This window comes from Malania oleifera, chromosome 13 (assembly GCF_029873635.1).
Source record: "Malania oleifera isolate guangnan ecotype guangnan chromosome 13, ASM2987363v1, whole genome shotgun sequence".
Taxonomy (NCBI): Eukaryota; Viridiplantae; Streptophyta; class Magnoliopsida; order Santalales; family Ximeniaceae; genus Malania; species Malania oleifera.
In genome coordinates, this window is record NC_080429.1 from 78706063 (window position 1) to 78778151 (window position 72089).

Consider the following 72089-nt stretch of genomic DNA (forward strand, 5'->3'; position numbering starts at 1 on the left):
ATCAGAAATTTTTTTAGTTTTCTTTTCAAGCATTTTAAGAGTGTACAAATATTCTTATTGCAATTCATCATAAGAAAGCATGCTATTTTCATTTTCTAAATCATTAGAATAATAAGATGAAGTAGAGCAGAAAGATGGTACCTCGTGGTCTTCGTGAGCCATCGGACATAGATTTGCAATCTTGTCATCACTAGGTTTAGATTTTGAACTACTGGTACTGTGAGTATTCCAACCAACCTTTAGTGTTTTCTTCTTCTTTTTGGACACTTTCTTCAGCTGGGGATAATTTGGCTCGATATGCCCAACTTCTCTACAGTTTTACTATGTAGGAAGATCATCCTTTTGGCTCCTCTTGCTAGGCTCTCTTTGATGTAGGACGGGAATGATCGACCTATGTCCTACGATTCAACCCTCACACAAGCACATACACTTAAACACTTTACTTTAAGAATTTAATTATTCGAACATAAACACAATAATTCATGCTTTATTTCACATGTTCAAGGATTTTCAAAAGGTGTATGACTTGTCCAACAAATAAGTCCCAATTGGTTCTTTCACAAAGGAATCAAGTTATATGCTGAAAAGTTGTTATTTCAAAGATTCAAGAATAAAAGTTCTATGTTAGCAAACTAATATTCATACAATTGATTTTAACTAGCAAGTACCATGTAACACCCCAACCCCGAGGGGGCTAGGATATTAACTTTTTACTACTAATTTACAACGGAAGCAAATAAACTCGATTATTATTACATCAGTGCGCTAATTATCCATATTACAATCATTTATTTCAAAAAAGAAAAATTAGACAAATATAAATATCTGACATCATACTAATATTTCTAAATAATCTTTATTTTTCTATTCCCACCCGCATACTTGTTAAGCCTGATTTCCAACATGCTCTTCAGAGTTATCTGAAATAAAAATATGATTGGAGTGAGACGACGCTCAGTAAGTAAATAAGATTATTATTAGTGTGTGACCAAAATGAGCTTTTTAAAAATTTCGTAAAACAATATTTAATATTATAACTTCAAAATTGTCTCTAGAATAAATATAAATTTAAAAATTTCTGTATAAAACTTTTACCATCAACTATAACAGTAAAATTTAATAATCATATACTATAACTGTTAAATTAAACTTTTAACTTTAAAACTGTATAAATATTTAATGATAAATATACATATACTTTTCCTTATACGTTTTCTTTAGATCGTCATTTAAGCACTAGAATGATCCTTTTCATGTAAATTTACACTTTTTCTTCAAATCATCAGTGACTTTGTATACGTAATTAACTATGTATAAATATATATTGTAAAAACCACCCTTAGGCCTGTTTGTCGTAAGTCATGTTTACCCCCATGACTGGGTTGTGCGGTCCGAAGACTGGACTTAGCTGGCTGGCCGACCAAACTAAATCAATGTACGTAAACTTTAAGTGAGATTTTTCTTATTACGTCCTGGTCCGGAACCAGGTGTACACTCAGGAGAAATCCACTAACATAAATAACCACTCTGTAAACAGTGTAGGTGCACTCTGATCCGTATAAACTTTAAGCTGCGGTATCGAACATCTGTAACTTTGAACTTTCGTTGCCATAAGGGGTTTTAAAATCATCTTATTATAATTTATGCAATTTAAAATGATATCGTAAAAATCTCATCTTTACTCATATTTTCATAAAAAAAATGCAACGTAAAAATAAACTCATGCCACACAATTTTTGTGTTAAAAATATATATATAATTTTATTTTTAAATAGAAAGAAATGCTGAAAATTTACCCGAGGGGATTAGAACATTTCTTAACCCAAAAATAGATGCAAGTATATTAAAGATAGAACTAGTATAATTAAATATGCGTAAAAATAAACTCATGGAAATTTTGTGGAACTAATTAACATAATTGAAATTTACTTATAAAATAAACTCGAGTATAAATTTTAAATAAAAAAAAACTAACATAATCAAAATTTACTTACCTTATTCTTTACGAACACTGTAACTATCTCTAAGAAATGAGATCGGAAAGAGTGGGTGATTAAGAACTTATTCAAAAATTCTCTATCCACCACAAATTCTTTCACTCATTAATCCTTCTCTTCTTTGGAAAATTATTGTGAAAAATGAAGGTTGAGAGCTCCCTATTTATAGGAAAATTTTGGGGAAAAAATGAAATTTATAAAAGTATAAGGAGATGGGTGAAATTATAATTTTTAAAAATTTAAGAATGGGCAAGGTATGGGTTGAGTATGGGATAGGGATGGAGGTCATGTGGGAGTGTTTGCCACCATTCCCATTAAATAAATTTTTAATTAATCACTTACCTAATTAATTAGTCAATTACTTAATTAATTATTTTATTATTTTTCTTAATCATTATTATCATTGTTTTTACTTTTAAACTATTTTTAGTATTTATTTATTTTATTATTTATTTTTGAACAAGAACTAAATTTGAATTTTGAAAACTCATGTGGGCCCCACACAACTTCGAGACTCGAATGGATCCTACGTAACTTGAATAACTCTTATACGATTTTATGCATCGTACGTAGCTTTGAGACTCGTGTAAACCTCCATACGGCTTCGGAACTCATGTGGGCCCCACACAGTCTTGTGAGCCCCGCATAGGATACCTATATTATTATTATTTTATCATATATTTTTACAAATTATATCAGTCAAAACATTATTTTATGTACTTATTTACATATATAAATAGTGTCTTATGGCTTCGGGACTCATGTGGACCCCACATAGTCTTGTGGGTCCCACATATGATACCTATATTATTATCATCTTATTATGTATTTCTACAAATTATGTCTGTCAAAACACTATTTTATGTATATATACTTATTTACGTGTACAAACAGTGTCTATCCTGTTTATCCTATGAAATTCCATTTTGACCAGGCCGACCTCCAGGGAGCGACTGAGTCGCAATGGTTTCTGAGCACTCACTTAGACAAGGTCTTTCTTAGGCATCAAACATGGAATCAAGGATCTTACAGAAAAACACTTCTGTATTGATATTAAATCAATGACCATTTTTATTATTTTATAATTATTGTGCTTTAATCACATATATATATATATATATATATATATATATATATATTTTTGGGTCATCACATACCAATATTGCAATCTATAGATCAAATGGGCTATTCAAAGATGTGATTTTAATCTACTAGCAAGGGTCCACAAGATATAGCAAAAGATTCAAGCACAAGTACTGAAGTTACCAAGGAATTGGTTTGGATGACTTGACGTTGTTCCACACGTAGTTAGGCCACATTATAGGTCTTTCGTACAAGCTTTGAATCACAAGATGAACACAGCAGTGAAGTGTAGATGATAATCGTCGCATGGGTGTATAAAGGTGCTGGCCGTATGGTGTTGATGGGAGCCGTGAGAGTATTAGATGGGGGAGGGGTTGATGGAGTCGTTGGATAGTTTAGTGGTCTCTCACCACTTGATCTCCGAAGAGAACGCCGTAGCCTCACGCTACTCACTTATAAGGAGAGGAACAAGCTTTACAAGCTCAAGCAAAGAGATGCTTCTTCAATATTTAACTTCAACTTCATGTCTCAACAACTATTAACCTAACACAATTAATACTTACTAAAAAACAAGAAACTCAAACTCATAAGCACACAAGTCTAGCTTAATTGTCTTGCATTATTACAATTCAAATTTGAAATTTAAACATATTCCAAAAGGAAGGCCAAAACCGTGTGGGACCCATTGGAGCCATGTGGGGGTCACATGGGTTTTGAGTTGGACTTTGCTTCAATACTTCACTTGGGTCTTCAAGCATGGTCTTCAAGCACCTAATAATCTTGAAATAACATATCCACGAAAAGTATAAATTAACACAATAGCAAAGTCTTCACATAAAAAAAGTCTTCCATCAAAGAAGTAGAAGATCTTCAATTAATCTCCTGTGTTCCTACAAAATAGATATAAACAATAGTGGACATCTGGAGGTCGTCCATATGTCACCATGTCAGCAAAGGATTGGACATCGGGAGGTCGTTCATGTGTCATCATATCAGTAAAAGGGATACATAAGGCATGTTGATCCCCATCACTCTTCTTTCTGATTTCAAGTTCTAGAATTTTCGGTTAAATTTCTTATTCTTCTTTAGGAACTTTCCGAACTTCCTTGTTAGCAAAGTCATGTCATCTTCTGATTCTGAGTCACTTCCTTCACTAGAGCTACTCAAACAATGCCTTAAGAGTTGTAACTCTCTTTGCCTTATTCTACTCATTTTTCCTCTCATTTATCGCTAGCTCATAAGTGATGAGCGATCTGATCAGATCATCAACTGACATCTCTTTTAGATTCCTTCCTTCCACTATAACAGTAGCTTTAGCTTCCCATACTAGCGGTATTCCCCTAAGGATTTTCCTTATTAACTCATAAGTAGGGTAAGATTTACCAAGAGCATTTAATGAATTCATGATGTGTGTGAATCTAGTGTACATTGATTGAATATACTCATTAGCAGTCATTTTAAATGCCTCATATTCACTAGTAAGCATATCTATCCTACTATCTTTTACTTTCTTAGTGCCTTCATATGTTATTTCTAATTTTTACCATTTTTCTTTAGCAGTTTTACAAGCCATTACTCTATTAAACTCATTAACATATAGTGCACACAATATAGGAGGGTTATAGCAATAGCATTTATTTGAACAGATTTCCAATCATCATCAGTATACTCATCTTCAGTCTTAGGGACATTTACTTTATCAACTACTTTCATAGGCACATGGTTTCTGTTAGAAACTATTCTCCACACTTTCCAATCAACATTTAAAAGATGTATACTCATCCTTCATTTCCACTAGATGTAATTTACAACGCAAAAAATTGGTAGTTTAGTGGACGAGTGTTCCTCACCGAATGGGGTTACATCGGTGTGTGCCATTTTGATTTTTTACAAAAATAACAGTTTAGTCTATGTAAATCCGCTCTGATACCAAATGTGAATTACGGTGTTATCCCAAAAGGGAGGGAGGTGAATTGGGTATTTCAAAATTATTGAAATTTATTTTACTACTTAATCCTTATTTCAACATTTAACAAAATAATCACAAAGGCCTGAAATTAATTCAAATTATTATCTCAATAAACTCGATTATACCAAATTAATTTTCAAGTGCATGTAATATTAATCAACATACAAACATGTAAAATTTGATAATGAAATGCAATCAGAAATTAAAAAGGTTAAGGGAAGAAATAGGGCAAACACGATTTTACGAGGTTCAGCCTACCCCAACCTACATCCTCGCCTTGAATAACCCACTCAAGAATTCCACTAAAAACTGCTCCTTTAATTGGGACAGAGCTTTCAGTACAATCTATTGCTTACAAGAGGCATAGCTGCCTCCCCAATCTCGGTTCACAACTCGAACCGTGAATACAATATAAAATTACAATTTCTGCAAAAAACTCAAATGCTTCTTCACAAAACTAGTGAGTACAGTAGAAACCTAATACATACTCATATGACAAAAACATGAAACTCAAAGAGTGTGTAAGATGTTTTCAATGATATTTGTATATCAACAAACGTATGATCTTTGTATATATATATATATATATATATATGATAAAATTTCTTCATGGATCTGAACACAAATCAGTATTTTTCACAACTATTTCTCAAGGCTATGTATTTTAAAATCCTTAAGATTTGCTTATCAAGATTCCCCCCCCCCCTTTTTTTTGCAACTATATTATAAGCTGAAATCTTTGATTGAAATATAAGTTTGAATATCCGCAAAGATTAAAACTTTAGCAAAAACCTTCTCAGATAAGCCTTTCAAATAATAAAACAAGGATTTTCCTTCTCAATAAAAATCTTAGATGTAATAATACGAGAGATGAAAAAACCTTTGAATAAATCACTTATTGATCAAACCTCAATCACCACATATTGCTTGCAAATATGTAGATGAAATCCCTATTGAAAAACTGAGACGATTTGCCCAAGAAGTATGAATACAGTAGAGTATTGGCAATATCTTTTGAGTGGAGGCTCAGTTAGCACAAGATAACAAGATTGGTCTCTTTAAAGTATTTCTTCTGGTGTCTCTAGGGTTTTTAGGCATGTTTAAATAGTGTTCTCGCTATATGATTCAATCCTGGCCATTGGATCATTTAAAAATAAGTGTTTTAGTTTGTGTCCACGCTGAAATGTGAGTCAGCGCCCCGGTCTTCGTTGATGAATGGGTAAGTTCATCGACTAGTGTATAACACTCGTTCATCGACAAGGCCATGAGTTTGTTGATGAGAGCACTGTCTAAACTTTTTGGGCTCTCGGTATTTGTTCATCGACGAGACAACATTGTTCATCGCCGAGTGACCTTTATTCATTCGTTGACGAGACCATTGGCTTCGTTGACGAGGCCTCTAAATTTTGCCTTGAAAATTTTTTTTCAACTTATAACTAATGTAAACGAATCTTTCATGAAATGCATGAGTCCTAAGGTCTGTCTAGGGAATCGTTTAAGCTTCAAGTTATATCATATGACATATGTAAATACATTCAATTCTAAATACCTATTCTCATTGAAGATCTTGAACTTGAAGCTTGCTTCTTCACCATTTTTTTCTTCTAGTTCCAAGGATTGAGCCAAGTGATATGTGCTTTAGATTCCTCGCGGCTTCCATATCAAGCTTACCGTTCGTGCATTCTAAATCGTGATCCTGTTCACAAACTCAATTGCACAGGTCAAATGCCAAGTGATTTGTCATGATCAAAACAAAATTGGACTCATAAAGTCAACAAGTACGATTAGCCTGCCCAGCCTGGTCTGGACTGCCAGGGGGGCACACTATTACACTGAGCTCAATCAACTATCCATTCACCAACACTCTATCTAAGACATATGGTGGCACTAATCTGAACTGATAGCTACGGTACTGTGCTCTAAAACTAAACTAAGCCATCAGGATTCTGCTATCATACAATACATTTCATAGATAACTGTAGTATAACTTGTTTTAGGACTTTGTGTAAAATCTGTCATATTAACATTTTTGAATAATATATATATATATATATATATATATATGTATATATAATCATGACATCTAGGCCGACTAAATTATCACGGCATCTGGGCCGGCTGAATTATCATGATATACTGAAAATATAATTTTTGTACTGTTTATGGTTTTACTAAAAATCATTGTCAAATTATACTCGTTTTGTGTAATCCTAAAACAATTTGATGTGCTAATATTTGTAGTGAAATATTTATACCCATGCCACACAATTCGAATGTTATTTTATAGTATGCTAATTGTTTGAGAAGATTATATCTTTTTGAAAATAACATTAAATCTGTTTCTTGGGTTTACTCAATTCAAACATCATATTTCCAAAAAACATAATTTAAATCATAATTAGGGTTCCCATAAACCTGAATGCCAGATAAATCATATTTATAATTTCTGAATCAAATACTGTATCATAATCGGTAAACTTTTCTAAAAATACTTAGCTTAATCTATCCCCTTATCTGATTCCTGAAGAAAAGTCCACAAGGATTCTAATCCGCGCCTGCCGCGTACGCGCAAAATCTTTGTATTCATAAACCCTAATCCAATCAACTTAACCCCAGAATAATAGCCATTCAACATACCTAGGCACACATATTACCAATTACTAGCTAAACTTAAAAAAAAAAACCACCTTACCCTAGTTTTGGCGATTAAACTGCAGAGAATCGCCGCCGAGATACCGAAATCACATTTATTAGTTGATTCAGGTTGAAATCGAGCGAGAAATTGAGGAGAGAGAGGGAGCTGGCCACAACCCTTGTGAGAGAGAGAGAGATTAAAATTTTGCCTTAAGAAAATGAGCTGCATGACTCATTTTATTGAGCACTATTTGACAAAACCGTTGATGGTTTTCCTTAAAATCGTTGACAGTTTGGGTTTTAACCCTTTTGTTTTTCACCGTTTTACCGTAACTGGGGCGCGGTTACATAAAACCGTCGACGGTTTTCTGAACTCTCACAAAACCGTCAATGGTTTGGTCTACACCAAACCATTTTCCCTATTTTCTTTATTTTTTCTTATTATTCCTATTGTCTGGGTCTCTACACTTACAATTTGTACAAGTTTTAATCAAAGTTTGCAAACTTTTGGGCTTTGAGCTATGGCCACCGCTTCACAGCTTTTCTTCACAGTAGAAGTAGTGAGTAAAGGAAGTGATGCCTTTAGCTGAGACACTAAGACTTTTTTAAAGACCCGAACATGAAAAAAAAGTTGAATAAAATTTTACAATAGTGACCACGCATGACCGACAGACAAAGATGGACTATCAAGAAAAGGACCCACCAAACTTTGCTTTAAACATCATACAAAAGTAATAATTTTGATAGACATTCGTTATTATCTCTAGGAAATCTAATAATTTAGTCTCGAGGATATTGATAGGAAATTGCCAGAAACATGTTTGATAGAAAAGATTAAAAACTTGCTTTGAAAATTTTTTCTTGAACGATCTTCTTGCTTGAAAAGATGCCAACTAATCCTCTATCACTTTGCAAAATTCTTGAGGAATCTTGAGGAGGATGGAGAATTAGAGGTTTGGAATTACAAATTCTAGCAAAGATTTTTTTCCCCACAAGAGGGTCTTGAGTTTTTTAAAGTCAAATTGTTCACACCTATTTCCTAATTTTTTCTTAATTGTTATTATTTGTTTTTCTAATTGATTTTTAGTCTTAAAATTTGTTTTTTCAAAGTCGAATTGCTTTTCAAAGTCGAAAGATTCATATGTGAAAAGTTATAAATTAATAAGATTTGTTTATTTGTGCAAAATAAAAATTATTTTTTATTTATAAATTTTAAAAATAATTACTAAAATATACTTGTCTTTAGTTTTCTAAAAAAATAATTAAGATAGCACTCGATAGCATAAATTTTGGATTCTAATTTGTATTTGCACGAAATTTATATTATGTTTTGTCTAAATTCATATGAATCCAAATTCAGAATTTAAATTCTACACTCATAAACGCAAAGCAAAAAATAAAAAAAAAAACATGAAAATAATAAAAAAATGTTTTTCTTTTTTAATCTTTTCTATATAAATATAGAAAATTAAAAAACAGTTTGGTATTTTGTATGTTATTTATAAAATTCAAAATAGAAAATAAAATTATTATCAAAAGTTAATAGTTTCAAGTTCCTATCCCCTTTTCTAATCCATTTACTAATTAAAAAATATTAACAAAATTCAAATAGCGTAAATATTAATTAATTTATTAATTGAAAATAATTTTTATGATTAATTTTTAAAATATACATTAAGGATGCTAACTTAATCATCATACATCATTATTTTGTTACAAATTATTAATTATATTATGAACCATAATAATTTTATTCAAATGATAATAATAACTCCTCACTGCATCTCCTCCCCAGCCATCGGCCGCTGCCGGGCTTTGCCTTGATTCGTTAAATCAAGGAGGAATACTTGCAGGTTGAAGAGAGGTGAGCTACTGAGCTGTTCTCTGGTGGTGGTGGCGGCGGTCTGACTGTGAGCGCGCTGCCGTGGATGGGGCCGAGATGGGCGATTGGAGCGGCCGCTGCCGGGTGTGGTCGGAAGAGAGGAGGGAAGCACAAAAACACTAGGTTCTTACCAGCAGTGGGCGTGGACCCCGCTTTGGACACGTGGCACGTTTTTATTGGACAGTTCTTTTTTTTTTTTTCGAAAACTCTTGCGATGCAACCCCACCATCACCATGCACATCACCAGTTCAGCACGTGCTCGATGAGCTCAGCCCCTCCATCAGAAGCGTTTGGACGATACTACACCGATGAAGGGTTGAGACAGAAAAGACAGTTCGACTTTTTATCTTTCTTCTCTTCTGGTTCCTTAACTGGGTCAGTATACCTCCGTCGCTATTTTCTTTTCACAATGATCGCTGCCCCTCTGTGTTTACTCTTTGTGCGGATTTATTTTCTGGGTATTTGTTTTTGGTTAGTGTTTTCTCATGTTTATTGATTATTGCTCCTGGGCTTCATGCGATTATTATTATTATTATTATTATTATTATTTTATACGTAATAGTTTTTTTTAAATGGTATTTTGACTTAGTATTTATACTTGTGATACTTAGATTCTGTTGGGTGTTAATTTGAGTCTTGCTGAATTTTTCTGTGCGAATGCTTTGGCAGTCTCAAAATCCCTGATTGGTTTCAGGAAAAAAAAAAAAAAAAACTTTAAATTTGACTTGATAACAATTTATGCACCTTCACAACTTTGTGCCACAACATGTAGACTTGTAGTTCTGGGTCGATGCATTGAAAATTTTGCAAGTGTATGTTAGAATACACATTACACAGAGTAAATGCTCCAAGGTATGCAGAAACACATTTTACTAATTAGGATGAAAATTTACCCCCACCAAACAATGTATAAACGAGTTTTATTGCGAATCAATTCTAGGATATAGTGGAGTTCAATCAATGCTGTTGATTTATTGCAGAATCTGAAAGCAATCTGAATATCCTACTCCAATAATTAGTCTTTCAAGATGTAGGAAATTTTTTGTCTTCGAAGAGTAGTTGGAAAAATAATGAATTTAGAGAGATAATGCAGATAAAATCAAAGAGTAGGAAGAAGAGGATATACTTCCTCATTTGTAATAGAAATAAAAACACATTTTCATTGTCTAACTTTGTCTTTAAGAATTTAAAGACAAGACTACAGAGTCGCAATTCTACAACTTTAAATTTAAAATCTCCTTACAACTGCCAACTGCCATATTTTTTAATGGCAGACGGATCATAGTAAAGTGCATAGCTAGATTAATAAACCTGTGCCCAAAATAAAATAGGCTAAAGCCTGCTCAGCCCTTGCACTTGCAGTATGCTAATGCGTAATGTGCTAAGTGCTCCACTGAAAAGCAACACAATGGGCCACTAGAGCATTATCTGTGCCGCGCGTCAGCATGTACACTTGCGGCAGGGCATCTTATGAATCCTAGTGGGCCCACATCAAACACGTACCTTTTATTAACTTTCCAATGTGGGACAAATTTTCCATATGAATCTCTCAAATGTGTTGTCTTGTCATATGGTTTTTTGAAAACCCCAATGGAAAGGCCTAATGATTTAAAAAATTTTCCCACAGGGCAATAATTATACGTGCAATGTGGTTGGAGCTTGATTAAGTGCTGAGGTGGTTGCTGCCTTTGCTTAGAATTTTGGTGGACTGTGTGCTAGTTTCTATGGTCATAACTGTCTCTCAAAGAGCCACCTGCCAAATGTACTTTCTTCATTCTAGTGAAATGCCTTCTGAAAATGAGAACATATACTGGACCTCCATGCATATACTGGTATACCACAATTTTTTCGTGTGTAATAACCAGACGATAGTGGCAAATATGGCTTGAGGACATATTAGTATGTTGATGGTGATCTTTGTCAATGTTGCTAGGAACATTGATGATTATGGTATGTGGATTGGGAATATATGCAGTGCAACAAAAGTAAGACTGGAGCCTGGAGAAGGGTAGGGCATTTGACATTGAAACTTTGGAACTTTCTATATGCATGGTTGTTTAACCCAGAACTACTAATGCTTATTTTCCAATTATGTCCTAGTGTTTTGATAATTTGATAGAGAGCTAGAACTCATTGAAGTACAGGTGTTTCTGCATAGAGCAATTTGGTTAGCACAAACATAATTTGACAGGGCTACCTAAAGTGTTGCTAAAAATTTGTCCAACTCCCTTATTTTCATAGTTGGCATGGAAGTGGTTAATCCTAGTATGTGTAAGATGGTTCCGATTTTCTATTTTTTTTATTTCTTAGCCAAAGTGAATTTGGGCTTTTATGATTTTAACTTGACATCAATCTTTTGGAAAATTTTATTGAGCTTATAGTCATGAAAATGCTTTTTAAAGCACATGTTTTGCATTTCTTTTCAGGTAACCACTAAGGCCTTTATTGTACATGCATTCAATGAGCCAATGATGATAGACATGACAAAGGAGAAAAAAGCTTTCATTTGAACCACAGGCCTTAAATAAGGACACTGAAAATGAGTCAGTGCGGGTATCTCTTCAAGGGTTTATGTCTTCCCAGTAGAGGATGGGACTTATTAGAAGGTAGTTTGAGCTTATTAGGAATGACAATTGTCAGCTGGATTTCCATTGTTTAAGAACAATAATAAACCCTATCAGTATATTAACCAAGAAAATTTTTCAGTTATGTGCTTCATATTATTATCTTAACTTGTTGACTCATGATTGACAAATCAAATTTAAGAAAATGTTTGTTGTTAAGTAGGTTTCTGCAAATTATTGGAAGCTTAACATTGTCATGCTGGTGTCTGTTTAGGGGATTATGTTCTCCAGTAGAGGATGGGACTCATTAGATAGTAGATTGCCTATATTAGGGATGGAAATGCATGGTGGACTGTCATAATTTAAGTAGGTTGAAAATAACAATAATGAACCCAATCAGTGAATTAAGGAAGAAAATTTGTCACTTGTCTGCTTCATTTTATGTATTTTTTAATTTGTTGACTTACAATTGATGAATCAAGTTTAAGATAAGGTTTGTCATTTTTTTTGCAAAATATTGGAAGCTGAGCATTGGTGGGGTGTTTATTCTTCCTTCCTCGTCCCTGGAACAAAGGGGCCTGAAAAGGCAAAATCTTGGCTTTCCAACTATGTATTTGGCGAGCTGTCTGGAATATGGTAAATTGAGGGATGCTTTATAATTGTTGGTTGCAACATAACGAGTGATTTAAGCAACTGAAGATTTGATTGGGACTCTAATAGATCATAACCTTTGAACCGCACAAGTTTCCTAGTTGCTTTTAGAACTTTATTGGAGACTAAAAAGTGCATGTCCCTCTTGGTCTCTGTTTTATTGGCTTTGTTGGAGCTGACATGATTTTGATGAAGTGGGATTTTTTACACAGACCAGGGTTGCATGTACATAAAATGCTCAAAAGGAAAGGGGAAAAAAGAAATTTAAATATGCATATAAATGCAGTGACATGAATAGGTGCGTTCTGTATGTGTGCATGCACAAGCACATTTGCTTTCAGTTTCTTTCATATGGGACAAACTACTGTGTTCGTTGGACATAGGACCTCAAAGTCGTAATGCTGTACTAGTACACAAACTGTGTAACAGTGTGCTCCAATTTATCCACTGGCAGATTACTTGTCTACCTATTATGATATACTTTTTTCTTGTTTATATAGTTTCTATATAATTGATCAGGAGGTTTCCTAGAAAGTTTGATGAGTTTACTGAGACCATTCTGAGGTTTGGTTCACACTGACTTGAGGCCATGCTTTCAACATTCATACCACAAGCATGATTTGTATCTTTTCCCACTAGGTAACCAAACTAATTTAATTAGGTTAAAAAGAGTAATCGAACTATGTAAAATCTGTTCAAACTTATCTGTTATGGATTTGAGTCCCTCATTTATGTTTATTTCATTATGTTGAATTTATTAGAAAAATGCTGATTGTAGTTTCTTGAAGGTGTTTGCTCTGAATGGTATCCATTGATTTGCTTCTCTGAACCTTACATTGAAGAAATTATATATTGTGGATTTTGGTTATTAATTGATTGTTGATTTTCATTATAAAACCTATTTAAAATTCGATGTTTCCTGCTGATTTCCGGTGCAGCATAGGGAAAATATATTTTTAAATGGCTGAGGACACTTCTTCTGGTGTTGAATCACCACGGCCGCGGTCTGGGCTGCTAAGAGATCAAGTCCAAGTAGTTAAAAGAAAAGACTCTCATCGCTTTGAGATTGTCCCAATCCAAGATCCATTGTCATTTGAGAAAGGTTTCTTTGTAGTAATTCGTGCATGCCAGTTGTTGGCTCAAAAGAATGAGGGCCTGATATTAGTTGGAGTTGCGGGCCCATCTGGGGCTGGGAAGACGGTGTTTACTGAGAAACTGCTCAACTTTATGCCCAGCATTGCAGTCCTAGCCATGGACAATTACAATGACTCCAGTCGTATTATTGATGGGAATTTTGATGGTAAAAGCTTGAGGGTCCCCTATTCTTTTGGGTTCATTTTGGAATCCTTTGAAAAACCTTTGTGCCTTTGTGCACTGAAGATTATCTTGTTTATCATAAATTCATCTTGAAGTTAGTTGATTTCTTATTGTGATTTACAAAATTAATGTTGTTGTTGTTATCTCTCCTTTAAAAAACCTTTGAACAAATGTTACCTAGAACGTGGAATGGGATCGCGCTATGGCACATGCTCTAAAATGTGGAACATTAGTGGTATACATAAATAGATATATTGGTGAAAATAATGTAATGACACTAGAATATTTTGGAGAGGATGATGAGATGTTTCTAAATCTAAACGAGATTTTTTTATTGAGAAATAGATTGGTAAGGACAGAAATAGAATTAAAATGTGATGATTCCCCACTTTTAACTAATAGAGAGTTATGTTGTGTGAAAAAGATCGAATTGGAGCTTTAGATTGTTAGAATTAGTGACTCGGGATGAAAATGTTCCATGTTTTGGATCATTCATACCAACACATGGTTCGCTTGGGTGTTAGCATTTTCTGTTAACTATGCTTTGAAATCTGAAGATTGTTTGTTTATTATAGCCACTATACCTTATATTATTGATATCTTATTGTGATTAATGTTTTTGCTATTGTTATCCATCTCCTTAAAAAACCTTTGCACTCTGAAGATTATTTATTTATGATAAATTTATCTCAAATTCTAATGATTTCTTGTTGTGATTGCTAGATGAATGAAAACATGTCATATTGACCTCAATGGCTTTTAAATAGAAGTATGTTTCTAATAAATATTTTTTTTTGTTATAAAGGAAATCTCATGAAGGGAGAAAAGAATATACCGAGTGGAGGATAAGAGTCATAAGATATCCTCCTAAAATGGTATAATGGAATGGAAAACAAAAAACAAGAGATGATATAATCAATCAAGCCTGTTAGTCTCATTGGAAATCTGAAAAGCAAATTCGCTTTTAAACAATGAGCAGAAAAATACCCAAAAAAAAAAAAATCCCAGATAAATGGTAAAGTCATAACCCTTCCACTGAAACTCCATGTATTCCTTTCTCAATCAAATCCCCCATGAAATGGCAAAAACAACATATGTAAACAATCGGGTAGCTTTCTTACTCCTACCAAAATCTCTGAAAGAAGGGGAAAAAAAAACTCTTATCTCTTTTGGGTGGATGCAACTCTCTCTAATAAAAAACCAAACAATCTTTCCACAAACCCCAAGTTACTGTACAATGCAAAAAATGCTGGGAATGATCTGATGAATTTAGAAACACTTGGTACAAGTACAAACAGCTGGTTATGAAGCCATTTGAGGCCTCCCATCATGCAGACACTGTTGGTGTTATCTTTATTAAGCTAAGTGTTACGGACCCCCAATTTAGACTCAGCTAAGGGGCCGTGCGGCACTCGTCGAGGCTCTCCCCCAACAGAGTTGGCCAATAATCACCCGTTCAAGCCTGCAAACGTGAGCATCACATAAGTCTCGGCAACCATTCATAATCATGAAATACTAATATATACACCAATGGATTAGAAAGGCAAGAGACATTCATGCTCAATGATAAAATAAAGACTACTTATTTTATTCAAGTAAGAGAACACTATACAAGCCATAACACAAGTAATTTGATATTCATTGACATATTCCTGGAGAATACATGTAAAGACAACTCTCTCCCCCATTAAATCCCCATTACATTGTTGAAAACAGTCTTCCATCTTCAGGTTCCGCTGTTGTTGTCTTGAAGTTCTTGAATTCTTGAATCTTCTATGTGAGATGCTGAAAGTCTTTTGTCTTGTCACCACCGTTCTTCTCCTAACAAAGTGTTGTTGTTGACGACCTTCATCATTGCCGACTTTATCTGCAAGGATCTTCACTATGTCTCTGGCTACTATCTTCATATACAGAAGGATCTTCACTTCTATCTGTATTGATCTTCTTCGTTGACATGGGGCTTTCCCAGAACCAGGTCTCCAGCTTCAAACTATCATGGTCATGTAGGCTTTGTGAGTTTGTAGGCTTTCAAGCAAATGTCCCTCCTCACAAATTTGGCTGTTCATCTGTCACCATCTCAACAAGACATGATTAGTTGCAACATATTTCACAAAAATTACTGCAAAAGTAATACGTCTAATAGGAAACATAATTTCACAAAAAACTGCAATTATTTTTCCCCCATTCCACTTGCTATTTGGGCTCTTGAGGACTCCCCAAAAGCCTTAGGGCGCCCATCATACACTTCTTTTCTCCCAAATCAGTGTTCAAGATTTTTGTTCCCTCTTGGAATGTTTTCAAGGCATTCAAGGCCTTCCGCTTAGGGCATTCTACTACGGGATGGGGCCCCATGCACAGAAAATAAGCAAGTGGCGGTCGATGCACCCCATTCCTTGCATCCCTATCATTCCACTCTCTCGTTGTTTGGGGTTCCTTATCACTCAAGAAGCTATTAGATCCCTTGTCGCTCACCTTGCTTGAAGATCTATACACCCGGGAAGATCTTTGTTCATGATCGTCAGATGTTGGGTATTTCCTTTTCTAAGAACCATTTGAGTGGTCGTTTAATTGTCCCACCTGTTGCAAGGGTCCGGCTTGAAAAATTCTCCAATCGTTCAGCTGCTGCGAGAGTCAAGGGAAGGTAACGAATCCCTTGTCTTCACAGCTCAATCTTTGCCCATGTTTTGAGTCCTCAAAGGAAATGGAAGACTCTGTCAGAATCCGCCATATCCTTGATGTTGAGCATTAGGGCTTGGAACTCCCGTATATAATTCCCTATCTAGTCAGTCTGCTGTAATTCATATACCTTGCAACGTGCCATGTACTCTGTATTTCCTGGGTAAAATTGTTCTTTCAAGCCATGTTTCAACTCTTCCCAAGTATTGATGGTATATCGGTTTTTTTGCATGTCTTCACATTTGGTTCTCCTCCATAACTTAGCATCCTCAGTAAGATATACTGTTGCAATGTTAACTCGATCCTCCTCTAGGTCAATATTTGAGCACTTAAATTAGTGTTCCAGATCGAAGACAAAGTTGTCTAACTCCTTTGCATCTCGAGCACCCACAAAACATTTAGGTTCTAGCACCTTAATCCGAGTTCCCCCACAAGTATCAGTTATTGGCCTTCGAGACATTTGGGCCACTGCATTTAACTTAGTTCTTACCTCTTGTAAGTCATTCTTTAATTGATCCGTTAGGTTCTGAAGCTTACCCACTTCCTTCAAATCCTCTTTCATGGTGCTAATAGATTCTTTGACATTTATCTGCAAGCACATAAAGATCATCAGTTAATTCCCATAGGGAGGCCTCAAGCTCTCCCTTGGGATGTAAGGAATGGCATTATGCCCTCAATGTGTTTCAGCCTATTCTCGAAGGCTTCCAATTGCTCAATGTTCCTCTAGAAGACCTTAAGCTCTATTGGTATTTTCTCCAGGGATTTGATATATGGAATGAGTTTCTCAAGTTCCACAATTGTCATCTCAAGCTCAAATACACTAAAGAGTTTCCTCTAGTGTTCTCTTGGGTGGCCTCAAGCTCTATTGGCATGCCTCTCTCTTTTGACAATTCTATCACAAACGCTTGGAGTTCGAAGAACTATGTTTCCAAGGTTTCAAGATTTGTCACGCTTGCCTCCAACGCCTCAACGCGCTCTGTCTTTGTAGACTTCACAGTTTTCATCTTGTCGTTTATGGTGCTTATACACACCATGCTCTGATACCAACTGTCACAGACCCTGAATTTAGACTCAGTTAAGGGGCCGTGCGGCACTCGGCGAGGCTCTTCCCCAATAGAGTTAGCCAATAATCACCCATTCAAGCCTGCAAACGTGAGCATCACATAAGTCTCGGCAACCACTCATAATCATGAAATATTAATATAGACACCGATGGATTAGGAAGGCAAGAGACATTCATGCTTAATGATAAAATAAAGACTACTTATTTTATTCAAGTAAGAGAACACTATACAAGCCATAACACAAGTAATTTGATATTCATTTACAAATCCCTAGAGAATACATGTAAAGCCATCTCTCTACCCCATTAAATGCCCATTACATTGTCACCCCCTAACACTAAGCAAGATAAATGTCGTAATTGTCAAGGCTTGATATGCATTGTTGACCACAACCTAAAAGCTTAAGCCTTTAGGTGAAGTGGTAATCTTACATGGTATTAGAGCCATTGTTGCTAGGAGTTCATGGGGTCTAGTCTTGTTACCCACATTTATTTTGGTTGTTTAAAAATTATCTTATTCCTTGTAATGGATGGGTTGGATCTATTATTTTTTAATCTCTCCACATGAACGGTCTGCATGCATGGGGAAGTGTTAAGGCTTGATATTTGTTGGCCCTCCACCTAACAACTTAAGATTTTAGGTAAAGTGGTAATCTAACATTATCATAGTAACTTTTGCCTTCCACATATGGTTATAAAGAGGAAATGTCTGGATGATTGAATCTAATGATCAAAAGACATTTTGCAAGAAAAATTTCTTGTGCTATCCAAAATCCACATGTGAAAGTCCCTCCAATTGGAAAGGCAACAAGCATATGAAGACAAAGATGAAAGCTTCTCTACCTCTTGATCATTAAGCTTCTTGTGAAAATTTAAATCTTGAGAAATAAAATGCCCTTCACGAGTTAAGATACAGGAGCATAATGGACCATGGAGAGCTGATATTGACAAGAAAAAATGATAGAAAAAGAGACATTGCCCTCCCATATATCCTCCAAAAAATGGATACAAGAGCCAACTCCCATTTCATGCCTGATCAAAGAGAAGAGCAGAGAAGAAATCAAAGATGAATTCAGAAGAGCTCTGACGAGTCGCTCTTATTTCCATAGAAGCATCCCATAATTTCTTCCACAAGCCAAATTTACTTTTAATCAACTTATCCCAAAGGGAAGTTTACCTTGAAGGGAAACCAGAATTTATATGATTAACTAATTTACTTAACACAATTATAAAAAGTAAGAAAATGCTAGACGAATGGGGGAAAATTGCTTTAATACCTATATACAAAAATAAAGGAGACATTCAAAATTGAGTTGTGGGTAAGGGTAATTGAGAAAAGACTAAGGTTAGAAACGGGTGTCTCAAAAAATCAATTTGGTTTAATGTTTGGGAGATCGACTAAGCTATAAATCTTTTAAGAAGATTAATGGAAACATTTAGGGGCATAGAAGAGGGATTTGCATATGGTTTTTATTGACTTAGAGAGAATAAGGTACCTAGGGAAGGTTTATGGTGGATTTTAGGAAAAAAAAAAGAAGAGTATGTAGTAGGTATACATATGTCGTTAATGATATGTGAGAGTCTAGATTTCTCACAATAGGTGTACATCAATGATCTGCTTTGAGCTCCTATCTTTTTGCACTAGTAAGGTGGAGTAAGTTAGAATTATGGAAGCTTTAGAATCTAGAGGATTTAGGATAAGTAGAAATAAGATAGAATATATGAAATGTTATTTTAGCATTAGGAAGACTATTGGAGAATAAATTAAATTTGACAGTCAAAAAATTAGTACCACTTTTGATATTATGAATCTATTATGCAAACTGAAGGAGAAATTGAAGATGTTAGACATAGAATTAAAGAAGGGTGGGTAAAATAGTGAAGTGCTTTGGGTGTGTTCTGTGATCATAGAATACCACTAAAATTAAAAGGATGTTTCATAGAACATATATAAGACCAGCTATGCTATATGGATAAAATTTTTGTTAGGCAATTAAGAAACAACATATCTTAAAAGTAAAAATTGTCAAATAAGAACACTAAGGTGGATGAGTGGTATAACGTTAAAAGATAAATTAAAGAATGAACGTATTTGTAGTAAATTAGGCATAACACCTATAGAAGATAAGATAAGGAGGAAAGACTTTGATGGTTTAGGCATTTGCAACATAGTCCAAATAGTGCACCAATGAGGAGTGAGCTAATTAGTGTTAGCAGTATTAGAAGGGGTAGTAGTAGGGTAGGTCTAAAATAACCTGGAATGAGATAGTGAACTAGGATTTTATAGCCCTTAAATTATTGGAGGAAATGATTTGTATAAGTTGTTGGAAAAGGATTCATTTAGCTGACCCCACCTAGGGGGGGATTTAATCCTTAGTTTGTTGTTGTTGGAAATCACAATAGCCATTCACCCATTAGAGAGCTGTCTTTTTAGGCATCAAATTACCAAGACCCAACCTCTCCTTGGCCTTGGACCTACGAACAACATCCAAACTAGCCAAGTGCTTTCCCTTAGAAAAATCTTAATCTTCTTTATCTTGCATGAGACCTTGAATTAACGAAGTCAAAAAACAAAGGGGAGCATGGTGGAAAAGACAACCTTGAACTAAAGTGATGCCCACCCAATGACAATGAGGCATCCTTCCACCTATCAAAACACTTTGACGCTTTAATCACTATAGGAACACAAAACACCAAAGACCTTGGTTTACACCCAGAGGAGCACCCATACCTTGATCATTATCTCCAGTAAGGAATCACAATATCATCTATACACAATAAGCAGAATCCTATTGGATTGGGTATGAAGATAAAACACAAAGTGATCTATTGCCCATTGTTGAAGGCCAAAGCCACCAAACTCAAGCACCGCAATATTGAATTGGCCAAACCATGCTCTGGGAGACTGTTTTAAACGATATAATGATTTCTTGCTGACACACGAAGCCTAAGTCCCCCAAGCAACAAACCCAAGCGGCTGCTTCATATAGATCTCCTTCTCAAGATTAGCATGCAAAAAGACATTCTTCACATCTAATTGGTGTAGAGGCTAGCAACAAGTGGTGGCGAAGGAGATGAATAGATGTGTTGAGGTTAGTTTGGTGAACAAGAGAATGTGTTTGAATAATCCAAATCATACACTAGAGCATATCCCTTAAGCAACAAGGCATGCCTTCAATTGGGCCACAAAACCATGTTTATTGATATTCACAGTGTATGCCTAACGGCAACCAACTTACCAACCACTAACTTATCAAAAGGAAGAGGTACGAATTTACAAGTATCATTATCTTGTGGTGCAAACATCTTCAAATCATTGCATTCCTACACCCAAAGTGGGACAACATTTTAGGAAAAAAAACTTTGCAAGAGTAATAGAAGACAGAGTACTAACAAAGTAGTAATAGGAGGGTGACAAGAAATCATAGCAAACAAAATTGGAGATAGAAATTTGGATACAAGTGCATTTACCTTTTTTAACAACAATAGGAGGATCAACCACTTGGGAAATAGGATCATCTAGCAAAGGGAACTAGAGGCGTAGAAGTGGAAGCTAGAGGAGGCTCTCCTCCCTTGATCACCCTATGTGCACTTGCAAATTGGGTCGATCCAAGCAACAAGAAGGACTCAAATTGGATGAAGATGTAGGAGGGCTAGGTGGAGATAATAGGATAGGATCTTGAAGACTAGGTAATGGAAAGGAACAATCAAGGTAAACAAAACTCAAGGAATTAGAATAGTATGATGTAGACTCAAAAAAGTGACATAAATAGAGACGAAGAATCGATGTAAAGTAAGGCCATAACATTGATATCACTTTTGGATATAGGAATAGCCTAGAAAACTACATTGGATAGCATGAGGATCCAATTTATCTATTCCTAGATTTGATTGATAGACAAAAGGCTCATAGCGAATATATGAGGAAGGGAGAACAAAGTAGCCTTAGGGATGATAATTGAATATGGGATTTTACCACCAAGGACAAAGGATGACATTTATTGATGAGAGAGCAAGCTATGAACACAACAACACTCTAAAAAAGCTTTAGGGACATTCATTTGATAAAATAGGGTTAAAGTGACTTCAAGAATATGTCTATTTTTCCCTCTGTAACTCCATTTTGTTTTGGAGTGTGGGCACAAGAGTTAGTCATATAGGTATTGAATTGAGTACCAAAGTACTTTTAGCATTATGACTACAAAAGTATTTGGACTGGCATATCAAACTGAGTCATTATTTTAGAATAAAAAATGAAAAATATATTAAACAACTCAAAATGATCCTTCATTAAATAAACCTAGTCATGCTGGAGTAATCATCAACAAATGTAACAAAGTACCAAAATCCCAATGTTGATGTGACACGACTAGGACCCCAACCATTAGAATGGACTAACATGACAGGCTAACTGCTCGTTTATTGGCTCGGGAAGCGTAGGGAACTAATGCTTTCCTAATTGTCAAGATTCACACTCGAGATTAGACACAAAACTCAAACTAGGAACTTTCTATTTTAACTTGTCCAAATACGGATGATCAAGGCGAAAATGAATTTGATATGGAGTAGTAGCGGCATTGTAGGCAATAGGAGGAGAGAGTGACTCAAAGTAGTGAAGTCCACAATCCTATGCGAATTGTCTTCCTTGTCTTCAGATCCTAGATAACAGCAGAGTCATGAAAGAAAGTTACAGAGCAATTTAGTAACTGTAATTTTGGCTAACAGACATGAGATTGAAAGGAATTTAGGACTGTACAAAGCAAAAGAAAAAGAATTGGAGGGAGTAAGATTTATTGTTTCTATCCCCTTAATTGTTCCTTCCTCCCTATCCACATATAAACCACTGATAACTCCCCTATCCTTAGTGTGGAGAAGCAAACAAATGGGGTAAACAATAATAGGAAGAGTGGATTCCCCCTTGTCTAATACCCCTAGTGGCCCTAATCACTCTCTAGGTTGACCATTGACAATGACAGACAAATGAGTAGAGCTAAGGCACCTATTGTTTCACTTTCTCCATTGGACCCCAAAGCCTTTTTTACCCAACATCTTATCTAAGAAACCCCACGTATAAATAAGATTGCTTGCTTGAAAAGTAACTATTAGATTACCCCTTTACCTAAAAGCTTAAGCTATTAGGTTGTGGGCCAACAGTGTATGTCAAGCTTTAACACTTCCCCACATGTGCAGCCTGACAGCAAGTGTAGAGATAAACAAATGAGAAGTAACACCCATTACAGGGTATATATTTCAAATACCATACAATAAATGCAGGCAACAAGACTAGAACCTAGGACCTCTTGGTAATCATCTCTAATACCATGTTAGATTACTAGTTTACCTAAAAGCTTAAGCTATTCGGTTGTGGGCCAACAATATATATCAAGCTTTAACATTAACGAAATTGTGCTGGGGAACAAGCTCCTCTAAAAATAATTTTGAAAAACAAAATTTCCTATAAAGTAAAAATGAACTAAAATTTGCTTTTCCTAAAATAGGCAGCATGGGCTCCTCTCTGGACTGGACAGCTACACTTGTGGGGAGGTGAGTACCTCCATGTTGTATCAATATGCTATTAATCTATCTGCCTTGGGTTTGTCGCCATTTCTTTCTCTGCCGCATTTTAAAGACTATCTTAAATGAATATGTTCCTTATTTTATTGTGTGGTTAATCACGAGTAGCATTTTGAGGTTTATTTGACTTGTGAAGTTCTTTTTCTATTCAGTATTAACATGTGATCTCATCATGAGGGCTGGGTCTTTTCACATGCTTCTCATTAATCATAGCTACCATGCAGTTTTCTCCTTAATTTAGCGCTTCTGATATCTTGAATTGTGTTTTTACCTTTATTGTTCTCTAGTATGAAGTATGAACTGTTTATAATTACGGATGGATGTTTAAATAATGAGAGGAGCAGGGACAAACTCTAATAGTTGTTACTTGCTACATTTTGAAACAGACCCACGTTTGACTGATTATGACACTTTGCTCGAGAATATTCATGGCTTAAAAGCGGGGAAGCCTGTTCAGATTCCTATTTATGACTTCAAATCTAGTTCTCGCATGGGCTACAGGTTAGGAGTCTCACTTTTTCTAAGATATTGAATTGTTTTTTAAATTTTAGCTTACGTTTCTCACCCACTCAGCTACCCTGTCTGTTCCTGATGGAAACAAATAAACAAAGAGGAATTTAAACCAAAATGCTGTATGGCAATGGGGAGGGCTTCTATCTCTGGTGCTAGTTAAATAATTTTTATTTATTTATTTATTATGTTTTATGGATTTGGTCCCTTCAATAACAGGTGTAAAGTGTAGTCAGAATTCATGTTCTCCTACAAGTTTATCTAATTATTTCTGATATCTATTTCCAAATCTCACAAATAGTCGTGCTTCTATATCATGTCTATTATTTCGTGCCGTTTGGGGGGATTCTCTACTTTTACTGTTGGTTTTTTCCTGATTCAAAATATGGGAACAAAGATCAGATTAGATGTGTTTTTGGGATCTTTATAGCTATGTGGTCTTTCATCCCTTTGAGCAATACAATTTCTGTCTTAATTAGTTCTTTTCGATACCTTTGTATATAAATTTGGATTTTTGTTTCTTCATATGAATCTTGATTCTAATGTGTTCAAGCCTTGATCTTGTGAATTGCTTCCTTGCTGTACATTTATATTTTCTTGTTTTCACTATTCATCTTTCAACAAGAAAATTCAAGGGAAAAGGAAAAAACATTCTACTACTTATTCACCAATCACGTTCTTCATCCTGAACCAAACTTATGCTATTGACAGGACAATGGAAGTCCCTAGCTCCCGCATTGTGATTATTGAAGGAATATATGCCTTGAGTGAAAAATTGAGGCCTCTGCTAGATCTTCGCGTATCTGTTACGGGTGGAGTACACTTTGACCTTGTAAAACGGGTTTTACGGGACATCCAACGTGCTGGCCAAGAGCCTGAAGCAATAATTCACCAAATTTCTGAAACGGTTTTTTCCCCCTTTCTGACTAAGTTCATGTGTGTGTGTATATATATTGTATAGTTTGATGGGCTGCCTAAGTTGTTATTACTAGAAATCTAAAGCTCTTAAGTAGTTCTCATCAGCAGCCTTATTTGCAGGTGTATCCTATGTACAAGGCTTTTATTGAGCCGGATCTACAAACGGCACACATAAAAATTAGGAACAAGTTTAATCCATTTACTGGATTTCAGAATCCCACATATATTTTAAAGGTTAACCTTGCCTTGCTGAAATTATTATTACTACTTGGGTTTGAGTATGTCTTGTTTCTGATGTTTGTGTGATCTTACTCTGGTACTGAGTGCTTCCTGTTACTGTAGTCAACCAGGGCTATGACAGTGGATCAAATCAAGGCCGCTATTTCAGAAGATCACAGAGAAAGTAGAGAAGAAACCTATGATATATATCTTTTACCTCCAGGTGAAGATCCTGAAGCATGCCAATCGTATCTGAGGATGAGAAACAGGGATGGCAAATACAGTCTGATGTTTGAGGTTTGAATATTGGGAACTAAAGCTTTGTAACCTGAAGTATATATTTTGAAAATGTAACTGTTTAGCACTTTAGCATTGATGACAGTACTGGGCAGAATTGGTGATTTGAGTGACTTAAAGTAGATTTGTCAGGCAACTTGAGTAGTTGAAACTCAGACAGAGTAGAGTTGAGTCCAGTTATAGATTGAGTCGAGTTAGTCTACCTTGTGAGATAGTTTGATTCATTTACCCTCTTAATCTATTGAACCAACTCTGAGCCTTTGATTTGTGTAGTCTTTTTCCACCACTCGATATTTGGATTGTATGATGTCCATGGCGTGCTGACTTTATATTACTTAGAACAAAATAATTTTTTTGCGTAGTTTTTTATATTAAAATACTTAATCATTTGGTTAACATCCTCATTTGATTAATGCCCCATTTGATATGCACTCTTGTTCTTTTTGTGCGTACATATGGTAGTATCTATATAATTATTTTAATATATTCCCACTTTTTGTTCGTCTGTTTCTTCCTCTTTTGGCCATTAACTGTGATGTATATAGGCTATTGCTCCTCTACAAGTGGCTTATTTGACCCCTGGTTTTGTCCTGTCATGTTTGTCTTCTAAGGCATTTTCTATTTAGGTAACAAAACAAATCTATTAAGAAAAGGAAAGGAGGATAAGATATCCTTAAAAAAAAAAAAAAAAAAAAAAGGCAAAAGCTGCCTTCCAATCCCTTTGAATATTGGATTGTGAAAAGACACCCCAAAACTCCAAAAGAGTGAGTCCAAAAAGGAGAAAAAGAAAAAAGAAAGTTTCTCCCAAATTGAAATTGCAGAAGTCTTCTGGTGTTTGAAAATTCTAGCATTCTTTTCAAGCCAAAATATCCATAAAATAGCATATACTGCTCTGTTCCAAAAAATCCTACCTCTTTCATTCTTCTCAATACCCCAAAACCTCACCAACACAAAATCTTGAACATTTTCTGGAGCCACCAATTCCTTTCCACAACAGGAAAACAAATTGTTCCACAGATACCTTGCCAGCCAGCAGTGAACGAAAATATGAACATTAGTCTCATTTGCCTCACAGCACAAATATCTGGACCGAGAGCTTTATGAGGCCTCCTTATCTTTAACCAATCATTCATATTGCTCTTGTTGATAACAAGAGTCCAAAAGCCCATATCTTAAAAGGAACATTTGTTCAGCCAGAAGGGCAACGATTTGTTGGTTTTGTAAGATGAGTAAAATAGGATTTGAAGAGAAGACCCCAAAGCATCCCCAATCCAAATCCCTGTATCTTCCATTGAAATAGGGGAAAAAAATAATCTACCTCACCCAATAAACAAGTAAACTCATCAACCTCTTTTTAAACTGAAATTGATGCATTATGAATGGAAGAAACTGTAAACAAGTGCGGCATCAACAGCACCAATGAAGTCTCACCAACTCAAATATTGTATGACTTTTATCACCATTTCTGACTTTAATACGGGTAAGAGGAAGGAAAAGACAAACTACATTGGTAACAAATTTCCAAGGGGTCACATGAGTAACATTGCCATTCCCCTTGGAATCCCACCCATTTCGATTTATTCTATACACACTTAATAATATGATGTCATAAGGATTTAGATTGTGGGAAACCTCGATAACCAATTTCCAATTAAAGATATGTTCTTAGAAACCACATTTCCAAGCCCTAGACACCCCTCAGTTTTAGGCCTCCTAACCACCCCCCAACTAATTAGGTGATCCCTTTTATCCTCCCAAAAACTCTTGTAATTTTCTTCAATTTCCTAGCCATTAGCGAGGGAATCACTAATGAAAGTGATTCTACCTCCTTTAAAGAAAAGCCTTCTTCCTCCCATTTGACAAAGGAATACCCCCTAAAGGAAGATCAAAACATGATAATGGCCAATCCAAATATTTGCAACCTTCTAGAGGTTTGAAACCCTATTAACTCCCTAATACTCAAATTGATTACACTAAACCACTCTTGGAGAGATTTGTCTTTAAGCCCAAAATCTTTTAAAAAATGCTTAAGGAAGTGGAGAATCATGTGGAATTTCATAGCATCATTCTCAAGGGAAGAAATTGCATCTAGTGTGAACTGAAGATGAGAAACATTCACTTCCTCACCCAAATCAATAGACCCCTAATCACCCCTAGATTGTGAGCCCAAAGAATTAGCCAACTCAAACCATCCACCAATAGAGTAAACAAAAAGGGGATAATGGATCCTATTGCCTTGATCCCTGCGAAGCCTAAACCTATCCCTAGGCTGACCATTAACAATCACATATATAGTAATGTTACTGAGGCATCCTCTAATCCAAGTACGCTAAAGACACCCAAACCCCTTTCTTCCGTGACACTTTGTCAATGAAACCCCAAGTAATAGGTTTTTTCACAATCCAATCTAAAAACCATGCCTTTCTTACCCCTCCTTCACATCCTCAACCACCTCATTGGCTACCAAAGCTGCATCTAAGATTTGTCTATATTTAACAAAAACATATTTGGCCAATGTCACCTTGTGAAACCTAGAATTACAATCTCCTTAACTCAACTAACCCTCAATTTCTGGTGCCAAATCCCCTCTTCCCTCAACAAAAGCGCCTCCAACTCATTGTAGAGATGAGCCCTTCTAACTTTGTCATCCTCCTTCAATAGGACACACTCCTCCAACCTCGCCATGCTCATAATATTAGTCAAGATATTGTTTTTCTTCTCCTTGATGTTCCCAAACGCCTCTTTATTCCAATCCTTCATCTTATTGTTGACAAACTTCAATTTCCTCATTTGTTTAAAACCCGCCCTCCATTGAACCTAGCACTCCTTCCGCCAAAATCGAAGATTATTGTGAAAAAAGGGTGCAATATTAACATGTTCTTGAACCTAAAAAGGATAGGGTTCCACTAGATGGTGTTGGAGTTTGAGAGAATCAACAATCATCGGGAATGGGACTACGAGCACCTCTTGCACAATATTTGGGAACAAGTCTTTCCAAGCCTTGTTAGAAAGGAATCTATCAATGTGAGATGAAGGTTGTTTATTCCCGGATGCCACCCACATAAAGCAATTACTATTTAAGGGTACATCCCCAAGACCACCATGTAAAAGAACAAATTTCTTCATGCTATTAGTCACCCTCGAACCCCTAAACTTCTTCCATGACGTCTTGATAACATTGAAATCTTCCTTACTGCCCAGGATGGACTACAGAGTCCAAGGAAACTAGTCAATTCTTCAAAAAAACTATTAGACTTAGAATGTTGTGTGGGGCCTTAAACAGAGGTGAACCACCACTCCCCAGCACCCCTAACCTCAAGCAGGACCAACAAAGAAAAAGACCCCAAGATACAATCTTTAAAACAGCAAGCCTAGTATCCCAAGCCACTATTTGACCCCCTAAGGCTCCTAAGAAGAGAAAAACACCCACGCTTTGAATTTAGAACCCCAAATAATCCCAAAGAAATGAGCGTCTATCTCACCAAATTTGGACTTCTTGGACCGACTCTAGTAACCAAACCCTTAAATATTTTATGCTTATGAATCCCCCTTAGACCTCTAATGTTCTAGGACAAAAGCTTCATTTAATTTCATCATAGACCCCCCAAAAACCAACCCACTTTCTCATAATTAACTAGGGAAGCTAATCTAACCAATTATCTACTTGTTGGCTTTTCTCTTTAGACCTTTAGCTTTTTGCTTTCATCACCCCTGCCCCCAAGACCACCATAATCTTCAGGACTTTTGCTTTGCCTCTTCCTTCGTCGCCCTTCCTTCTCAACTTTTCCATTAACTAATCTTCAGCTTTGAAGTTGAAAGAGGATAGAGACTCTTTTCCATCATCTGCAAATTCAGATAATGCTTCATCTTGGCTATCTAATCACATCACTTCTTTCCTTTTTCTTGTGGCTTCCTCATCCATATTCTTCACACAGTTGTGGGCATCTGACAACCTTTTTAGAGTTTGGGTCAACCTACCTAGTCCATTAAACACTGCTAAGACCACACCATTTCCTCTTTTATCATCGTCGTCTATTCCAATTTTGTGCTCCTCGAGAGTAGTCTTTTGACCCCTTTCCTTATCTTCTCTCAATTGCAACCTACGTTTTTGAAGGGAGCCCTAGGACAATGCTATAGTTGTTGCCATGTGACTTGGAGGTCATAGGTTCAAGGTGTGGAAATAGCCTATCGCAAAATGCAAGGTAAGGCTGCGTGCTATAGACCAATTGTGGTCCACCTTTTCCCCGAATCTCGTATACATGGGAACTTTGTACGCTGGGCTGCCCTTTGCAACCTGGATTTCTAATTTGCCATTATTTTGAGCCCAAAAGAATCTCTCCATTGAAGAAGATGGCTCTTGTTTATTTAAATAGTAGAAAGCCTAAAAGTCTTCTAGCCCAACAGTGCCTTGGCCCTTTAAATGTTGTGATTAGGCCTCATTTGAGCCCATTTTTGGTTGCTCCTTTTTCAAAATTTGACTAAATTTGGTCCTCCCTCCTTTGGGCCTAGAATCTTTGGTCATTTGTTTTGGCCCGTCAATTCAATTTTTTAGAGACCATGCCCTATGACACCTTTGCATTGAATCTCCAACTGATCCATAAGAGGATCTTCCCCTTTGATTTCGTTGGTAATATCATGGAAATACTTAGTGAGTCCCTTCACTCCTGGTTCTGTTAGATCATGGTTACTAGAAAATGCTAACACCTTAGCAAACCACAAATTGGTATGGAAGTTCCAAAAAATTGTATAGTTTCGTCCAAGATGCTAAATCTAATGATCCAAAGTTTTAATTCAATTTTTTTCACATGACATTTTTTATTGGAAAGTTGGGAACCATTGCATAGTTATTGTATTTCCTATCATTATTAACCTATTTCATGAAAGAAAATGTCTTCTATATCTATGTCTTGACTCACCTCAATGTCATATCCAAAATATACAAGTGCCATTACACATTTATCACCAATATATTTTTAGACATATACCTTTAGCATTCCATATTTTAGAATTTGTGTCATACCACAATCCCATTCTGGTTACTATTCCACGAACACGAGCATTTCTGTTTTCTGGGTAACATTGGATCAAACCTTCTTTGATCAATCCTTTCCTTTCTTGGCTTCCCTCGTTAGAGTTCCACCCACACCGTTGCATGGGAGCCTCATCTAAAACTGTTTGCCCTCCTAGGGAACTTGGTTTGGGTTCCCACCCGCTTGACACATGTTAGTGGAGCCACAATTTGGGCAGTGCAATCCAGGTACGGTCCTTGATTAACGAAATTACCGTGTTTTCCCTTTGTATTTCCCTTCACAATACCAAAGAACCCCTTCCAAATCCTTGCCTCCTTTACTTCCAGATTGCAAATCATTTATCTGGAGCCCTTGTTTGGTATCTTCTCCAAAGATAAGAACCTACAGAGACTATTTGCTCTCATTCTCAACCTAAAAAAAAAATTTGATGCTCTTGAAGTTTTGATCCAAGGGTTAATGGTTTTTATAAAGAGAAAATGGTGCAACTCTTATAAAGCCATCTACTTTCCTCCTTTCACATGATAAGATGGAAGAAATGGTGATCATTCTTCTCCATGATTCTGAAAAGCTTGCCACTCCACAAATTTTTTTTTTTTTGAAAAAAAATTTACCTATGAAATATTTGGCCTCCCCCATTAACTCTAAAAGAATACAATTCCCCTTATCCTCAATATCGTTTCCCCCACTCAATAAAGTTTTGTCCTAGGAAGACAAATGTGTAAGAAAATTATTATTATTGAGGTGGTTCATATTTGATGAGATGAATGTTCGACTAATATATTTTAAAAATATGTACCTTCACAAATCCTAAGATCTTCTATCAATTACTATAAGAATATATGAACTACCAAGGACACCATAATTCTGTTGTGAAATTCTCTCATATATGATACGCGATACGTCTTCCTAATTTTTGAGGATATAAACAAATCCTAATCAAGGGCAACTAATACCACAGACAAACAAAGAAAAGTAGTGTAACTTTGATATCTATGTGGTTTGGCTTTAGAAGCCTACGTCCAGGTTGACAATGAGTACAATATATACCCTTATCTATGTCTCTAAAATTGACATTACAGCTCAGCACATCTTGATGAATTCATAAAAAAATAGTGTTTTGAATTCGCTTGTTGGGGTGCTGTACTCTGCCAGCTTAAGAAAGGGCCTCATACAAATTGGCCTCAGATTAGGAATTCAGGATGCACAACACCATTGTTCATCACCTCTCCATTGGTCAAATGCCTTGGGTTAAATTAAAAGCTGCGACCTTACTAGTACTTGCAATCCAATATACTGTTGGCCTAGTTAGTAACTTTTTTTTAGGGGTGGGTGTTGGGGAGGGGTTGAAATGGGTTGTTAACAATAATTCAAACATAATTTGATTTAATTGAAAACAATTAAGTGATCACACTGAAGCAAAGTAGTGCACAAAGGTAGAAGATACACGGAAAAGAGAAAACTAATTTATAATGTATTGCCGCACAAAAAAATGCTTTTGTGACCACTGCCTTGGCCTGCACATCACCATGGAAGGAAACACCTTGGGAGGTCTTGGGTGACTCTGGGGGATCCCTTTGACGCTCAAGTCAATGGAGGCAAGGAATGAATTCCAGGCGATCTGGGGAGTTCTCTCTTAGCTTTTCTTGCCTCCATCCTTTGCTTTTGTATGTCAGTTTGTTAGGGCTAGCTCTGGAGGTCTGAATTCTGTCATCATTAGGCAACTGGCGAATTGGTTATTGGCAGGTGCTCTAATGGTGCTGCGCAGATCATGGTTTTAAAAACTGGACTAAACTGGTTGGTCTGATTGGGTTCAACCAGACCTGATCCCCTGACTGGTCCGATTAGCACACGTGACGAACTGGGATGGTCTCTGCTGGTTCTGCCAGAGCCAGCCTGAAACAGATGGACACAGGGTCATTCATGGGTCAACCCAGCCCCTCTATTTTCCCCAAACTCAAAACACAGGATCACATGAATGAAATGTTGCTGTGTTTCCACAATCGTAGTTGTTTTGTTTTTTTACCAAGTAATACACCCAGCAGATACACAGACATGAACACCAACTTAAGTAATTTTTTAATTGAATTGAAATCCTCTTCCTATCTTTTAATAATAATAATAATAATAATAATTTTGAGAATATTTTGAAGAAGTAGAAAAAGTACAAGATTAATCTAGATTATTGCTAGTTTTTGTTTTTGTTTTTTTAAATAAGTCTAATTGGCTAATAAGTGATTATCAACAGCATTTCTGTAATATTATTTCAAATAAGTGCAATATTATCTTTGTGTGTGTGTGTGTGTCATGCTGAGATCACTTGTTTGACAACCTATTTGACCCATTGATCAGCCTGTCCTGATTGACCTAGTGTCTTCACTGAGATGGTTATGGGTCTGGGTTTTAAAACCTCGATCCTCCTAATCCAACTTGAGCACTGGTAGCCCATGCGTTCCTGCCTTGGCCATCTGCCTGGCCTGGGTTGGTGTCATGAGCTGAGTTTGTCCATGGCATTATGCTTACTGTTACTGCTTGTCTTGTATGTATGGGATGGTAACCAGTAGTATAGGCTTTACTCATTTAGTGTGATAATGCCTTGGTGTAAAATGGGAGTATGACTCAGTCAGTTTTATGTTTCTTAGTGCCAAAGCTAGAATAGTGTAGAAAGATCTTTAGGGGAGGGTGAGTATTCATCAATCGTTATAAAACTTACTAGTATTTGTAAACGTGTTTAGCTACTTGCCTCCTTCGCTGTACACACGTTGCCTACAAAGATATTAATAATGATTTGCATTGCTTACAATTTACCGCGTGTCTCTCATTTGCTTTCGTGAATGTTTACTGCTTCTGCTTACTTTACATTTGATGGTTGTGAATTTGTTTGTGGTGAAACTGCTGCATACTTTTGGCTAACTAGTTAAGCAAGAGTGCTTCAACTAGTGCCGCACAGCCTTTCAAGGTGTGAAGTGTTCGGCCCAAGACACCTAGCCAGGTGCCAGGTAGCCCAGGCTTGCTATCCTGACATGACCCAGATATGAGTTATGCCTATGGCTTCTCTGAACTGTCCTGATCAGGTGCCTACACGTGCCCTCTCTTACCTGACCTGATCTGGTGCTAGGCTGCTAGGCATGTGGCCTCTCTGACCTGATTGGAGCAGGTGCCAGACATGTAGCTCTCTGATCTGACGTGGTCACTGGTTACACATGTGTACTCATCTGACCTGCTCAAGTGTTGGTTCACTGACCTGAGCTAATCAGGTGCGAGGCATGAGGTCTTCTTGATCTGCATGAGCATTGCTTAGGGAAGGGCCTCATTCAGCTACCCCAACATAATTGTTTGGCACGTACCCCACTTCCCAAGGCTCCTCATTGAGAATTCACTAAATTATCCTCTTCACTGTGAAATCAAGCCACTGCAGGATTGTCTTCTTGAACCGAGGGAGCAATTTTCACAGTCCTCAGTTTAACAAGGGCTACTTGTCCTCACTTATTTCTAGCCCAAGTACAAGAGCGTTTAATGCTAATCACAGAACAACAATTTCACAGAACAACAATTTCAACACTGGGACTTATCTGTCCAATTACAATGTAGAAGCTACTCAAAGGTAGCATCACCAACATAGTTCAGAAGTTGGAAGTAGATTTAAGGCAAATCAATTTTGTACTGGTTTTGATGAAGACTTCTTCTAGTTTGCTTCTTCCTCCTATATATATTCTTCAAAAAGTAGCTGTTCGGAGGCCCACAATTTTAACTTCATGGAGCTCTAGTCTTCAAGTTTAAACTTTCAGAGTTCCCAATGGAGCTTCATACAGACTCCTGGTTGTGGGCTTAGTTTCGGGAAGATTCCCAACCTCTAAAGTTCAAGTCTGGAGCAGTCATCAGTTCCAAAATTCTTCACTTAATCAATATAAATATTCTTGGTAAGTCAAAAGTGAATGAGCCAAGACTTCCCAAATTGTTCCCTATTTACACAAGATCTTCCTGAATGCGAGATTTCCACAGTGATATTATGGCCAAGTGGGCATGTATTCTTACGCAATCTAATTCATATCTTGCTTTCTGGTTGGTGCAACATATTCTTCATGAATATATCATCTTGAGCAATATCTTGCAAGATGTACTCTTTGATACCAATTTAAAGTAGTAACTCAAACAATTTTGTAAGAATTGTAAGATATTCTTGAGTGTCTTCAGCTCTTATGCATTAAGTTTGATTAGTTAGTAATGCACACTTCATAATAGTTGAAAAGACTATCAGAATGGCAACATGGAACTGATTGAGGTGAACAAAACTCACTTTTCTTGCACCGATTCCCTTATATATTGTCCTATTCAAATATCTTCTTGGGATGCTTCAAACATACAAGTAATGTTTCAAAGTCAATTTTATTCAACACTCCAATGATTAAGCTTGATTACGCAGAAGGGGAAGTCCCAAATAGGAACTATCTTGCTTAAACCAACCAACTTTCAAATCAACTTTAAGAAATCTTAACTGAGGTCAAGACATAACAAATTTAGAAGTCTCACATATGCAGTGAAAGCCTCAGCATGTCTGCAAGGGGTGCACATTCTTCCAATATTGTTGATAATCACAACTCAAGCACAACATCATTAGTACTATGACAATGTCTTGTTACCATCAAAACCTGTTATGGAATGTTGAGGCTAACATATGATAGAGGAATTTGTATTGGAACTTCCTGTTGTGTACTTTGCTTTGAGAGTTACTAATTGAAGAAACTTTGTTTTAACTTCTACCTAGAATGCAAAAAAGCTATCACCTATTTTCCTTTCCCTGTTCCAAAGTTGTCATTTTTTTTTACCCAATTCTATATTCTAGTGGCAACTGGCTTTAATGTAACTCTTATCTCTTGATAAAAACTAAAGCTCATTTTTTCCCATCTTCATTGAGCATTTTTTATGGACTTAAGCCAGATACCATTTGGTCATATCTTTATATTTCTGATACCTCTGGCTGTTGAATATCCTCACTTTAATAGGAAATCTAACAAATCATTGGTGCTAATTTTTTTGAGAAGATTTCTGTTTTGCACTTGGCTGATTTGTGTGAGAATTATGAATTTGAGAATTATCATAGGGTGGAACTGCTTTTTGTTCTTGATACATGAATATTGAAAGTGTGTTGGGAGCATGGAGTTTGCCTTAGATTTGGATCGTGTGGAATTTGAGTAATACAAATTTATATTGCATTTTGGCCGATTTCAAACAACTGCAAATCCAGGAATGGAAGTTCTTGTTCCAAACGCAGCATAAATATCATTAATAATGGGTTTGTTGACATGCTCAAACATCATGGTTTGACTGCTGCCAAAACATGAGTATCCAGTATATAAGATAGAACTGTGTTGCTCATGACTGATTTTACTTGTTGCTTTCAGGAATGGGTTACAGATAGTCCATTCATTATATCACCCAGAATAACTTTTGAAGTTAGCGTGCGCTTACTTGGGGGGCTGATGGCCTTGGGCTATATGATTGCGACTATTCTGAAAAGAAGCAGCCATATCTTCGCTGATGATAGGGTGTGCGTGAAAACTGATTGGTTGGAACAACTAAATCGGCAGTACGTTCAGGTATCATACGGTTTTGCACAATCATTTATGTATTTTAAATTTTGGGTTCCACTTTTTCTTCTTTATTTTGTTTCTTACCCTTTTTTGCCTCAGATTACTTTCTAGTTAGCTGTGTATGTTCATTGAAAGTTTTGCTAGTTAACCTTACTGGATGCCTTGGACTATGGCATGCAGTATGCACTCCTTTTGTGTATGTTAATTAGAACATGCACATTTGTTGTTGGAAGCATTATCTTGATAATAGCATGTCATGATGTCATGTAAAATCTTTTTTTTTTTTTCCTTTTGTCCAAAACTCTCTGTTTATGAAGTACCACATGCTATTTTTATTTCTTTTTTAAAAAAAATCCATTAAATAAAACTAAACAAAAGTACAATAGTTGGGGGTGGGGGGAAAGACATTCTCCATATATCAGCTAACTACAATAATGCTGCACTCGAATCCCTTTGAAGATCGGACAATGAAATCACCCAAGAAAGGAATGTACCCAAAAAGAAGCAAGAAAGTTAACATCTATTCCACAGCAAAAGTGGAAAAGTGATCTAAGCCTTGAAAATTCCACGCTTCTTTCAAGCCAGAGTCCAAAAAGAATGCATACACAACACAAGTCCATAAATCCCTGTTTTCAACTTTTCCTAATACCCTAAAATTTTACTCACATGAAATCATGCAAATTTTCCACCCACTTTTCACCAACAAGAGAAAAGAGCATTCCAAATTGTCTCACCACATGTCAATGAAGAAAAAGGTTCTGACTTGATTTGCAGCACAATGTACAAATATATAGGCTGAGGGCTTGATAGAGTTTCCTTACCTGTAACAAGTCGTTCATTTTAATATATATACATATACATATATATATACATATACATATATATATATATATATATATATATAGAGTACCAAAGTCCAATCACTCCAGTGTCAAAGAACATCTTGATCAAGTCTCTTTTCTCCTCCTTAATTTGTTTTTGGATTTTGGTTGCAATATTAAAGGGGGGCAACATAAAGCAATGTTTCGGTGCATGAAGTATCCTGGAAATGTCCATGGTGTGTTGGGAAGTGTCTCAATCGTGTCCAAAAATAAAATAAATAAATTAAGTTCTGACATGTGTTGGGTAGTGTTGGGCAGGTGTCAGTTTCAGATACGCAACTTCTGGCTTCTTGAAGTTTCAGTGTTTCCTACATCCTGTGAAGAGCTAGGGTCCTGATGAAAGCCTGTATCTGAAAAGGAACTTTAGCCTTTGAACGATACAAAGGAAAATAACTAGGGGTTAAGGTTTGAAAAATGAGTGAAAATTGATTAGAAGAAAAGGAACACGAAGAATTCTTTTTCTAATCCTGAACATCTTCCATCATTTGGGAACAAAAGAATCCAACACACTCAATAAAGAAATAAGCTCATCAACCTTGCTTTCATTAAGACTCCTAAAAGAAGTGGAAGTCACAAGAAAGAGGCGCCCCTCTCGAAAAGAAAAAAAGCTGTAATTGGTGCATCATGAACAATGGAGTAACTAAAATGACGAGGCACCAACAACTCCATCGAAACCTCTCCCACCTAAATAGACTCCCAAAATGAAATTCTATTTCCATTATCCACTTTGAACCAAGTAAGAGGAAATAATAAACAAGTAACTTGGGAAACAAACTCCCAAGGACTTGCAGAAGAAACATTGCCACTTCCTTTGGTAACCCATTCCGATGAACTTCACACTTCTAATGGTGCTATAAGGAATATACCTCTAAGGAGAACCTCCATAACCTTTTTCCAACTAAAGAGATGTTTTCAGACATCACACTACCAAGCCCCATCCTTAACCACATCCCGACTAACAAGATGATCCCTTTTATTCTCCCAAATACCAAACCAAAGGAAGTCCCTAATAAGCCTCTCCAAAACCGCTGCCACACTCATGGGAGCTGTTACAAGGGATAAAGGAATATATAGGAATGTTAGAAAGTGAAGCGCCAATAAGAGGTATAAGACCCTCTTACAATACATCCTTCTGATCTCCTTTCCACTTTCTCGACCACTAGGCCCCAAAAGGCAGCAAATATGGAGTTACCTTTTAATACAGCAAAGGCCAAGCCAATGGCACATCGCCCGCTAGAGCTTTGAATCCCTTCAAATCACTAGGATCCAATTTTATGGCAACCACCCCACTATTGGAAATGTTGCTGAAATCTTTTAAAAAATTCTTAGCGAAGTAATGATCTTTCGAAATTTCCCAAAATTATCCTCCAAAAGAAGAAAAAAAAAAATGGTATCATCACCAAAGTATCTGAAGTTCAAAAACCTCCACCCCTCCCTTCCAACCATAATCCTCTAATCACACCCAATCCTCCGCGTCCTCCTCTTAACCAAATCCTCTGATCATCATTAAGCCTTAAGCATCGAAATCATCTAATTAGCCCATCAACCACTAGGGTAAATAGGAAGGGAGACAAGGGAGCCTTTTGCCTTAATGCCTGAGGAGCCATGAACCACTCCCTAGGATGTTCATTCACAATCACAAACATATTTGAACTTGAACACCCTTTTATTCATTTCCTCCACACTAGCTTTAGACCCTTCTCACCCATCATATTACTTAGAAAGCCCCAATTCACCATGTCGTAAGCCTTTTCAATGCCCATTTTTGAGGACGACACCCCTCTTACCCCTTATTTTCACATCCTCCCCCCCACCCCCCAAAAAAAAAAGATTGCTTTCTAAAATGTGTTCGTCTTCAACAAAAACAGGTTGAGCCATCGTCACCATATTCCGGTAAATTCTCTAAGTCTCTTGTACAAGACCTTAGTTTAAAACTTCGTAAAGGCTAGTAAACAAACTAATAGGCCTAAAATCCTCACCCTCCTTGACCTCTCGTTCTTAGGAATTAGGGATACAAAGCTAGAACTCACACTATTTCCCACGACCCCAGGCCATTATGATGAAACTCCCCAAAAAATGTCATAATGTCCTCCTACAAAACTGCTCGGATGTCCTAAATGATGTCATCATAAAACCATCAAAGACCCAGAGCTTTATCCCTATCCATTTTAAATATTGCCTTCTAAACTTTTATATCTTCAAAAGGCCTCTCTAACCAAATAGCATTATCCACCCTTATGGGTCTCCAACCAGATTCCAAAAGCATCAATCTATGCTGACAATTCTCTGTGTATAAAAGCTTATAAAAGCATGTAATCTAATCTTCAATTTGCTTGTGATCCCTCCCTAAACTCCCTAAATCGAACTCCTTAATAAAACTTTTCCACCCTCTCCCACTAGCCAGCCTATGAAACAAACCAAAATTACAATTGCCGATCGTCACCCACTTAGTCCTTGGCTTTTGTTGTCAACTCGTATGCTCTCTCAACAAAACCACCTCCAACTCATTTCAAAGATGAGCCCTTCTAGGCCTATCCTCCTCACCCAGCAGTGCACTTCTTCAGCCTATCCAACCCAACAATCGTAAAAAACAGTGTTTTAAAAGGCTCAATCGAGGCTCGACTTGTGGCTTGCCTCAAGGCACGACATGCCTAAATTGCCTTGAGGCTCAATCTAAAATACCAAATTCCAAAAAGGCTAACGCATTTCATGTTGAGGCTTACACATTTTTACAAGAGGCATGTCGTTTGCGCCTTTTTAGTTGAGGCTTATGCATTTTGGGTGTGTGATATTCAAGTAAGAATTGGTTAAAATTTTTTACATGTTTGTATAAAAGGAATGTCATAATATAAGTTGACTTCTAGAAACTCTTAGACCTCATTCTTTCCAAAATAATTGAGAGTTGTATCTTAGATCATGAAAATAGTTTGAAATTTGTGATAGTATAGCTATCTCTTGTCATGATTCATGTCATATATTCAAGTTAGCAATTTTTGAATAGCCAACAAGTAGTTTTCAAAATATATATAATTTTTCTTTCTTACATTATATTTGTGATTTTCTTAATTTTTCCTTATTTTTAAATTATATAAAATTTATTTACATATTTTTATCTTAGAAACAAATTCTTAAAAGGCTTATGCCCCAACACCTTATGGCTTACGCCTCACCTCTTAAGGGTTAAAACACCTTGCCAGGCCTGAACATGGCGCTCCTCTGTTAAACCTACACATTGTCCTGGAAAGAAGGGTGTGTCAACCACATATTCTCAAATGGGTAGGACCCCATTGAACAGTATTGGAATCTAAAAGCACTGGAAAATGGTTGAGACAGACCAATCCAAAACCTTCAACACAACATTTGGAAAAACATTTTCCCAGATGTTGGTAAACAGAAATATATCAACATGAGAAGAGGCCTCTCAAAATTCTGCATCCACTCAAGTTAAATTATCATTGTTCAAGGGATCACCTCTAAGCAGCAGTCCTGAATTAAAAAATCAAACTTTTTGCTCCCCATTAAGTCCCCTAGTCAATTTCTTAAACTCCTTATAACGTTGCAGTTTCCACCTACCACCCAGTGAGGACTAAGAGCCCAAAAAGATTTGCTAGCTTATGAAAAAGGCATTGCGCAGAGAAAAATCTGTTGACTGATGTAAACCACTACTTGAAATCCTTAAATTTTAACAAGACTAATAGAGAGAAAAACCCAATAAAACAATCTCTAAGAAAAACAACGTTGGTATCCCAAGCTACTACCCGAGCACCCAAAACCGGAAAGAAAGGAAATACGCTCAATCGTTGAATCTAGAATCCCAAATGCTCTTGAAAAAGAAGGCATCTATCGCTACTAATGACTCCTGCAAGAACAAGATATCTGGACTAACTTTATTAACCATCTCCTTTTCTTACCACTCCTTAACCCCCAAACGTTCTAGGAAAGAAATCTTACTTGATCCCACATTTAATGCCTAAGGAACTATGCCTCCTTGTCAGAGTTGACTGAAGAAGCAAGCCACTTATTTTCCTTTTTTCCTGTCCCTAATACCCTTCATTTTAAGTTTGATCTTGTCTCCACTAGGATTCACCAAGCTAAGATCCATTTCATTTAGCAACTCTTGAGCGACCTAGTTATTCCTTTCATATCCTAAAAGGTTATCTGTAACAGAGTAATAGGGAAAATACCTTCAAAATTTACATTGTTTACCTATTGAATCTCTGGTTGATCATTTCCAAGGTCCCTTGTCTCCAAGCTTGGATAATTAGGACCAATAGAATTTTTCATAGAACTTAGGACAAGACAATAAGACCCCAATGTCCTTTGGCTAAGTCCTTTTGTAGTACGAGTTTCACCTGTGTCCTTGTCTTTCTTTTTATGACTTAATCCAACATTTGTTTTGTATTGAAGCCTCTAAGTTCTAATGTGAGACCTGCAACAGCCATACTGGTGCCAATATGCTCTAGGACATCATAATTCCCACAGTTCTATTGAGTTTCTTCTACTCGAGCTGTTGCTTCCCCCTGTCCTTTGCAAATGGTTGTTTAATAGCTCATCATCCTCAAAGTCGGTAAGAGGATAGTGAGCCATCCTCTGCCTTTTCATAATCAGAAGACAACTTCTTAACTTTTTTCTGATACCATCCCCTGTTTCCCTTTATTTATATTATTTGACCTCCTATAACCATCTTCATCCTCGCTTGATCATATGCCTTTGATAATCCTTATAGCCAATTTCGAAAGACCTTAAGCTGATGTATCCTTCCCATGTTGCTTTTGCTTTAGTGTAACACCTTGTTCTATGAGTCTTATCAATAAGAAGAAGCCTCTCACTTCTACATATGTCGTCTTGACCTGTCCATTAAAATCTTGTGCCCTCTGTGCTGTCCCATAAGTGTAGTTGAGACCCTGTCTCTTTTGAGCGCAAATAAATCGTGCTTGTGAATAAGGCATCTTGTTCATTGTGTACTCAGGTGCATTGGAAGCAGTGCCCTTTGGAATCTTTGCTTCTTTTAATTGGACCTCACTTTGGGATCTTTCAAGCAATCTGGTATTTAAAACTTGATTATGTGAGGCCCTTTTTTTGTTGGGCCTAAAACCACAGGCCTTGCCATTGCTGGGCCAAATAGGATGGGTTGTATATGCCCGGTTCTAGCCTTTTCTTGTGAATTAGCTGTGAAATTTGAAAAGTTTCCTCGAGAAGACTATGGTAACTTTGATCAAATCCCCTTACCCACCTTTATTGGATTTCCAAATCCAATCCCTTTTCTCCCTTGGCTTCCCTCATTGGGATTCCACTATTGCCAATGCCTAGGAACATTGAATCTCAAAAAGATAGTGTGCCGGTTAACCTTGATAGGTTGTTCAGCTTCCTAAACCCTTGAAATGTGTTCATGGAGCTGAAATCCATACATTGTGACATTGATGTGACCATTTGTGCATTTAAGATAACGCTACAACCCTCTTCTTTGCCCATCGTTTGTCCCTTAAACCTTTTCCATCCCCTTGCTTCTTTGCCATTTAGGATGCAATCAATTGGATTGCATTGATCTTCTCCAAAGAGAGGAAATGACCATTCACTCTAAGTTGCACCATCATGAAGTTATTGGACGCACCAAAAGTCATTACCCAAGGATTCTTTGTTTTTTGAAAGGTAAATAACTGTGCGCAACATAATAGAGAATTGCCTCAAAGAATTAATAGTGTAAGCACTCGAAATCCATCCACATCAATTAGACATGGAATGGAGGTGGGTTTTTGGATGCTCCAAAAGTCATTACCCATGGATTCTTTGTTTTTTGAAAGGTAAATAATTGTGCGCAACATAATAGGGAAGTTCGTAAAAGAATTAATAGCTCAAGAAATCAAAATCCATCCGCATCAATTAGACATGGAAATGAAGGTGGGTTTATAAATGGTAGGTTTAATAAGTTGATGTGACTTGAGCTTAAGCTTTCAATTCGATTGTGGAGCGTGTTATGACTTACGCCCTACGTAATACAAAATGAAATAAATCATTACTATTCGCGAGTCAGATCTCCACTAGTAGACTTTGACATGAGGACACGGTGGTTGGAATCGTAATGACCTAGGCTACACTTTATTATGTGAATTGGAATGAAGTTTTTCTATTAAAAACTAATAGAACATCTATATTATCAAAAGTTTGATTTTCATGTTTTATGCTTTCCAAATTTTCTTTCTTGTTTTCATCTTTAAGACTTTCAAATGAACCATATATAAACAGTTTCTACATGCCGAATTAGAGATTTTTGATAGGAACTGTTGGCCTTACAAGGCTTAAAATCTTGTTTTGATGATAACAAATCATAGGAACTTAACATATTTGGTTAAGTGATGATATTTTAGGACTCAAGTATGTGAATACAAGGTCAAGTGCACACAAGGATTATTGAAAGCTTATACTCCAAAGAAAGAAGATCTCATAAAGCTTGTACTATTAAAGTATGGATTCAAAGATGATTTGATGAAGCTTAAAGTGCATTGAAGTTGGAAGTCAAGATAGACTCGAGAGATGGAAAAGCGTGAAGACTTAAGTGCTTAGAATGTATAAGTCTTAAGAAGTCTCTTGTAAGTACTTCAAGCGATTTTAGTATGGATACATGAAGCTCTTAGGTTAATTTCTTGGACCTAGATACCTTTTAAAATACTTGGAAAATATTTTTATAAGGTCAAAAGTTATTTCAAAAAGGTTAAAATTATTTTTGGAATGAAAAGCACCAAAATACGATTTTCCAAATTCTATTCTTTTTTCTATATCCACATTGATGTGCATTTTTCTCTATCAAACACTCCTTATCTTAAAAAGTGTTCAACATGAAAGTTGTGGGATTTTCTCTTAGCTTTCTGTTGATATCAAGAATGTCTAATTTGGAGTTGTATATAAAAAGTTATGACCAAAATACTGAAGGGTGGTCGAAGCTGTCAGGCGACTGACACGAGGATAGAATGAAATTGGGCAAACCCGAGTGGATCTAGGTGATTGACTCTTCAAACCCCAGTCGACTGACTCTTCGAAATTCAGATTTTTAAAAGTGATGGGAAGTTTCCAAAATTGAGTTTTTGAATTCTAAACGTTATGAAAACTTGGGAAACACTCCAAGTCATTTGGGGAACACGAAATACACTTTCTAAACTCTATAAATACTCCTCAAGACAAAGGATTCAAGACTCCAAGAATTAAAATCAGCAATCAAGCTCTCGTTGTTTACAATCTTCAAAAAGCTCTCTTGCTCACATACTTGCTAAAGTTTCTACTGAGTCTTGCTAAGAATTTCTCACCGATCTTTGCGCACAAATTCTAAATCTTTCAATCTAACAAAGAACCCGGTGCTATACACTTGAGCTTCATCTTTCTATATTGTTATTTGATTGAAGTATATTATTTTCAATTGTACTAATCTACTCTTGAAGAGTGTCTTTGTACACCAAATTTGTTTCTTGTTTTTGTAGACGGTTCAGGATTATTGAATCGTAGTACCGAGTGTGGGGTATCGCTTGGAGAGGGGGCTCCACCCTAGTTGAAGGAGGGATTGTAAAAGGCTGCTCCTGCCCGTCAAAGGAGAGTGTAAGGTTGCTCCTACCTGTAAAGGAGTGGTATAGTGGAATCCTTGGGAGTGTTTGCCTAAGGCGAGGATGTAGGCAGGTATAGCCGAACCTCGTAAAACTCGCGTCTCACTCTCTTCCCTACTCATTAATTTTCTACATATATAAATTGCATGGATGTTTATTTAAGTGTTTGAAATTAATTTGTTATTGAGATTGTGGAAACTTTAATTAAAGGGAGTACTTTGATTGATCTTTTGCGGAAACTTTAAAGGGAGTACGTTGATTAATCGTTTGCTGAAACCTTGATCAAAGGAAGTGCATTGATTGATCAATACCAAAGCTCGTTAACAAATTAATTGGTTGCATGTTTCATGTTACATATTTAACATCAATATTTGAGTTTTGGAAGCTTGGTTGAATTTTCTATTGTGTTTCATATTGAAGAAATCAAGCCTTCCTTGTTTGTAAAGGTTATTCATCAATTATGTATTTAAGCTCAAATCTAAATCTGAATATTGGAAGCATTGCTGAAATTGTTGTCTGAAATTGTGAAAGCTTATATTGATTAATTAGATTGAGTTGTTGGATGTGCTAAGGAACTTGCAAAGTATTCAAATTAGTAGTCTCATTCATAAAGATTCAATCTTGAATTAATTATCCGCTGTATTTGTGATTGTGTAATTTCCGAATCCAAAAAGGGTTAAGAAAGAATTAATTAAAGAGGGTATAAAGAAATTTTTAATCCCAATTCACCCCCCTCTTGGAAGTACACGTTCCTTTTCAGGAACTTCCACACTTGATAGCACAAATACTTCTAGAGGCCGCTTTATCCCTGTGTCAGATTTGCATAAAGCATCAAAACAGATGCAGGGTAGGGACATGCAAGTTAATAACTTCCATTGTAAATGTCAACTTATAACTTCTAAAGAAATGGACATTATGCTAGTTCTTCTGTTCGAATTATGATATTTCATGAATGAAGGGAGTCAACTAATAAGTGTCATTTTTACATCTTAACATGTTGGAGTACCCAGTAAGAGTCCAAGGAATGTTCAAAGAGTGTCAGAGAACTTTCCAAAAGTTAAAATATGTTTTGAAATTATGGGCAGATACATGAAGCTTGTGATGTGTGCCTGAGTGTTTGTAAAAGATACAACACCCTTATAGAAGTGTGTATGCTTCATAGTTGGATTGGTATCAGGTATGACACCCACCTTATACTTCCGCGCACACATAATGTTCAAAATTTTATAATAAGATTAACTTTCAATGCTCATTGGATACTTGTTAGATACTTTTATGTTCATAGCAAGCACATGAATAACCTAGAAATCACCTATTGAAGCATTCTAGCTTCAAATCAAAGCTTAGTTAATAGGGGCAGCAGGCAGCAACTTTCATCTCAATTCTGACTTGTGACCACTATTGCAACAGGCGACAGATTGAGCTTCTAATCATAATAAATTTATTGCTAAGGCATGATATACATTGTTGGCCCGCAGGCCACAAAGCTTTTAAGTGGTATTCTAACATTTATAAATAAGGGAACAAAAGAGAATATTGTAGAAGTTTAGCTTATTGAGAGAAGGAATGTTCATGGGATTAGTCTCCATAAACTTTCAACCATAGAATAATGCCTAGTTTAACAAAATATTTATAATATAATATATTAAACATATTTTGTTCATGGTTTGAGAGAGTCTCCTTTGCAGAATATTTTGTTTACTTGGTCATTAGTGGGAATGGAATGGTAGCTAGTTAGTTAGATTGCTTTTCTTTTTACTAATGAATGGGAAGATTAGATTTCTTATCTCACTCAAGAGGTCCTGGCTAGACCTGCTTCAGATCATTTTCCTCTTTGGCTGTAGTCTAGAAAGGACAGATTAGGTTTTACTCCTATTTGGTTTCAGCATGTGGATGGATCGCCATGGGTTTTGTAATTTAGTTAAGGAGACTCACCCTATGTTTGGGGAGCTCTTGGATTTGGATTTGTATTGGATTTGGATAAGATGTAATTGTGTTAAGATTCACCCAAATCCACCCAAATCCAAATCCAAGGTCCAAAATCCATGCTTCCAAACACAACATTAGAGTAGTTGTGTTGTTGTTGGATAGGAAGGTTTTAGGTTTATGAAGAAATTAAAGGGGATTAAAGAGGTCTTCAAAAAGTGGAACTTAGAGCTGTTTGGAGATGTTAAGAGCAAAAAAAGTGAATATTTTAAGTGAATTGAGTTTGCTAGATAGGAAAGAGATTGAGGAGGGGCTTTCAAGAGAGAGGAGGGAGTAGGGCATATGACTTTGAAGAATGAGTTAGAGGACTGTTGAAGGAGGTTAGGAGTTGGTGGCAAACCCCAAGTTTAAATGGGTAAGGGAGGGGGATTGTAACTCAGTTTTTGTTTTTTCATAAGATGATGAATGGACAAATGGGGTGTAATTATGTAAGAGATAGGAATTTGAGAACTAGGTCTGAGTCACTTGTGAGCTACTCAGTGAGTCAGTGCTCAGCTTGATGATGGCTTGCTCGGACTCATTTATTAAGTTATAAGAGCCGAGCTTGAGCTCAAATTTCAGGCTCGTTAACTAAACAATTCAAGCTTGATCTGAATCATACTTGGCTTTTTAGGATCACTAGCTGACTTGTTTACCAGCTCGTTGAGGCTCATTTACTAGCTTGTTACCAGCTGGCAAACTAAGTCAATATTAGTCTCATTAAATATTTTATTTTTCAACTTTAAAATATATTCTCTCAAATTATCTTTATTAATTGTCAATTATATTTAACTAGTTTAGTAGCTCAGCTCATTTTTTAATTTGAAACGAGCTTAAATCGAGTTGAGATTAAGCTTGAGCTCAAGCTTTTGAGTTGCACTCTAGCTTTGCTCGTTTATTAATGTGAAACGAGCTTTAGTCAAGTTGAGCTCAAGCTGAGCTTGAGTTATATATATGCTAAACGAGCCAAGCTCGAGCTCTCTTTCAAGCAATTGACCCAAGCTCGAGCGGGCCAAAGCTCGGGTCAGTTCAGCTCAGGTTGGCTCATTTGCAGCCCTATTGAGAACTAAGGAATAGTGACTGATGTTGGATTGATAGCTGAAGAGGCCACAAATTTCTTTGAAAATTTTGTTAACTGTGGAAGATTTAGTTAGGCTAATAGGGATTGGAGCAGGGTTTTATTTTGGGCACATGATGTTTTTGTTGGCGAGGCTTTTTTAGGAGGAGGAAGTTAGGGAAGATGTGTTTAATCTAGAGAGAGATAAAGTTCCTGGGCTGGACGGGTTAATCGCTTTCTTTTTTTTTCTTCTTAGAAGTGATGGGATGTGATGAGGGGGAATCTGATGAAGTTTTGTCCTATTAATTTAGTATCTACCCTATATAAGATCATTGATAAGGTGCATGCTAATAAGTTGAGTTCTGTCTCATAATATTTCCATTGCTCAAAATGCTTGTGTGGGAGGGAGGTAGATTGTGGATGCTATCTTGATTGCAATGAGGTGGTGGACGATGTTCATTATAGAAAGAAGAAGGGTATTGTGTTCAAATTGGACTTTGAGAAGGCCTTTTATGGAGTTAGTTGAGAGTTTAGGAAAGGGTTTGGAGTTAGGTGGAGGCATTGGATAGGGGAGTCAGCAAGGCAATCCTTTTTATCCCCTTTTTTTATTTGTCCTTGTGGTGGATGTGTTGAGTATAATGAGAGATAGGGCTGTAGATGGGGGTTTGTGGAGGCCAGTAACATTAAGGTGGGTAAGGAGGATTTTAGTGTCTCATTTGCACTTTGCTGATGGCACCATTATTTTCTTAGTTGTCAATGTTGACCCGCTTGTTAAAATTCTCAATATATTGCAGATCTTTGAGAGTGTTTCTAGTCTTAGAATTAATATGATAAGAGTGGTGTTGGCCGGTTAACCTTGAGAGGGTTTTGGAGCTAACCTCCCCTAGCTGGATATGGTGTTCAATGGCCTTTGACCTATTTAAGAGTCCCTTGGGAGGTAAACCTTATTCCTTAGCTTTTTGGGATCCTGTAGACACCAAGGTAGCAAAGCAGTTGGGTGGTTAGAAAGGAACTTTGTGATTTTTAGGTGGTAGAGTTACTCTCATACAGTCCTGCCTTTCTGTCATTCCTCTGTATTTTTTCTCTTGTTTTAGGATTATAGGAGGGGTAGCTCAAAAGCTTAAGAGGGTTATAAGGGATTTTCTCTGATTGGGTTTAGGGGAGAAGAGAGATCATTTGATTAAGTGGAAATTGGCATGTAGGTCAAAAAAAAGGAGTATCAGATCTTCGTAATTTGGTGTCTAAAGACACTGCCCTCTAGGCTAAATGGTTGTGGCAAGTTTCATTGGAGGTGAATTCCCTTTTGCTCAAAGTAATGAAAAGTAATATGGCATACAAAATAGTGAGTTTGATGCTAATTTGGGTTTTTAAGAAATGCTTTAGGAGTCCTTGGAGGCCATTTCGCAAGTTTATCCTTCTTTCGTCCTTCAACAAAGCTTCAATTGGGTAGAGGTAGTTGTATTAGATTTTAGAAAGATGTATGGGTGGGGGGGAATGTATTATCCAGTACCTATCTCCTTTCTTCTCACAATAGTGATGTGATTTGTTCTTCTTTTTATTCTTGAGATGGATTACTTTTCTTGAGAATTTCATTTCACTAGGATTTTAATGATAGAGAGATGGAGGAGCTTTCTTCTTTGCTCTTTGTACTAGAGGGTTGCTAAATCTCCGGTTGGAGTTGTTAAGGTTTGATATACATTGTTGGCCCACAACCTAACATTGTAAGGGCCTGTTTAGTATCATTTCAATTTTCATTTTTCAGTTTTCGTTTTGTAACGCGTCTGTTTATCTTGCCAGTTTTTCAGCTGCTTGCAAAAAAAAACTAAAAATTAGATTTTATGGTTTTCAATTGTTTTGGCAACCTGTTGTCAGAATATTTTAATATCCAAAATTAACTTTTCTAGATTAATCATTCATTTTATCCATACTTTTTAACTGAAATTAAATTAAAATGATCATATGAATTTTAAAATAAAAAATGCCCACAAAATTTCAAAAATAATTAAAAAATAAATAAAAATCATTTACATAATATTTTTACTATATTTCAATTGCCATATACAATCAGATTTTTCTAGTTAAGTGAATTTTAAAATATTATAATTAAAATAATTATAATAATTTTTAGTTTTACATAGTATCTTTAACTTTACTTTGTAATTTTAAACTATATTTTAATTGCCATATACAATTAGATTCTTCTAGTAAAGTGAATTTTAAAAGATTATAATTAAGATAATTATAATAATTTTTAGTTTTATATAGTATCTTTAACTTTACTTTGTAATTTTATTATTTAAATTATATTTTGTAATTTTTGTTTGATTCAAGGACAAAAATGAGCTTTTGTTTAATCAATTTTTTAATTTTTTTTAGCTCTACAAATATTAACCAAACAAGTTGTTAGTTTTCAGTTTTTAGTTTCTATTTTTGGTTTTTAGTTTTCATTTTTTGTTTTCGTTTTCATAATTTTTAAGAGTGATACCAAACAGTCCCTAAGCTTTTAGGTAAAGTGCTAGTCTAACATGTTATTAGAGCCATGGTTGCTAGGAGGTCTTGGGCTCGAGTCTTGTTGCCCGCGTTTATTGTTGTTTGTTAAGAATTTTCTTATTCATTGTAGCCGGGTGTTGTTATTGTGTGGTTACCCCTCTGCATGCAATCAGGCTGCATGTGCAGGGGAGTGTTAACACTTGATTGACATTGTTGACCCACAAACTTTTAGGTAAAGTGGTAATCTAACATGAGTGATGGTAGAGTTTGGTGCTTGGATTCATTGGGGGATTATTGGTGTAGATCTTTCTTTTCTCACTTTATTAATGTTTGTGTGGTTTTTCCTCTCTATCAGGGTATCTGGGAGGTTGAACTTACTTCTAAAATAATGGCGTTTATAAGGCTGGCAGCACTTAATAGAGTTGACAACATCAATCTGCAGCAGAGTAGGAAGCCCTCTAAAGCTTTGTCTCCTGATATGTTTTATATGTGGGAATAGTTCTGAGGATGTTTGACATACGGCTCATTTGTTCCTACATTGTTCACTTGCTTGGGGCTCATGGAATACTCTTTCTGGAGTTCTTGGTGAAGTTGGGGTCTGTCCAAGTTGGTGAGGGAGCTCTTGACTATTTCTTTTATTATTTTCTGGTAAAGGCAAGGATGTAAAGAGGTTATGGAGGTGTGTGTTGTGGGAAATGGTAGAATTTTTTTCTGGAAAGAGATTATCAGTGGGGCTTCTTTATGGAGGTGTATGGTGAGAGAGCTCTTGACTATTTCTTTTATTATTTTTGGCGAAAGGCAAGGATGTAAAGAGGTTATGGAGGTCTGTTCTTTGTGCTGTGTTGTGGGAAATGGTGGAATTTTTTTTCTGGAAAGAAATTGTCGGTTGGGGTTCTTTGGGACAGTGAGGTATTTGGCTTCTCATTTGGGTTTATGACAGCAGGATGTTTTAAGGGGTGTCAACCGAGACTGGGTGGCTCTTATAAATTGATGTTGTTTTCTCTTTTCTATGTTTTACTTGTTCTCCTTTATTATGTCTGTTTCTCTTCTCGATTATCAATAAAGCTTCTTTTTCTATCAAAAAAATATTTAAAATATTTTATTTATAGCGTATCACTGTCATACCTTGTCATACCTTTTCAAGAATTGTTGTATGACCATGTCCTTATCCATGTTTGTGCTTAATAGATTCACATTTAATGTTTAAATGACCCCCATTTTTCTCATTTTCCCATTAAGATTTTTTATGTTGGCTTATTGAATGATATCTTTTATCTACAAGTTAAGAAGTAACTTTGCAGTTCTTGGCATACAGGTGCAAGGAAGGGATCGTTTATATGTTAAACATGTTGCAGAGCTGCTGGGCTTGGAGGGCTCATATGTTCCGCACACTTACATAGAACAAATTCAGCTAGAGAAGCTTGTAAATGATGTCATGGTATGACAAACAAATTCTGCCATTTTCTGTTTGTACATTGCCCTGATCCAATCAATCCACAGGCACTGCCAGATGATTTGAAGACAAAACTCAGCATAGATGATGATGTGGTTTCAAGCCCGAAAGAAGCACTTTCCCGAGCCTCTGCTGACAGGAGAACACAGTATCTCAACCGGTAGCCTTATATTCATATTCATCATAGTTTGTCATAATATGATACATATGCAGTCTGAATTGGGAGGGGAAAAATGCACAGCCTTCACTGGTTTGCGATGAGGGAACATTTGTTTGGGGGTATTTTCCATTATTTAGATAATTTTTCCCAAAATGAGGTGATGATTTGTTATTGTCATCTTGAATTAAAATATTCCAGTTGCATGATACAGTAATTGCACCAGTATAATTTGACTCTGATTTCAGAGTCTTCCGAACAATGACTGTTTGCATTGTTATTTCATAGCTAGTCATTTGTTATTCTATAAATTTTGAGGAACTGATTTTGTAAACTATATTCTTGCTGAATATTTTGGCAGTGCACATTCATTTTCAACACAACGTGACAAGAATTTATCCAAACTGACGAGACTTGCAGTGCAAAACAGAAGGTTTGATGGAAGAACCCTTGAGTCACCTGCTTCACTTGCAAACCATGTAAGTAGTACATATCTTTCTTCAGAATTCATTTGTTGAAATTGCTATATAGTTGTCTACCCTTCCTCCCATGCACAAAGTCCTTCCCATTTTGTTTATAGAAAAATAAAACCATATTCCATTGTTTGGTACTGGGAGTGTCACTGCAATCACTGCTGCATCCGCTCCCCTCTTACAAGCAATTTATTTCAATTCTCTTTTATCACTTCCTCACAATACATTCCATTTAAGATTACAAATAAGAGTAATTGGACCTACATTCTGCATATATCTTATTCACCTATTTGTGCTTCTGATAAGTCAAGGAATATTGCAGTAGTTTTCCCTCATCTTGTCTTTGTATTTTTAGGGCGTCATTACTCAACTGTCGGAACAAATTTCTACACTGAATGAGAGGATGGATGACTTCACAAATCGTATTGAAGAATTAAATTCCAAGTTCTTTATCAGGAAAGTCTCTGCTAGCCAGCAAAATTTGGCTCTGCAGGCTGAAGCCTGCAACGGCTCTGCACCCACTTCTCTTTTTATGGCTGGCGTGGGCAATGGTGTGTTGACTGGATCATTACTTCCTAGTTCTTCATCTTCTTCCCAATTGGCTAAGGAGTCACCCTTGATGGATGAGGTATCATCATGATCCAATTTTCGTTTTCTTGTTGGACAATGGCATGTCTGTTGAGTAATAGTTTAGTTCTAGTATTATTAGGATTTTTTTTTCCCTGACAACTCAATGTAAGTTTATTGGGAAAATTGTAGATGTAGCAACTTTTCCATTTTAATGCCAAAATTTCTGGCATTTGTACCTTTTTTCTTCATAAGGTAATGAAGCTTTCAGTAAATAACAAAAGAATGATCAATACAACAACAAAGAAGGTAAAGACTACAGGGGCAGCAACATGCTGCAATAGAAGAGAAATAAGAGAAGCTCAAAGGCCCATTAGACTGCTAAATAAGGAAGAGAGTTGCAGAAGTCAAGCCAATTGTTGAACCTCACTTCTTTAATAGTCTTGCTCCAGCTGAAAAGATTGAGAAGTATCTGTGAATAAACTTGGTTCGAGCCCATTTCTTTGCATGAAAAACAAGTTTATTTCTTTCTTTCCAGACCTCCCAACAAATTGCTGTGGGGATTGCACTAAGCCTTTTTCTGAGGCCCCTTCAAGCAAGAATAGCCCCAGCTATAAAGAGATGCCTGGAGTGACACTGGGGTAGACCAGGAAAGGTGTAGATGGCTAAGGCAGCTGGACCAAATGCCGTTAGTGTAGCCACAAAGCAAAAAAATATGGTTGATTGTTTCCTCATTGCACTTGCGCAGGTAGCATTGATTGGGGATTACCCACCCCCTCTTTTGATGATTATCCATAGTGAGGATTTTGCCCAATGACCCTAACCACGGCAGAACTAACCTTGGGAGGAATAAGAGAACACCATATGGCTCTGTGAGGAAAAGGGTTTGGTTGTCCTAGATTTTTTGGCATTTGTACCTGAAAGCACTGTTGCACTGGAAAAAATATTTTTGGGTTTGTTGAATCATGTAATTAACTTTTTCGCACAGGGCCAGAAACAATTCATAGAGAAGGGGTTGAAATATTTTTAACTAAGCTCACTTGGGATCAAATCCATAAGGATGTAAATGTTATTGTAGAAATATTTTGCGTAGATGGTTTTTGAGTCAAGGGCCTTGCGTGGGAAATGAAGTTCATATTTGGGCAACGAAACATTTGTTGTATTTGTTGCTTTTCGTTGTACATGGTTGGTTGGACCTGATGTGTAAGATGCTCATGTATGCAGGTTCTCTATTTATTTCAAATAGCCCTGGCCAATATAAGCATAATCTCCAAAAGAAATAAATGTGGCACCAGTATACCTCCATTTCTCTTCCTGCCCCACCCCAACACCTCCTGCCCCTCCTTTCCTCTGTTTTCCCCTCTTGTTTTTTTTCTGAGTATTTGCCTATATTATCATGTTCACTTCTATACAAAGGAGATTGATCTAACGTAACACTTTGGGTTCTCCTCACAACATCCTTTTTTGATTCAGATACAAGTTATTGCACGGGGACAACGTCAAATTATGCATCAATTGGACAATCTGAGCAATCTCCTACACGAGTGCTGGGGTGAGAGATCCCGCCAAGGCAGAACAGATAGGACAAGCAGAATTGCTGACATCGAGTTGATCAGTGTTCCTCTTATTTTGACTTTGGCAGTTGGTGGTCTAGGCATCTTCTTGTTCAGGGGACTCTCATCCCAAAAATGATGCCAGTGCTACACAGCACGCTTTTCTGTAGAATGTAAATTTGTCCACCTTGCATGGGATGCTTTTCATCATTGTATAAATATGTTCACCTTTATCATCATCATTGCACAAAAATGTTCACCTTTATATTGTTGTTAGCTGCTGTAGGTGGAGATAGAGGAGGAATCCATGAACAGCTTCATTTTGGTGGCAAATTACAGCTTTTTAAGTTTTCTGTAGTAACGTTTTGTAATCTGATGTGATGCTCTGTTCTGTGTATTGCACCTCTGTCTCTGCCTGCATCCATCATCCACCAACTAGAATATCGAGAATCTTTCTCTTGATTCATCTAAAATTTCTTTTTCTATCTTTTTAATATACCTAACTACACTACTCCAAAGAATGTGTCTACATCATCCTCTATAGTCCATCATTTTTTATCATTTTGTGTCTAAATTAGGTTCCACCATCTAATTCTCATATATTGGTTTATTTTATCCTTCCTCTTTCATTTTTCAATACATACGTCTGACACTAAAATTCTATATTGTGGTCAAACTTTCATCTAAAATAACTTTACAATCCTTACTCGATAAACGATCTACCCTCCTAGTTAAGATCAAAATCTATTTGATTTTTATTTTTTTGACTTTTGAAGGTTTTTAAGTATTCTACTCTCTTCTTAAAATAAGTATTCATTGTAATAAAATCGTATGACATAGCGAAGTCTAAGATTATCTCCTAAGCTCATCTGTCTCCATATCTATATTCTCCATGTATCCTATCATAACCTTTGTTATCCATTCTAATGTGTCCATTCAAATATGTTCTTATGAATATTTTCTCCGTCCCTGATATGCCTTATATAATACTATCTATATCATTTCAAAGCTATCTTTTAAGATTTTCTGTAAAGCCTACATGAGGAGCATAAACACTAATGATATTTATTATTTCTTAGCCTAAGACCATCTTAATTTTTATAATTCTATTATTTATTCTTTTGACCTCTACAACGCTTTCTTTTAAGTTTTTGTGTCAATAATTCCTACCACATCTTATATTTTTCTTTTCCAATATACCAAAATTTAATCCTGATTTATTAATTTTTTTAACTTTATCCCCTACCTACTTAGTTTCTTAAAGGCGAATTGGATTAATTTTTATTCTAATAATTGTGTCCATAATTTCCACTCTTTTACCCTAAGTGTCTAATCCTAGTTTTCTTAACTAACTTCTTGACCTATCTACGTTTATAATGATGTGAGAACTCTCGCATATTTGAAGCCATACTTGGGCATCAGCACAGTTCGATGGTAAGAAATATCTGTAGACTCCCCATTTTGTTCAAGACTTTATCAAACAAAGTTTGATTTTTTTTTTAAATTTAATTTTAGTGACCTCTTGGATCTTTCTCTAGATATAATTTTCCATTAAAAATCAAATTTACATATGATTTTGTAAATATTCATTAATACAATGAAAATGGAAAAATACATGGAAAATAAAAATAAACTTGAATACATAAAAAAAAAAAAAAACAAAAAAAAATAGAAAAATAAAAAATAGCAAAAAATAAAGTCCAGTGGGTCTGCCTCCATACTTGCACCTACACAGACATCACAAAAAAGCTTCAGTTGATAAATCAAAATAAATAAATAAATAAATAAAAACTAATTTGTGTTAACTTTGATTGAATAAATATAAATTGATTGACTAATTGAATTTAATCAACAAATTATTTTTAAGTTTAACTGATCAATTAGAATTGATTGATTTGTAGCGACCCGTAAAATTTCATTTAAAATTTTCTGATACCACCTATAGTGACTTGAATATTTCATACAGTGGAAGACCTCCAATATACATTACCAGAGTACTAATTATCTTAATATAACAATATCATTTCCAATATACAATTAACACCCCTAAAATTCTAAATACATCAAAAACATAATTTAATAAAGATCTATTCTAAATAAAATCTTCTATCCCACCTAAGCTTCCACCGCACTATTCTGATTACTGTTATGCTCCTCATGACATCTAAAAAATGTTAGATAATGATGAGGTGAGACACCTCTCAATAAGACGGAATAGATTATCATCAGTGTGTGGCAGATGAGTTTTAGTGTGATCATAAAATATTCATATATTTAACTGTAACTGAAACGACATTTGAAACGGTACTCACACTTGTATAACCGAAAGTACATAATTTCCTTGATAACATACTTTCGGCTTATTATAGCCCATTTTTTTATAAATCACATATAATTTACATAGTAAAAACAGTAACATGATCTCATTTTTCGTAATTCCGTATAAAACCATCATATTCATAATTTTGTATAGAATATGTCACATTCATAAATCGGTAAAAAACCGACGTATCATAACATAATCAAGATCGCGGCTCAATAGAGCATTATGTACGTAATCAAGATCGCGGCTCAATAGAACACCATATACAATTTTATGCATTGTTTTTAACAATTTCATAAAATAGTATAATACCATAACATTTTTAATACAACATTATAAAAATCCCAACAAGTTTAATAACAGAAATTATTCTCATGCCACAATTAGACTAATAAATCATAATATAATAACTGTCAGATTTGACTGATAAATTATAATGTAATAACTGCTTGATTTGACTGATAAATCATAATATAATAACTGCTTGATTTAACTGATAAATCATAATATAATAACTGTCTGAAAAAATATATTTTACTGAAAATAAGGATATGATTAATTTCACCTATTTAATTTAATTCCATTATATTCCAAGAAAACCCGATATACTCTAATCCTTGTCGTTTAATTTAATTCCAAATTATTCCCAATAATCTGATTTAATCCAATCCCTACAGTTTAATTTAATTCCAAATTATTCCTAATAATCTAATATAATCCAATCCTTACAGTTTAATTTAATTCCAAAATATTCCCCCAAAATCTGGTATAATCACCAAAAACCATCGTTTCCATATGCCTGAATAATTCAAAAAATCATATACAGTATTTCTGTATCCATATTCTTAATTTAATTGATTCAATTTCGAAAATAAACTGACATAATATTTTACCTAACTTAAAATACCTGATTTTTCCCAAATACACATATATATAATATACCAAATTATCATTTTCCTACGCATGATTATTTAAAAAATCATATATAACAATCTTGTAATCATAGACTTCATTTTAATCGGTTGAATTTTCAAAAATATCTGACATAATCTATTCCCCTTATTTTAGCCCTGGAGTGGTACATTTGACGTCCAAACGACGAATTCACTCTGGTTAAAACGTTCAGGAGTGGAGTTAGGACCCAAAAATGGTGTTTATTTTTCAATTCGACGGAGAAAGAGAGAGCTTGCGGAGAGAGAGCATGCAGTATTAGGAGAGAGGGCATGTAGTATTGAAATGGAATGTTCAATTTCAATTCAATCTAAACTTCTTCTGTAAGCATCTAAATGCTTTTTTCCTGTACATATATACGCAAATAAGTTTTATATCATTATTTATTTTATTTATTTATTTATTTAATTTAATATAATAATATATTTTTTTAACACTTCCATGCATATTATTTTTGGAGTCGTTACATTTTCCTCTCCTTATAGAAATTTCGTCCTCGAAATTTGTTGAATATAACCCCAAATAAAATTTATCGTTAGCCCAACAAGTTTTGAGTCAATCTCATAAACAACTTTTTTAAAACTGATAACTAACACGAACTGATGAATTGGACATCCTGGTCTAATACCCCTTACTTCAGCACCAATACTCAATAACTTTAATTCTCATTTCCAGTTCCTAAAGATCTAACACCGACATAACCTTTCTCCCTCTCAACCGATAATATATTCCGGATCCTTCTTTAGAAATGGTACCTACAAGAATTCAATAACCAAAATGCAATACAATTAGGATTCCTAGTAACCATCCCCTTATCATCCTTTAGCTCCAAAATAGAATTCCTTTTGAATAAAAAGATATTTAAGGCTTTTATCAACTAAATACAGTTCAAATTTGTTTTCATATAAGTATGTACGCTATAATTTTAATGCAAACATAATAGCAGCTAATTGCAAGTCTTGGGTCGGGTAATCACACTTGTGAGGCTTTAAGTGTCATGATCCCTAGGCAACCACATTTTCCTTTTGCATCAATACACATCTCAATCCATTCAAGGAAACATCTATAAATACAACACAATGATCCTCATTATTTGGAAGAGTTATTGTTGGAACTATTGTTCATCGATGTTTTAATTATTAAAACTCTCATTCACATTCTTCACTCCACACAAATTTCTTTCCTTTTCTTGTCAACTTAATCAGTGACCCAGACATTCTAGAAAAATTCTGCACAAAACTGCGATAATACCCTGCCAAACCCAAGAAGCTATGAATCTAAGCCACATTTTTTGGGATTCCCCAACTCAATACAACATCGACCTTAGAAGAATCAATAGATAACCATTCTTTGATTATGACATGTCCCGAAATTTTGCACTAGTGGTCAAGAACTCACATTTCCCGTTTAGCATATAACTGATGCTCCCATAATGTTTGCAAAGTTAATCACCAATATTGTTCATGCTCTTCTTGAGTCTTTAAATATATCAAAAATCACCTATAAAAACTATAATAAATTGATCCAAGTATGGTTGAATAATTTGATTCATCATATCCATGAAAATGTAAGGTGCATTGGTAACCCCAAATTGTAATACAAGAAACTTGTAGTGATTATACCGTGTACTAAATTCCGTCTTTGGGATGTTTAATTCCCAAATCTCAATTGGTGATAATTTGATTGTAAGTCCATCTTCAGAAATTTTGGGATTTTTCCAATTGATCAAATAGTCCACCAATTCTTGGAAGTCGATACCAATTATTAATGTAACCCAATTCAACTTTTAATCATCAATGCATAGCCTCAAGGACCCCTTATATTTCTTAGCAAATAACATGGGTGCAACTCATGGTGATATACTAGATCGAATAAATTCTTTGTCAAGGAGATCTTTTAGTTGCACCCTAGGTTGCCTTAGTTCAGCTAATGCCATTCTGCATGAAACAATCGACATAGGCTCCGTTCCTATCTCCAAATCAATATTGTATTCAATCTCCTTTTGGAGGCAGCCTCGATAAATTATCTGGAAAAATATCTATAAATTTATCACCTATGGGTAAAGAAGTTTGGGTTTCATTATCTTGTGTATTTTCTTTCATTGCTATTATAAACCCCAGACATGCCCAGATTCCATCCTTTCACAAGCATTCAAGATATCAAACATGAGAGCTTGTTAGTTGGAAGGAAACTGTCACTCCATTTGGATCTCCGAGTACTACTTCCTTTTGGAAACAATCAACTAAGTGTATGATAAATAGATAACCACTCCATTTATAGGATTACATCATAATTCATAATATCCATGTTAATAAGTCTACTAGGAAGTCATGCCCACCAATATTTTAAAATGCATGTCATCATATTTTGTCCACATATATAGTCTTCCCCAGTACAATTGGTTTATCTGCAAAATAACTCTTAACCAAAACATTATCATCAACTTCTAGTTCAACTTCTGAAACACAAGGAAATGGTGCACCTCCATGACCCTCATAATAGATGCTTCATTTTGTAACATTAGATTTAAGGATATATGAAAAGAAAACTTACCAAAACTAAGGTATTTGAAGCCTTCGTTATCTTGCATCACCTCACTAAAGATTTTGGAACTCTTGGGTATGGAAGCATAATTGTAAAACAAAGAAACATTCCTACATGTAGTGATACAGGATCAATATCCAACAACTTTGATTCTCAATTACAATCCCTCGAAACTAATGTACGTGAACCTTCATAGACCTATGCTTGGAAGATAATGAAACTGAATTAAGCAAACCAATTAAACAAAAATATCAATTTCCTAAATAACCTAAAATCTTCCTTCCTAAGCAATAGTATCCTAGAATTCTGAAGATTTGCCCCCAATGAAATCACTATAAATAAATAACCTAATATACCATTGACATTAGGAAGTTAATAATAATCTCTTGGTAACAAACTGCATTATTTTTCCATTATCAGAAAGAATTCAACCTCATATTTTGAAATGCAAAAGTTGAATAACAAAGACCACAACTATTTCTCTTCTTCAACTAACTCAACATGTTGTGGGTTGAACCCCAAATGCAGTGGTTCAATAATTTCAGTAGCAACTTCCTCAACTACCTTTTCTCACTGGTCGACCTCTTTTTGAATGAACCCAAAAGGAAGACTTCTCTTCTAATTAACACTGCTCCAACACAAAAAACGATGCCCATTCAGAACCACCAAAATTTCCACATTACCCCCCATGTTCACCAAATCTGAACAACCGGATATGACCTCCTTCCATCCTCGGGACAACCGTTTGCAAATTGAACCACAACTACACTCATCTTCTCCAAACCCACAATCATCAACAACTCTTGCAAAAACCTTTGCTACTCATTTGTAAACCCAACTCTATAAGCTTACCATTCTAATTATATTTTGTCCCCATCCAAGTCTTCATCTCGCTAACTTTTTGTAATGAGCATTTTTCTTCAATTTTCAAAAGCGAAGGCAAACATTCCCAAATCCATCTAACCACCAATAAGGGAATCTGATTCCATTAACTGCAAATCTAGGTTTTCTCCTCCAAACAACCTAAAACACCCCATCCAAACTTTTCCACTTGCAAAGTGAAGGGTTCTCTTCCATTCTGACACTATTTTGTGAAAGTTTTGCTTCCATACTATATATGTGCGCTCGTTTATTTGAATTCTAATTCCATACATTAAAGAACTTTGATGGTTTCCAATTAAATTTTTCCTTAGCTCATCAACTTAATATACTAGATTATCTTATTGCAAAATCTTCTCACACTCACCTGAATTTATTATTTCCATATCCTTCTGTGTGTGGCCCCATTTAATTTAAATTTGCCCCATTATTTTTGCCTCATTTTATTTAACCAATTAAAAAGATCCTCACTCTTTGAAATTCTAAATTGATTGGATGCTTGACTCATGGGCTGTAAAAATATCGTCTATTTCTCTTTTACTCGAACAAAATCTACATTTACTTCCGTAACATTTTTATTGCAGACTGGAATTGAATTTTGACCCTATACTTTCCTAAGGAAATGATCCAAAGACCCCTGGCTGACTTATGGAAATATGGAAAGATTGAATATTTTCTTTAAGCACAAAACACTAGAGAAAATAACATACACCAAAGAACTATAACTTTTCATGGAACCTTAGGATAACCAATATCCCCAAAAACTTCACCATTAAAGAACCCTTGGGATTTCTAAGCATCTAAATCCGAGGATAACCACTAACATTCTTTCAATTGCTCTCAGATCCACACACACTAAATCATAAGGGACCATAGAGGACTAGGAGTATACTCTAATGTGCATAGATGCGCACATTCCAAAAAGAAAAAAATGCACAAAATTCTATTTCAAATATTCCAATATTGCAAATGGTAGCTCATTCCTTGCAGTGACTACTTACTCAAGACAAGATCATAGTGCATCATTGAGGGAGAAAAACGTCAATGGTTTGCCGTGACTTTTTTGGAACTGTCGGCTGTTTCAAAAAAAGTCATAGAAAACCCTTGATGAATTTCTGCTTTTGGCTGCGAGTCAAAGCTCCAAGATTCTAATTTGCTTGTTGTAATTTACTCCACTATGAATCCTATACCTGATCACTTTTACAACACCTAGCTTACCCATTCCTATCCTCATCCCACTTCATACCTATACTCTGGTAATAATCATCCCTAGAGTTTACAGAACCTATTTCCTAGGCTCTGATACCAACTGTAACGACCCGTAAAATTTTGTTTAAAATTCTTTGATACCACCTATAGTGACCTGAATATTTCATACAATGGAAGATCTTCAATACACATTACTAGAGTACTAATTATTCCAATATAACAATATCATTTCCAATATCACAATTAACACCCCTAAAATTCTAAATACATCAAAAACATAATTTAATAAAGATATATTCTAAATAAAACTTTATATCCCACCTACGCTTCCACTGCGCTACTCTAATTACTGTTATGCTCCTCATGGCATTTGAAAAATATCAGATAATGATGAGGTGAGAGACCTCTTAGTAAGACGGAATATATTATCTTCAGTGTGTGACAGATGAGTTTTAGTGTGATCATAAAACATTTATATATTTAATTGTAACTAAAATGACATTTGAAATGGTACTCATACTTGTATAACCAAAAATACATAATTTCCCTAATAGCATACTTTTGGCTTATTATAGCCCCCTTTTTTTTATATATAAATCTCATATAATTTACATAGTAAAAACAGTAATATGATCTCATTTTCGTAATTCAGTATAAAACCATCATATTTAGAATTCTGTATAAAATATGTCACATTCATAAATCAGTATAAAATCGGCGTATCACAAAATAATAAAAATTATGGCTCAATAGAGTACCATGTACGTAATCAAGATCGCGACTCAATAGAGCACCATGTATGTAATCAAGACCGTGGTTCAATACAGCACCATATACAATTTTATGCATTCTTTTTAACAATTCCAGAAAATAATATAATACCATAACATTTCCAGTAAAACATCACAAAAATCCCAACAAGTTTAATAACATAAATTATTCTTATGCCACACAATTTGATTGATAAATCATAATATAATAACTGTCAGATTTGACTGATAAATCATAATATAATAATTGCCATATTTGATTGATAAATCATAATATAATAACTTCCTTATTTGATTGATAAATCATAATATAATAATTGTCTGATTTGACTGATAAATCATAATATAATAACTGCTTGATTTAACTGATAAATCATAATATAACAACTGTTTAGGAAAAATATATTTTTTTCTAAAAATAAGAGTATGATTAATTTTATCTATTTAATTTAATTCCATTATATTCCAAGAAAACTCGATATACTCTAATCCCTGCCGTTTAATTTAATTCCAAATGATTCTCAATAATCTGATATAATCCAATCCCTACAGTTTAATTTAATTCCTAATTATTCCTAATAATATGATATAATTAAATCCTTGAAGTTTAATTTAATTCCAAAATATTCCTCAAAAATCTGGTATAATCACCAAAAACCATCGTTTTCATATGCCTGAATTGTAAGGACCCGAACCCGAGTGAGCTCCTACATATAAATTTTTCAGCGATGCAAATAAATCTAAATTATTTTTATTACTAGAGCACTAATTAGCTTTATTACAAATATATGTTTCAATTATTAAAATACAAAATTCTAAAATTTTAAAATACACAAACGTATTTTAAATTGTATTATGTTAAATTTTTATTCTACTTTACTCTTTCTACTCCCGCCCATGCACTTGCTACTTTAGATTTCTAATACGCTTCTCAAAATGATCTGAAATGTAAAATAATGATTGGAGTGAGACGACGCTCAGTAAGTAAATAAGATTATTATTAGTGTGTGGCCAAAATGAGTTTTCATAATTTCGTAAAATAATATTTAATACTATAGCTTCAAAAATGCTTTTAAAATAAATGTAAATTTAAAATTTTTTGTATAAAAACTTTTGCCATCAATTACAACAATAAAATTTTACAATCATATACTATAACTATTAAATTAAACTTTAACTTTAAAAATCGTAATTATAATTTTTAATTATATACATATATATACTTTTCCTTATTCGTTTCCTTTAGATCATCATTTAGGTACAATAATGACCATGTTCATATAAACTTATATTTTACCTTCAAATCATCAATAACTCTATACACGTAATTAAATATGTATATATATATACTGTAAAAATCACCCTTAAGCCTGTTAATCGTAAGTCATGTTTACCTCCATGGCTGGGTTGTGCGGTCCAAAGACTGGACTTAACTGGCTGGCCGGCTAAACTAAATCAACGTACATCATTATTAAGTGAGATTTTCCTTATTAAACCCTGGTCCGACCCAGGTGTGCATTCAAGAGAAATCTACTGTCATATAAAACTATTCTATAAACAGTGAGGATGCACTCTGATTCGTTTAAACTTTAAGTTGCGGTACCAAGTATTCGTAATTTTCTGTATTGTTTGAACCATAACAGGTTTTAAAAATATTTTTATTATATAATTTCTACAATTAAAATAATATCATGAAAATATCATTTTTTACTCATATTTTCGTGAAATGTGCAACGTATAAATAAATTCATGCCACACAATTTTCGTGTTAAAAATATTTTCTTGAATAGAAAATAATGATGTAAAATACTTGAGGGGTTTAGAACATTTCTTAACTTAAAAATAAATGTAAGTATATTAAAGATAAAACTAGTATAATTAAATATGCATAAAAATAAACTCAAGAGAATTTTATGAAACTAACTAACATAATTAAAATTTTATTACAAATAAACTCTGGTATGAATTTTAAATAAAAATCTAATATAATCAAATTTACTTACAAACAAATTCGGGTATGAATTTTAATAAAAGTCTAACATAATCAAATTTACTTGCCTTTTCTTTTACCTTGTGCTACGAACACAATGATTATCTCTAAGAAATGAGATCGGAAAGAGTGGGTGAGTGAAAACTTACTAAAAAATTCTCTCTCTACCACTAATTCTTTCACTCATTAATCCTTCTCTTCCTTTGAAAATTTTTTGTGAAAATGAAGGTTGAAAGCTTCCTATTTATAGGAAAATTTTTGGAAAAAAATTGAATTTGTAAAAGTGTGAGGAGAGGAGTGATATTATAATTTTTTTTAAATTAAACAATGGACATGAGATGGGTTAGGCATGAGTTAGGTATGTGATAGAGATGGAGATCATGTGGAAGTGCTTGTCACCACTCCCATTTAATTAATTTTTAATTTTTTTTAAATTATTATTATTATTATTATTATTATTAAGTTATGTTTTAGTATTTTTAAAAAAAAATTAAGTTTGAATTTCGAAAACTCATGTGAGCCTCACATGGTCTTGTGGGCCCCACACAACTCCGAGACCCAAGTAGGTCCTAAGTAACTCTATTAGTCCTCACATGATTTTATGAGTCCTACATAGTTTCGGGACTCATATGGGCCCCACACAGTCTTGTGGACCCCACATAGGATACCTATATTATTATTATTATTTTACCATGTATTTCTACAAATTATGTCTGTCAAAATATTATTTTATGTATATGTACTTATTTACGTGTACAAACAGTGTCTCATGTTTATCCTATGAAATTTCATTTTGACCAGCCCAACCTCTAGGGAGCGACTGAGCCGCAATGGTCTGTGAGTACTTTCTAAGAAAAGGTCTTTCTTATCCATCAAACATAAAATTAAGGATCCTACAAAAAAACACTTCTGTATTGATATTAACTTAATGACAATTATTATTATTATTATTATTATTATTATTATTATTATTATTATTATGCTTTAATCGTATATATATTTTTGGGTCATCACATTCTCCTCTCCTTATAAAAATTTCGTTATCAAAATTTGCTAATTTAAAATGAGTACTATATAATTGGTTGCGCTATTTGAAAGAGTAAATTAATGAACGATTTTTCTAAGTTTTAGAATAGATTGAGGGTCAATTTGGAGAAATATTTTATTTTGGTAACTGAAGTGTGAATCGTCGATCTAATAGGGGTTGAAATGGAAAAGAAATTCAGAAGATGTGGAAAAGGATAATTATATATATATATATATATATTATAAATGTCCTATAAATTTAAAAAATATATATATAAAACAAAATGAAACGAAATCTGGCCTTCAGAGCCTTAGCTCAACGTCAACATCTATCGAAGTGCTAATGGTGTCATCGCTAACTGCTTAGGTTATTTCTTGGCAGAGTTGACCTCTTGTAATGTCGCCGGCTTGGGTCGAAAAAAGGGAGAGAACGCCCATTTGTTTGGCAAGGGAGGAAGAACTGCCCTCTTCCTCTTGTGGCCTTTGGTGTGGATGATCATAACGAGTCATCGGTCGCCCGTACATGAGTCTCAACGCGTATTGGATTTCTTTGCAATGGTGGAGTAGGCCAACATTATCCGAAACCCTTAGTGTGGTGACAGCGATACTGTCATTGTAAGGGGTATGACTCATTGGTGTGATGTTAGTTGTAAGTTTCATAGACGGAATATTGTCGATAAGGATGAGGGTACAAGTGGTTGGGAAAATGGCAGGGGCACTGCTCGGGGCGATAGTGGCAGAGGAGATAAGATGGATAATTGGTGGGGCAGTATTTGAAATAGTGGCTTCTTCAACTGATCCCCGCTTACTCCTATGGTTCTCAAACCAAAAGCGTACATTTCTCGACTCAATTAGACCATACCGTCGAAGTTGTGCTGTAAGCAAGATAGCCCGCTCCACAGAAAGCAGTTCCCCTTGACTGCTGCGGAAGACCTCCTCTAAAATCTCCAGTTGTACCTTACTGGGTTTCCATCTTTGGATTGGCAATCTAGTGTTGCTTTCAGCAACTTGGGGAGTTGGATGATTTGATAACATTTTCAAGTAAAGAGACAACCAAGAGAAAAGTTTGAAAGAGCTAATTTTTGCAAACCGAAATATGGTTGTTCAAGATGGTAGGAAGTTGTGATGCTTAGAGTTCGAGGAGGCAAACCCTTTATATAGGGGAATAACCGCGTGTTGTGAAAATCGAGAGAGAGCGACATGTGCTGCGAGAATTGAGAGAGAGTGACGCGTGTCACCGATATCAGGCGACGCATTTTTATAAAAATTGAGAGAGAGTGACGTGTGCTGCAAGAATCGAGAGAGAACGACGTGTGTCACGAATATCGAGCGATGCGTTTTGCAAAAATCAAGGGAGAGCGACGTGTGCTGCAAGAATCAAGAGAGAGCGACGCGTGTCACGGATATCGAGCGACGTGTTTTGCAAAAAATAAGAGAGAACGATGTGTGTCGCGAAAATCAAGAGAGCAACGTGTGCCTCGAGTGACATATTTTGAAAAAATAGAGGGAGAGTGATAGGTGTCACAGAAATCAAAAGAGAGTGATGCGTGTCACGAAAATTGAACGAACGACGCGTATTGCAAAATTTGCGGACTTAAGGTTCTGTTTATGTTTTTACATCTTTATTAATGTTTTAACTATAATTAATTTCATCCTTAGGTCACCACTTAGGTGGGTGGCTTAGTGGTAGGGAACCGGCCGTGCATCCAAGTGATCGCGGATTCGAATCCCCACTATGTCCAATTGGTCTCATGCCTTGACCTTGCTTCAAGAGAAAGTGAGCTATAGTCGATAATTTCTACTCATGAGGTTTTTTTTTTTACTGCGAGAGTACCCATTATATATATATATATATATATATATATATATATATATATTATTTATTTATTTATATTCCAATATTATTATTATTATTATTATTATTATTATTATTAGATCAAATGTATATTGGGTATGTTTGACCGATCGATGATTTGACATTGATTAGTTATTTTAAAAAGATTAGATAATTTTTATATTACTTTCATTAATGGATTTTTTTTATTTTTATAATATAGTAAAATTTAAGTTGTATTTACTTTTATAAATTTATACAAAAATAAAAATTAAAGATTCCATCAAAATATTTACTCCTAAATCAAACTTGGATACTTGATGGGAATTGAATATGCAATGTATATATATATATTCATATTTAACTTGCACATGCTAAGTGATTTTTTTTTTAAATTTAAATAAAATATAGTAACATTTAAATTGTACTTAATTCCTTATAAACTAATACAAAATTAAAATTAAAGATTTTTTCAAAATATACATTCCTAAATTAAGCTTGAATATTTTGATAAGAACTGAATATGCAACGTAAAAATACATATTTATATCCAACTTGCACATGCAAAGAAATTTTGGATAAATTCAGATTTCAGAATAAACCGTTTATTCATATCTATTTGTATGTGTAGCACCTCGAAATCTAATAGGGTCTAATGTGCTACTTCTTATATTTTTAGTGAAAATAATAACAGCGAAAATAAATAAATCTTGGATATTATTATATTTATATATATGAAAATTTTAAATTATTAATGCATATGATCTAACAATTAATTATGAGTCATCAATATGAGTACATGTTTCTACAAACATAAATAATATATTTAACTTAATTAACGTATTTTCAATAATACTACAATTTTTCTTAAAGAATATAAGATTGTTACCTGTCCTTAGGAGCTTTCACGTTAATCTTATTTCCTCAAATATTACTATCTTTAAGATCCATTATTAAATAATGATCAAATGTTATTTTAAAATAATAAATCTATTATTAATGTAGAACAAACAAAAATAAATATTCTAAACTACCCAATCTTACTCAAATCATGTTTTATGCCTAAACTCTGGTAAAATCTATATGTTAGAGTATGCAGAACCTATATCCTATTCTCTGATACCAATTGTAGGACTCAAAACCGAGTGAGCTCCTACATAAAAATTTTTCAGTGGACATAAATAAATCTAAATTATTTTTATTACCAGAGCACTAATTAGTTTTATTACAAATATATGTCTCAATTATTAAAATGTAAAATTTTAAAAATTTAAAATACGCAAATGTATTCTAAATTATATTATGTTAAATTTTTATTATATTTTACTCTTTCTACTCTCGTCCATGCACTTTCTACTCCAGATTTCTAATACGTTCCTCAAAATGATATGAAATGTAAAATAATGATTGAGGTGAGACGACACTTAGTAAGTAAATAAAATTATTATTAGTGTGTGATCAAAATGAGCTTTCATAATTTCGTAAAATAATATTTAATACTATAACTTCAAAAATGTTTTAAAAATAATTGTAAGTTTAAAAATTTTTGTATAAAAACTTTTGTCATTAATTATAACAGTAAAATTTTATAATCATATACTATAACTATTAAATTAAACTTTTAATTTTAAAAATTGTAATTATAATTTTTAATTATATACATATATATATATATATATATATATTTTCCTTATATATTTCTTTTAAATCATCATTTAGGCACAATAATGACCATATTCATATAAACTTATATTTTACCTTCAAATCATCAATAATTTTGTACACGTAATTAAATATGTATATATATATATATATATATATATATATATATATATATATATATATTGTAAAAATCATCCTTAGACCTGTTACTCGTAAGTTATGTTTATCCTCATGATTAGGTTGTGCGGTCCGAAGACTGAACTTAGCTAGCTGGCCGGTCAAACTAAATCAACGTACATTATCATTAAGTGAGATTTTTCCTATTAAACCCTGGTACGACCAATTTGTGTACTCAAGAGAAATCTACTACCATATAAAACAATTCTATAAACAGTGTGGGTGCACTATGATTCGTTTAAACTTTAAGTTGCGGTACCGAACATTCGTAATTTTCTATATCATTTGAACCATAAGGGGTTTTAAAAATATTTTTATTATATAATTTCTATAATTAAAATAATATCATGAAAAACTCATTTTTACTTATATTTTCGTGAAATACGCAACATAAAAAAAAAATCAACTCATATAATCTTACTCATATTTTCGTGAAATATGCAATGTATAAATAAACTCATGCTACACAATTTTCGTGTTAAAAATATTTTCTTGAATAGAAATTAATGATGTAAAATATTCGAGAAGTTTAGAACATTTCTTAACTCAAAAATAAATGCAAGTATATTAAAGATAAAATTAGTATAATTAAATATGCGTAAAAATAAACTCAAGAGAATTAATGAAACTAACATAATCAAAATTTTATTACAAATAAACTCGGGTATGAATTTTAATAAAAGTCTAACATAATCAAATTTATTTATCTCTTCTTTTACCTTGTACTGTGAATACAATTACTATCTCTAAGAAATGAGATCGAAAAGAGTGGGTGAGTGAAAGCTTACTAAAAAATTCTCTCTACCACTAATTCTTTCACTCACTAATCATTCTCTTCCTTTGAAATTTTTTTGTGAAAAATGAACGTTGAGAATTTCCTTTTTATAGGAAAATTTTGAGGGAAAAAAATTGAATTTGTAAAAGTATGAGGAGAGGGGTGAAATTATAATTTTTTTAAAATTAAAGAATGAACGTAGGATGGGTTAGACATAGGTTAGGTATAAGATAGGGATGGAGGTCATGTGAGAGTGCTTGTCACCACTCCTATTTAATTAATTAATTAAATTTTTTCAAAATTTTTTAAATTATTATTATTATTATTATTATTCTTAAGTCATGTTTTAATATTTTTTTTTAAAGAATTAAGTTTAAATTTTGAAAACTCATGTGGGTCTTACATGGTCTTGTGGGCCCCACACAACTTCGAGATCCAAGTAGGTCTTACGTAACTTCATTAGTTCTCACACGATTTTATGAGCCCTACATAGTTTCGGGACTCATGTGGACCCCACACGACTTCGAGACTCATGTGGGCTCCACATAGGATACTTATATTATTATTATTATTATTATTATTATTATTATTATTATTATACCATGTGTTTCTACAAGTTATGTCTGTCAAAACGTTATTTTATGTATATGTACTTATTTACGTGTACAAACAGTATCTATCATGTTTATGTTATGAAATTTCATTTTGACCACGCCGACCTCCAGGGAGCGATAAGGTCTTTCTTAGGCATCAAATATGGAATTAAGGATCCTATAGAAAAACACTTTTATATTGATATTAACTTAATGATCATTTTTATTATTTTATTATTATTATTATTATTATGCTTTAATCGTATATATATTTTTGGGTCATCACATAAATAATTCAGAAAATCATATATAGTATTTCTGTATCCATATTCTTAATTTAATCGATTCAATTTTGAAAATAAATTGCTTTAATATTTTACCTAACTTAAAATACCTAGTTTTTCCTAAATACACATATATATAATATACCAAATTATTATTTTCCTATATGTGATTATTCATAAAATCATATATAACAATCCTGTAATCATAGACCTCATTTTAATCGGTTAATTTTTAAAAATATATGATATAATATATTCTCCTTACCTTAGCTCTGGAGTGGTACCTACGATGTCCAAATGACAAATCCACTCAGATTAAAACGTTTATGAGGGGAGTTAGGACCCGGAAATGGTGTTCGTTTTTCAATTCAACGGAGAAACAGAGAAATTGAAGAGAGAGAGAGAGAGAGAGAGAGAGAGAGAGAGAGAGAGAGAGAGAGAGAGAGAGAGGGCATGCGGCCTTGGGCAATTGAAATGGAATGTTCAATTTCAATTCAATCTAAACTTCTTATATGTATAAACGCAAATAAGTTTTATATCAATATTTTATTTATTTATTTATTTATTTTAATATAATAATAATTTTTTTAACACTTCCATGCATATTATTTTTAGGGTCATTACATGATTAATCAAACTTAATTGGGTTGTTCCCTTCTAGGCCTATAAATAGAGAATTTTAGTAAGGTTGAAGGGGAGAACAATTGAGGAGAAACATTGGAAATAGAATTTTGTGACAAATTGAAGGAGAAATAACTGAATAGAGAGAGTGAAAAAAATCGAGAGTTTGAGAGAAGTTGGAAGATAGTATATTGGAAACTTGTTGCGTTCTAATTTGCGGAGGTAAAAATAGAAGAGGGATATTCGTGAAAGGCGGCAAAGAGAAGTAGGCTAGTAGGTTTGAGGATTCAAAAG

The 72089-nt window shown here is 34.8% G+C and overlaps 1 protein-coding gene across 6 annotated transcripts; it reads left to right on the forward strand.

The window, feature by feature from the left end:
- The first annotated feature begins 9481 nt into the window (after positions 1-9481).
- Positions 9482-54554, forward strand: LOC131146108 (inorganic pyrophosphatase TTM1). Of its 6 annotated transcripts, none has more exons than XM_058095448.1 (13): positions 9790-9940; positions 11992-12171; positions 13719-14080; positions 23797-23911; positions 24632-24827; positions 24959-25072; positions 25181-25354; positions 35784-35978; positions 51270-51392; positions 51455-51567; positions 51926-52043; positions 52393-52665; positions 54078-54554. In XM_058095448.1, the coding sequence occupies exons 3-13, from the start codon at positions 13741-13743 to the stop codon at positions 54294-54296; spliced, it is 1980 nt and encodes a 659-aa protein (XP_057951431.1). In that variant the 5' UTR covers positions 9790-9940; positions 11992-12171; positions 13719-13740; the 3' UTR covers positions 54297-54554. The 6 variants fall into 6 exon arrangements, with proteins under 6 accessions (XP_057951434.1, XP_057951431.1, XP_057951435.1 ...); XM_058095450.1 differs by having other exon boundaries at positions 9916-10036; XM_058095454.1 differs by having other exon boundaries at positions 9940-10023.
- The last annotated feature ends 17535 nt before the right edge of the window (positions 54555-72089 follow it).

Coding starts and splice junctions, on each gene's coding strand:
- LOC131146108 (XM_058095451.1), top strand. CDS start 13,741: ATGGCTGAGGACACTTCTTCTGGTGTTGAATCACCACGGCCGCGGTCT. Junction 25,355..35,783: donor AATACAGTCTGATGTTTGAG/GTTTGAATATTG, acceptor TGTTGCTTTCAG/GAATGGGTTACAGATAGTCC. Junction 51,393..51,454: donor AGCTTGTAAATGATGTCATG/GTATGACAAACA, acceptor ATCAATCCACAG/GCACTGCCAGATGATTTGAA.